Source organism: Epinephelus lanceolatus, chromosome 1, assembly GCF_041903045.1.
Source record: "Epinephelus lanceolatus isolate andai-2023 chromosome 1, ASM4190304v1, whole genome shotgun sequence".
NCBI classification, from domain to species: domain Eukaryota; kingdom Metazoa; phylum Chordata; class Actinopteri; order Perciformes; family Serranidae; genus Epinephelus; species Epinephelus lanceolatus.
This window is the reverse complement of record NC_135734.1, coordinates 6,582,744-6,654,832: the sequence shown is the minus strand read 5'-3', so window position 1 is coordinate 6,654,832 and position 72,089 is coordinate 6,582,744. Positions and strand designations below refer to the sequence as shown.

General features: G+C 41.1%; 2 protein-coding genes across 3 annotated transcripts in view; both read left to right on the top strand.

The window, feature by feature from the left end:
- Positions 1-14,838, top strand: part of arfrp1 (ADP-ribosylation factor related protein 1) — a 15,884-nt gene extending 1,046 nt beyond the window's left edge. The window contains exons 2-7 of the mRNA XM_033627284.2: positions 2,222-2,309; positions 4,290-4,372; positions 8,541-8,622; positions 8,829-8,899; positions 9,289-9,389; positions 11,234-14,838. Coding sequence (XP_033483175.1) covers positions 2,222-2,309; positions 4,290-4,372; positions 8,541-8,622; positions 8,829-8,899; positions 9,289-9,389; positions 11,234-11,321 — 513 coding nt within the window. The 3' untranslated portion in view covers positions 11,322-14,838. The remainder of the gene's footprint in view (positions 1-2,221; positions 2,310-4,289; positions 4,373-8,540; positions 8,623-8,828; positions 8,900-9,288; positions 9,390-11,233) is intronic.
- A 10,375-nt stretch (positions 14,839-25,213) lies between these two features.
- Positions 25,214-70,845, top strand: stmn3 (stathmin-like 3). Of its 2 annotated transcripts, none has more exons than XM_033625466.2 (5): positions 25,214-25,371; positions 54,621-54,716; positions 58,642-58,820; positions 63,013-63,204; positions 70,547-70,845. In XM_033625466.2, the coding sequence occupies exons 1-5, from the start codon at positions 25,278-25,280 to the stop codon at positions 70,604-70,606; spliced, it is 621 nt and encodes a 206-aa protein (XP_033481357.1). In that variant the 5' UTR covers positions 25,214-25,277; the 3' UTR covers positions 70,607-70,845. The 2 variants fall into 2 exon arrangements, with proteins under 2 accessions (XP_033481357.1, XP_078026753.1); XM_078170627.1 differs by having other exon boundaries at positions 63,013-63,208; positions 70,551-70,845.
- The last annotated feature ends 1,244 nt before the right edge of the window (positions 70,846-72,089 follow it).

Genomic DNA, 72,089 nt, shown 5'->3' with positions numbered 1-72,089 from the left:
GTGTACTTGGTTGGCAACAGTGTTTGGGTGGATGTAGCATGTCAAGTGGCATCCACATTATTATTAGGACCAAAGGTTTTTCAGCAAAACATTGCATTGTAACAAGACGATCAATGTTATTTACTCTACCCTCCAGGTGTGTGTGTGTGTGTGTATATATATATATATATATATATATATATATATATATATGTATGTGTGTGTGTGTGTGTGTGTATGTATATATGTATATATATATATATATATATATATATATATATATATATATATATATAAATATATATATACAGTACAGGCAAAAAGTTTGGACACACCTTCTCATTCAATGCGTTTTCTTTATTGTCATGACTATTTACATTGTAGATTCTCACTGAAGGCATCAAAACTATGAATGAACACATGTGGAGTTATGTACTTAACAAAAAAAGGTGAAATAACTGAAAACATGTTTTATATTCTAGTTTCTTCAAAATAGCCACCCTTTGCTCTGATTACTGCTTTGCACACTCTTGGCATTCTCTCCATGAGCTTCAAGAGGTAGTCACCTGAAATGGTTTCCACTTCACAGGTGTGCCTTATCAGGGTTAATTAGTGGAATTTCTTGCTTTATCAATGGGGTTGGGACCATCAGTTGTGTTGTGCAGAAGTCAGGTTAATACACAGCCGACAGCCCTATTGGACAACTGTTAAAATTCATATTATGGCAAGAACCAATCAGCTAACTAAAGAAAAACGAGTGGCCATCATTACTTTAAGAAATGAAGGTCAGTCAGTCCAGAAAATTGCAAAAACTTTAAATGTGTCCCCAAGTGGAGTCGCAAAAACCATCAAGCGCTACAAGGAAACTGGCACACATGAGCACCGACCCAGGAAAGGAAGACCAAGAGTCACCTCTGCTTCTGAGGATAAGTTCATCCGAGTCACCAGCCTCAGAAATGGCAAGTTAACAGCAGCTCAGATCAGAGACCAGATGAATGCCACACAGAGTTCTAGCAGCAGACCCATCTCTAGAACAACTGTTAAGAGGAGACTGCGCGAATCAGGCCTTCATGGTCAAATAGCTGCTAGGAAACCACTGCTAAGGAGAGGCAACAAGCAGAAGAGATTTGTTTGGGCCAAGAAACACAAAGAATGGACATTAGACCAGTGGAAATCTGTGCTTTGGTCTGATGAGTCCAAATTTGAGATCTTTGGTTCCAACCGCTGTGTCTTTGTGAGACGCAGAAAAGGTGAACGGATGGATTCCACATGCCTGGTTCCCACTGTGAAGCATGGAGGAGGAGGTATGATGGTGTGGGGGTGTTTTGCTGGTGACACTGTTGGGGATTTATTCAAGATTGAAGGCACACTGAACCAGCATGGCTACCACAGCATCCTGCAGCGACATGCCATCCCATCCGGTTTGCGTTTAGTTGGACGATCATTTATTTTTCAACAGGACAATGACCCCAAACACACCTCCAGGCTGTGTAAGGGCTATTTGACCAAGAAGGAGAGTGATGGAGTGCTGCGGCAGATGACCTGGCCTCCACAGTCACCGGACCTGAACCCAATTGAGATGGTTTGGGGTGAGCTGGACCGCAGAGTGAAGGCAAAGGGGCCAACAAGTGCTAAACACCTCTGGGAACTCCTTCAAGACTGTTGGAAAACCATTTCAGGTGACTACCTCTTGAAGCTCATGGAGAGAATGCCAAGAGTGTGCAAAGCAGTAATCAGAGCAAAGGGTGGCTATTTTGAAGAAACTAGAATATAAAACATGTTTTCAGTTATTTCACCTTTTTTTGTTAAGTACATAACTCCACATGTGTTCATTCATAGTTTTGATGCCTTCAGTGAGAATCTACAATGTAAATAGTCATGAAAATAAAGAAAACGCATTGAATGAGAAGGTGTGTCCAAACTTTTGGCCTGTACTGTGTATATATATATATGTGTATATATATATATATATATATATATATATATATATATACACACGTGTGTGTGTGTGTGTGTGTGTGAGCTCGCGCGCGTGTACGTATGTGTATGTGTTTGTGTGTGTATATACATACATGTATAGAGGAAAGAGTTGCCACAGATTTTCTAACAATCAATGCAATACAAACTGACAGAGTTTGGGAGTATGTGTATAAATGCCTGTTAGCCTTTACCGTGTCATGTGAATCATTAAACATCAGTGTGTTAAGCTGTCTGTTAATTTCACTGTTGTCCCTCTTTACAGACCTTTCTTGAACAAACCAAAACAAAGTTCAGTAAGAATTATAAGGGAATGAATTTATCGAAGATCACAACCACAGTGGGCTTGAACAGTAAGTGGATGTTTAAGTATGTCTTGTCTTCTGTTGTGCCTCTGCTGAGCAGAGTCCATGTTACTACAAGCAGAGTGAGATGGAGGACAACAGTGCAGTGGCCTGTCATAATTTATTCCCTGAATCTATTTACATTGCACTTAGTCACATTTGCCTTTGATTGACACACCTCCCCCAAATATAAAAACCTTTTAGCGATACTTTGAGTGTTTTTCAATTTTTTTTGGCCTTTCTACATAGGTTTTGTTATGCACCATGTGAAAATGTGCATAAAACAGGTGGATGGAAACACACTGTGGTGGCAAAACAATTATTTAATAAACAGTTTAAAGAAAAAGTCTTCACACGTCGGCTGTCTTTCTTGAGTTTTAATAAGCATTCATGAATGGAGTCACACACATGCAACCGCATGAACAGTCAGTCAGTGAGTGAGTGGCTAGATGTCCTCTAGCCCTGCTATCTTTATAGTTCCCATAACACATGCACATCGATAGTCAAAATATATGACGCTCAGGTGGTTTGACATCCCTAAGACACATCTCTTGAGACTAACAAGGACACTTGGTGTGGGAGCCTCCCTGGCTCGTAACCTTTAACCTACTTCCATTAGGCCTCTGCTGTATCTCTCACTGCTGTCACAGTCAGTACGTTTACATGGACAGTTTAATTCCACTTTTAATCGGAATGAAAGGCCATTCCAATTAAAAGTGGTCATGTAAACGGTCATTCCGATTGAAAGTTAAATCCAATTAAAGGGGGTGGTTTATTCCGTTTGTCATTCTGAATGAAAGAATGTTGTGTGCATGTAAACGCTCATTCCTCTTTAAGTTCATTCCGGTCTTTCTGCGCATGCTCGTTTCCTTGCCCTTCTGGCGCGATGACATATATAGCGCGTATAGCAACGGGCTGAGATAGAGCAGTCGGACTCGTTGCACTCACCAGTTTCCATTCGCCACAGCACAGGCTTCTACCTCCCTTCTCCTCCTCAACAGACGAAGCATTAGCAGAACAAGGTTGTTGTCGTACTGCTGCTTCAAGAATATAAGCAAAACACGCCCGAAAAAGGCACTAAGAACGGCGTCATCAAGCATCTTGTTATCCGGAGCGAGGACTACAGTGTTTTCTTCCGGTAAATGTAAACACGTAACATCTGCCCCGCCCCCTATCCAATCAGAAACCTTCCCTGCCCCAAACCTTGTGCAGAGCTGAATAAAGGCGATTAAACTGATCTCCCGTGTAAACCCTCATTTGGAATGAATATTTCCCATGTAAACTACCAGGAAAAACTTTTAATTCCAAATGATTTCATTCAGATTTATTTCATTCTGAATGAGAAGCCATCATGTAACCGTAGCCAGTAGGAGTTAACTGAGCAATACACATCACACATCATAGCAAGTAACCGTATACAAAAACACACAGAACATGCTATAGGTTAAAAAAGGGTCAAATACCAGAATTTTCCATCACAACACCCAGTGACACCTGCCATACCACAGCAACCCAGGCAGATGGTTGGCGATGTCTGGACCCACAAATCCAATCTTACAAATCCAAAATTATAGTACAGTTAGTCAATCTTAAAGAGCTGATTTGAGGAACAAATCTGATTTGCCTGCAGTTTGAGGTCTGAACACAGCCAAAGTAGCAGGGTTCCATTTAAGCACCTTGGCAGCTGAGTGCACAGTGACTACTTGTGGCCAAAGTCAGTCAAACTGTAATACCTAAAGTAGTGGTCCTTGATGACTACCTGCAATTATTAATTGTATTTCGCTACAGTAATCATAACCAGGAAACTTCATATTACTGCATAGCTGCTTTCTAAAAGACAAACTCAAGCCAGCTCTTTTTCTTTCCAACTAATTTCTTCATTCTGTGATCACCTGATACTACTTGACTTATAATTTACAGCAGTAACTTGATTCCTCGCACTGCTCTGCAGTTTAACATTTCTTCTTAATGTCTCTTTTTCTTTCACAGTTGGCACAATCGATGTAGGCAAGGCTCGTCTAATGTTCTGGGATCTTGGAGGTCAGGAGGAGCTCCAGTCTCTGTGGGACAAAGTAAGTTTGAATTTAAACATCAACAGTGTCCTGAGGGGAGCTCTTCAGCAGCCTCACACTGACACACTTGTGTCTGGGCTAAAGGCTCTTTGTGTCTTCAGCAGGGTGGAAGAATTTCTTTACATGTAAACAGGTGTATGAATTCTTATATAATCTGTTCTACCGTTTTACCATAGAACTTCCCAAACCCAGATTAAAGTGAAGTCACAGTTTTAAAGAAAACTTTAAATATTTTGAAATACTTTACTACGATGGAGTATTAAGGCCACAGTAAGGGAAAAAAGAGTCAGAGATATCAACAATATAGCAGAAGTAATACAAGGAAAAAGTCGTAGCATTTTAAGAATTAAGCCCTAATACTACAAGATCAAACCAGGTGACAGGTGACTTTCAGCTTCAATGTGACAAATGAGGGTTGGGGATGACCTGAAGCCTCACCAATAAGCACCTCATCATTGCAGACTTGAGGATACTGAAATGCAATGAAGGCAGCCACAAGATGTGAATGACATTACCCGGCATGTTTAGAGGCAGTGACTGGAGCATAGTGGGAACTTGGTTTCCTGAGCCAAAGAGCATAAGTTTATGGCATCAGAATAAAGTTCAGTGGGCCTGAAAATTGAGGCGTTAAGTACTTCTGTCCGTTCAATCCACTCAGACTCCAACCTCTGTACGTAAAGTGACACTGCAGTCCAGTCTTTTGCAAGTAAAAATAAGGTGTTTTCAGACTAGGGCAGGGCGATTTAACGATTATGTATGATACATCAATATATTTTCAAGCAAGATATAGATTAAGACAATACTGTGTATATAGATAAAGGGTCAAGTTGCGTTACATAATCATAATGCATATCAGTGCGCATCTCTCCTCTCTGACACTCTCTGCACAGCTCCGCCCCACCGTCTGTATGTTGCACGTGCAACGCTAAATCAGTCAGTCATGTGTGGAAGACAAACCCGCCTGATTGTGTCAGGTGAGTGTTTGTTCGCTAGTTTGTATGTGAGGTGGATCACAGAATGTCGCCATTCTTCTTGGTAGCTGTAGTCTATTGTGTGACATTAAGACAGTGCCTGGATGCAGGCGACAGATGTGTTAAAAAGAAATGCAGCTACAACACAGACATTTGATATACAAGACATAATGCAGAAAAAGTGTCTCGCTCCTTCCCTCCCTCTCTGTTGATGCTGTGTAAATAAGATTAATAGTCTAAATACATAAAAATATTCAAATCATTTTCCAGCAATAGATTCATTTGAAAGGCCATGGAAAATTACTCTTTTACTCCCCCAACAAAGATTTTTAATTGTTTCAGACAACATGGATTTACTTTTATACTCATGTTATAGTTTTGCAGCCTGTGCAGACCTTTAAACCTATGTAGCTCCAGTGCTATGTGCAAAAAGTTAATGTACAGCTGTGCTATTCATTTGATATAATTTTTCATTTAGAGGTCGTGCAGCTGTATTTTTTCAAATGGGGAAAAAATTGTCTTTGCATTTTATTTTGATCACAGTCTGTTTTTACAGTGCCCTCCAAAAGTATTGGAACAGTGAGTCCAATTTGTTTACATTTGTTGTAGACTGAAAATATTTGGGTTTGACATCAAAAGATGAATATGAGACAAGAGATCAACATTTCAGCTTTTATTTCCAGGTATTTACATCTGGATCTGATACACAACTTAGAAGATAGCATTATTTGTAATGGAACACAAAATTTTTAGGTGAGCAAATGTATTGGAACATATAAACTTAAAATAGATTAAAGTGAATGAGACTTAATATTTAGTTGCAAATCCTTTGCTTTCAATAACTGCATCAAGCCTGTGACCCAGTGACATCACCAAACTTTTGCATTCTTCTTTTGTGATGCTTTTCCAGGCTTTCACCGCAGCCTCTTTCAGCTGTTGTTTGTTTTGGGGGGTTACTCCCTTCAGTCTCCTCTTCAGCAGGTAAAATGCATGCTCTATTGGGTTTAAGTCTGGAGACTGACTTGGCCAGTCTAAAACCTTCCACTTCTTGCCCCTGATGGACTCCTTTGTTGTTTTGGCAGTGTGTTTTGAGTCGTTATCTTGCTGCATGATGAAGGATCTCTTGATCAGTTTGGTTGCATCTTTCTTTAAATTAGCAGACAGAATGTTTCTGTAGACTTCTGAGTTCATTTTGCTGCTGCCATCATGTGTTACATCATCAATGAGGATGAAAGAGCCCGTCCCAGAAGAAGCCATGCAAGCCCAAGCCATGACATTACCTCCACCGTGTTTCACAGATGAGCTTGTATGTTTGGGATCATGAGCAGATCCTTTCTTTCTCCAAACTTTCGCCTTTCCATCACTTTGGAAAAAGTTAATCTTTGTCTCATCAGTCCATAAAACTTTCTCCCAGAATTTTTGAGGCTCATCTCTGTATCTTTTGGCAAATTCCAGCCTGGCCTTCCTATTCTTCTTGCTAATGAGTGGTTTGCATCATCTGGTGTAGCCTCTGTACTTTTGTTCATGAAGTCTTCTGCGAACAGTAGATTGTGATACCTTCACTCCTGCCCTCTGGAGGTTGTTGCTGATGTCACTAACAGTTGTTTTAGGGTCTTTCTTTACAGCTCTCACAATGTTTCTGTCATCAACTGCTGATGTTTTCCTTGGTCTACCTGTTTGACGTCTGTTGCTTAGTAAACCAGTGGTTTCTTTCTTCTTCAGGACATTCCAAATGGTTGTACTGGCTATGGCCAATGTTTGTGCAATGGCTCTGATTGATTGTCCATCTTCTCTCAGATTCACAATTGCTTCTTTTTCACCCATAGACAGCTCTCTGGTTTTCATGTTGGTTCCACCTCTAAATGCAGTCTGCACAGGCAAAACCTATCGTACCCAATCTGAAACTGAGCTCAGACATTCAGTGCTATTTATTGTTTGAATAATCAATGTAATTGGGAGACACCTGGGCAACAAAACACACCTGTCAGTCACATGTTCCAATACTTTTGCTCTCATGAAAAATGGGTGGGTTCAAACAAAAGTTGCTATCTTCTAAGTTGTGTATCAGATCCAGATGTAAATACCTGGAAATAAAAGCTGAAATGTTGATCTCTTGTCTCATATTCATCTTTTGATGTCAAACCCAAATATTTTCAGTCTACAACAAAAATAAAGGAATTGGCCTCACTGTTCCAATACTTTTGGAGGGCACTGTATATTAGTGCATGTGACATCTCAAATGTGGCTTTGACTTGCAACTGAGCATGTCACGAGATAAATCTCGTGTATCACCATACAGTCTGAAAATGGCCGGGACAGGAATTGTTTTCCATATCATCCCGCCTTATTTCAGACCGTAGGAACTTTTTCATAGTTCAAAGAACCCCCCTTTTTATTGTGTCCGCATCTCAAAAACTAAGAACAATCGTAGTTCTTGGGACGCCATTTTGAGGAACTTTTTCAGAGCAGGTACCCCTCCCAGCACAAGAGAAAACAGCAGTGGCAGCCTGCCATTTTAAAAAAAAGTTAGCCGTGTGAATAATAGATGATAATAAATGTAAACAACAGCTCATAACAAAAACAAGGACAAATGGACCGACATTAAGTCTGGGCTTTACTGAGCATACATGTGATGGTGTAAATACAACATGATTTTGACTCATCAAAGTGAAATATAACAATTTTCAATAGCTGGCTTACGTAACTTCAGTCTATTGGCAGTGTGAAGTGAAAAACAGCGCCTGCAAGGGTAGTTCGTCTCAGGGAGTCCCCAGAACTGTGGGGTCCAGAAACATCTTACTAACTGGAGTATATATGGATTATCAAGAAGACACAAACCTTATCCTGTAACCCATCCAATGTGTCATTTAGTTTTCAGTACAACATTTTTCTTGCAGCACTGACTCCATTTTCATATATTACATATTTAATGTTGAATATTCTGAACTGAGTTGAAAAATTGACTTTTTCATCAAAATATTACAACTTTTGATTTTTTTTCTTGTAACACAATGAATTAAATCTTGAAATCTCAGACTCTTTTTTTCCCTGACTGTGGCCCTACTAGGTTGTATTTTTCAGTAGGCGTACCAAAAGGTATTTTGACGTTATCATTGTTGTTTTGATGATGTGTTTGTTTTTTTCAGCCCAGAAGCCTGCTCTGATATCCTGTCTGTTTTCTTCATGTTTATATTTAGTACTATGCTGAGTCCCATGGAGTCATCTATGTGATAGACTCAACTGATGAAGAGCGCCTGTCAGAATCAAAGGAGGCCTTTGGTGAGTAATGCTTGACTGTTGTTTTTTAAATAAAATGCTGTGACTTTATTCCAAAGTATTAGCACTGTAGTTGATGAGCAAGAAAACAGTGTTTTAGTGCAGATTACTTGTGAAGCATATGAAATCAACATGTCATAACATAAAAATGTTTTATTGTGTGTTATACTTGCTAACTGTAGAATCAATATTGTAACTGTTGTCTCCAGAGAAAATGATCAGCAGTGAGGTGTTAGAAGGTGTCCCACTCCTTGTGCTGGCCAACAAGCAGGATGTACCGGTACTGTAGGATTTTTTTAACTTACTGTGACCATGTCCAGGTGAATGCATATGTACTTTAAGACACAGATTATTCTATTATGTGTGAGCCAGCATTATATGGTTAACTAGCCAATCATTTTCTGACTCTAGCTTCTCACATGTAAGCACTTGCTGCTTTTTGCTGTGCCATTTAATTGTAAATTTACAATCTTTAAATAGTTGGCTGGACTGTACAAGCAACTACAAGGTCTCACCTCAGGGCTCAGCCTGAGTCACCCATAAAGAGATTCAAATATATAAAGATAATAACAATAGATAATGACGGGCTTGGTCTTTTGGTTTTGAGAGTTTTGTCTTAACTGTTGCAGCCCTCAGTCATGTCATGATTTGTTCTTACTTTGTTCTCAGGATTGTTTGACAGTGCCGGACATTAAAACAGCCTTCAGTGACTCTGCCCCAAAGATCGGCAAGAGAGATTGTTTAGTCCAGCCTTGTACTGCTCTAACAGGGTAAGACTGCCACTGTGTTAAATGGTTCACTGAGGGGGAAATTCACAAAAGAATTCTAGGGCTTTTGCACCCGCTAAACCTGCACAAATAAGACAGTAGCTCATAAAAAAAATCGCTGTGCTGCATGTGGGTTTTGTTTCTATTACAACAATATCTTGACACTAACATTAGCCAATACCTGACATAACGCTAACATTAATTAAGGGTTGACACAGTCAACATCAAGCTTCGAAGCTAACAGTGATAAAAACACTCACCAGCAACATTCAACTGGCTGGCCTGCTCCCAAAAAATGAGCTTTTCTATCTTTGTTGTGACAGTATACAGTGGCCAAACTAAAGAAGTGGCAGTGACGTCACCGGCACCTTTCTGAAACGTCCAGACATTATCAGCTTAGGGCACTCAAAGTTGCTGCACAAAGACAATGGAGCGCTCTGGAAAAAAAAAACACTGGGCATGGTGCTTTTTCTCCAGGTGGCCACATGCAACGGCATACACCTGCTCCTGTATTTTTATTCAATTTAGTATTGCCACTTTTAGTTAAATAAAATATCTAAATACTTCCTCCACGACCCTGGGGGTACCCTGTTTGTGAATTTGTCCAGCAAAGTAGCCCTGTAAGCAAGAGCTCTGTTTACAGACGGATTTTTGTCAAAAAGTATTTGTTTCGTCATAGTCTGTGTATTTTGACAATGAACAAAGGTAACAAAGGCTCAAAGGTATGGCAGTATTATTTAATGTGCACTTTGTATGGATTGATACCCAAAAAATAGTATTAAACAGACCCCGGGGGGTAACCTTTTATGCACCCACACCAGCGTTAGCAGCATTAGCGGCCTTTGCGGCATTGGTCTATATATCTCAGGAACGCCTCAAGGGAATTTCCTTAAATTTGGCACAAATATCCATTTGGACTCAACGATGAACTGATTCGTTTTTGATGGTCAAAGGTCAAAGCCACCATGACCTTGTCTGTCTCATTCTCGTGAATGCGATATCTCAAGAACGCCTTGAGGGCTTTTTTCTAATTTGGCACTAATGTCCACTTGAACTGAAGAATAAACTGATTCAAATTTTGTGATCAAAAGTCAAAGGTCAATGTCACTGTGGCCTCACAAAATATGATTTTGGACATAACTTAATAATTCATATGTTAATTATTGCAAAATTTCACATGGATGTCTAATAGGATAAAATGATGAAGTGATGACATTTTATACCCTAAAGGTTATAGGTCAGCTTCACTGTTGCATCATGATGTTTTGCACAAACACTTTTCTTGCTGTTATTCAACACCACAACTCAGAAACAGAAGAGGAGACATTTGGTGGTAATTTTAGTTTGTTCTGTCTCTGTACAGCACTGATGTTGAGTTGTAGAGCTCCAGGTGCCTACAGATGGTGACAATAAGTTTGTCCTCCATTTCTGATTCTCAGAGACATCAGGAGAATCTTGGCGCTGATAGGCTTTTGCAGCAAAGCGTTAGGCTACTTTCTTGTTCAAGTGACTTCTTTCAGCAGCTAGAGCTAAATATGAGCTTGTTTGGAGGCTTATGTGTCTCAGAATTTGACAGATATTTGTCTTTCTTCATATCAGTAGCTGAGATGACTGATTTACGAACAGTCCTCACAGCTCATTGTTCTTTATCAGCTGCACCTTTTCAGTTTTGTCACCGCCAGCGTCGCACACACCACCACAGCTTTTTTTTCTTTCACCTGCACATACCACTGAGGCCTTACTGTTAAACCTGCTCTGCCTGCTTAATCTAAGCGGTGTTACCTATTTATCTACTTAGTCAGAGGAAAGTAAGAATGCTACTAAATGACTTTGTTGTTTTGATACAGGGATGGAGTGAACGAAGGCATTGAGTGGATGGTAAAGTGTGTGGTCAGAAACATTCACCGGCCACCCAGACAGAAGGACATCACGTAAGAAGTCACCAGAACTCCCTACACTGATTTTGGACTGTGAGTTTCTCCTTGAGGACATTCCATGTAAACCCTGGAGTTGGTAACTCTCCTCTCTCCTCGTGCTTGCTGTGACTTTCAACGGTTTGGATTTCTGCTTTTAGGAGTTCATTTCAGACAGTGTGACACTATTTTTATCACCAAGCATAATTTCAGATATGCTTGAATGGACAGCATGACTGTTTCTCTTATTAGACTTTTGGAAGCGATGTTACGATTTCTTCTCCTTCATATGTGAGGAGCAGTCCTGGTTTGTGGTGCTGGCTGGCATTGCTGTGACTGTATCTGCATGGAGCTTCACTGACTGCCACTCTGCACTGTGATCACAGGGGCACAGAGGCATCACTTTGATACAGCAGTTCTCACAGGGAATGTACTGAACTCTAACAGGGTGGTTCTCTGTTTGTTCACAGTATCAGAGAAAGGAAACAAAACAATGTTTAGCTCACATTTTTAAAGTCCACCTGAAATGTGAATTCTTTCTTTTTGTGTATTGAAATATCAGTCAACAGTAATACTACAGCTATGGTGCAGTGTACATCTTTTCAAGAGGACAGAACCTATTTAAAAAGTATTTGTGGAAACAGCATCTACACTTCACGCCGATGGGGGGGGGGGTGGATTCCTTGACAGTGGTTGAATGACAGCAGAGAGCGGGTGTTGCTTGGAGACAGCTTCCATGGTGCTCCACTTCATACTTTCTACAAGAATTAAAGGTAGAGTCAGTCATTCTAATCCAATACAGTTTTTTATCAAATTCAGTGAATATCTCCTCAGTCGGTTAGCTGTCTGCTCTTTGTGTGCGCTGAAAAAAAATCCAGTGTTCATACACAGCCCTGGCTCTGTAAATGGGAAACAAACAAAGTGGCTTGGACTAAGCTACACAACACTATGCCAGCTATTATCCCTTTTTCAAGTAACATAAATAACAAAAGACATATCACTGGAGCACTGACAGGAGGGGTTTGTTCTGCTGTTGAGTTTAAATATCTGTGATCTTCTTCCAGAAGCATAGACTCCACCTTTAATACAATGCATTTTTTCCCCTTCTTCAACAAGTCCAAATAGTGATAGCTCGTTTGTCTGTCCCTTTACATCATGCAACGTTTGGGAGGACCAAGCAGCAGCCTCAGGGGCGATAAATGAAGCCAAATGCCGAAGTGCCAAAAACTGCAGTTCCTCTAGTGGCCACTTGAGGCTGGCTCCAAAACAAAGTTAATTCCCATAGACCCCCATGTTATTAAAAAGCCCAACATTACAGCAGACATAAACATGTTTACTGTCTGGTACAAAAACTCAACAAAATGTTGAGTTTGAAATGACTGTGTGATGCATCAAATTAACAGGACAAATGGGAGCGGATTAAAAATGATAAAAATAGAAAAATACAGAGGGAGAAATAAAGGCCTGTGTCTAATGTAGTCTGGTTCAAATGAAGCTGGTACCCTCTGCAGTTGGGGTAAGTAAAATCCCCACCACTATTTGTAAATTTTATTCCTTGATATCCTTCTCCATTATGAAGAAGTAACATTCCCTGCTAGCCTGATCCAAATGGGAGTTCTCAACAAGTTGCTAAAGTGCCGCTGTTTCATGCCATTATTTGTCCCTTTTTACTCTGTCATGATAACAACCAAGAGGAAATATTAAAACGTCTGGGGTGTAGGTGTTGCCACACATTTTGCCCCGGCAGCAGACTGCTCTGTGTTCCTATTGGTTAAAGTGACGGCTGTGACAAGAAAAGTTGTGGAAGACAAAAAGAAAATCAAACATGCTAGACTTTATGTCAGGACATCGTGAGGTGTGTGTGAGTGACACCAGTTGCCGTCTTTTATGACACACTACACGAGATAAAACGATGGATTATCGCGCACAACACTCATTGTCGTTCACAAACCGAACCGACGCTGTACGCCGGCCACGTTGGGCTAGAAATGGCTATAGATTGTGTTGTCTGAACCCCAATGTTACCAAATGTTTGAATGTTATCCATAATTAATGGCATGATCATGTTGAGTGACAGGCTGTCTGCAGATAGTGCCCTTGGGTTCTCAGTCCGATCCACCCCTCGCTCCTCCACAGCTCCAGCCTCTCCTCCAAATATGGTCACTTCTGACTCCAAAAAAACCAAGATGGCGATTGCTGAAATGTCGAACTAGAGGCTTTAAAACGGCAGTCAACCACACAATGGCTGACGTCATGTTGCTTATGTCCATAATTTTATACAGTCTATGAGGAGGACCCATGTTACTTTTAAGCTTATATTTCACGTGGTAAATGGAGGCTACTTAGCTTCGCTTGCTGGCATTAGCACTGATTTACTCTAGAACTTACTGTAGTTCATGTTATTTCATCACTTGCTGAGTCATTGTCAAACTTCTGCACCTTCAGTGCTGTGTTTCTTCCTCATTCGACAAAGAAGGGGGATTAGCTATCATTAGCTGTTTCTCTTCCTCATGAGGTCATGGCAAATGGCCAGACTTTCAAAATCACAGACCGTATGGAAAGTATGTCACTACTTTCTCCCACTGAAGCCAAAATATCTTGGATACAAGCGCTGCCATCTTGCACTGGTGATGCTGTTTTAGGCTGGAGTGTTGGCCTCAATGATCGGGGTTGGGGCTGCAGTATAGATGTCCCGCCCACACACCTGCCCTACAAGATCACAAGTCAATCACAGCTGTCACTCATGATGTCATATATAACCCATTGAAACCAAACTTATCAGAAATCCAACACTTAAACATACATCTGATAAGGACAACCTAAAATGACAGAAACTTTGATATTTTAGTAACTTTTTCGTAATACATAACTATAAATTCATGATAAACACATGAGAACAAATTCCTTCCTATTTTAAAGCGTTATTGACACTTCTCACAGCTTTTGCTTTAACAAGTTTTCCTGCAGCAGCTGTGTGGACAGTTCAGATCCAAATAATGTCAGCTAAACCCATTTGGTGACTCCCAACTCTTACTGGAAGAATAACTTGTCTGTTAACGGTATTGTATAGTTATAGGTGGATTTTCTTGCATTAATTTGGTCATGGTACAGGGCAACTCATTGGAGCTCCATACAGAGTGATGCCGCAGCCCAAACAGCACCAGCCTGTACACGTGTGTGAATGGTACACGAAGAGTCACTGGCAACCCAACTGTTGTTTGTGAGGTTTCTTCATGTTCTCCATATACCATTGACTCCTGTAAAGCATTCATAGTTTGATCAACACACAGACATTTGTTTGGATTGACTTTGGAAATGTTGATGTTCATAACTGGCAGAGACACTACAGCTGGGTAACTGGACACAATATCTGTAAAAACAAAATGCACAAAGTTTACTGAACACACTGAGAAATCTTTCTGACCTCTGCTGAGTCACTTTATACCAGCAGTTTCACTTGGGATATATGAAGTGGTAAAATAATTGGTCACATTAATTGTAGATGATGACAATAAATTTCTGATATCAAAGAAACAAAATGTGTCGTGTTTCAATTTAACATGTAAAAAATATACCACTGTTCTCACACTGGGCCTCACAACTTGATCTAGAACTGCATCTGTCAGGCTGTAACAGCTAATTATGTTATTATTGATTAGCAGTCTTTCCTTTTACACTAGTACATGAATTTACCTGCAGCCTGTTGAGTTTGAATGTAAAATGTCATTATATTAGACACAAATATAATCTTGTGTCATCGTGCACAACAATTCAGTCTTTGACAGTAAGTAGTAAGTCAGTAATCTAATTTAAAAGGGATCTGTTCTGCTTATTTTCAGGTTCATACTTGTATTTTGGATTCCTACTAGAACACGTTTACATGCTGTGATGGTCAGAAGAACACTATTTTTCTCGTACTTTCTGTGCTGGAACACCTGTATTCACATTCTCGGTGAAATGCTCTGTGAAGTGCCTGTCTCTTTAAGCTCCCTCCCAAAGAAGCCCAGTCTGCTCTGATCCAATATTGGGGTCTGATCATTTCTGGGGTTCATCCCAATATCCCTCCTCAACTCCTCTATCCTTAATCACTTGACCCTGAAACTGATCAAGATTGGCCATCTTATAGGACGTCCTAATTCATTAAATGCGCACGGAGGAGTCGAGGAGAGAGGAGGCTCTCAGTGGAGAGGGAAGCAAAGATACACAAGTGCAGGCTTCACGGAAGTCTTTTACCGACAGACACACCATATCAGTTATCAGATATCGTTTATTGATTTGACAGTACAGCGCTGCAGCTGATCAGACTGACCTAAAACTGTTAGGAGCAGGGAGGAGGACTTTTAAGAGGCTTAAGAGTTTCTTAATCAGAGGAGAAAATGGTGGAAGCACAAAGAGGTCAGAGAAATACTTCCCCAACACTGAATGACAGTGAGTAAATGAAATGCCACAGATAAGATTGTGCAGGGATAATATTTTGGGCTAATAAAAGGGACTGGGCGTTTAATTGAAGTTTTACAGTGCTCTACAGTGCCGTAACGGAAACACGTGAGGACCCCCCCCCCCCCCCCCCCCCCCCCCGGCAGCTAAATCCCAGTGAACCCCCCTTAGGAAAAAACAAAAACAAAACAGGATTGAAATATAAGCTCCTATGTAATTGTAAAAAAAAAAAAAAAAAAAAAAAAAAAAAAAGTAGTTGTTGACCAAATGGGGGAGGGGCCCCCTTGGGGTGCAGGGGTATACTTTACGGGCGTGGTGCAAATTTAAGGGGTTCTTCTCTCAATGCTACCCTTCCACCAAGTAACATGATAAGCAAGCTACTAGTTTTCCTGTAATCCTGCTGACAAACAGCATCGAAAACACAACCTCCTAGGGGAGGTATTAAAACCACCGAAATTTTCCACTGGATTCTGTGAAAAGAAGCAGGATGACATAACGTTTCATAATAGTGAGCTGGATTTGGAATAACATTTAAAACCAGTTTCATGGTGTTGTGTGTGTTGTTGTTTTTTTAGGTAATTATTCCTATGAGTATTTCATAATATTCATTGATTTAATACTGAAGACTTTTTGTCTTCACAGCTACAATCCTTTTTATAGTAAGTGAGAAACAAAACAAGTCCTTTCAACATGTGACAATTTTCGTTTTGGTTATTAGATTTGGAAGTGCATGGCCTTAGATATTATTGTTATAACAGAATTCCAATTAAAGCATCTCACCTTTCTTGCAGTTCACACAGCACTTAGAAAAAATTTGAACATCCACAACTCCCGCCTCCCTCCAAAGTCCCATCCCCCTCTTCCTGCAACTCCACCTCCCTCCAAAGGCCTACTCCCCCCTCCTCCATTATGTGTTCATTACGACTATGATAGACGTAGGTGTTGGCAAGGTAACGTTAGATACACGGAAGAGGAGAGCGAGTGTAACATGCCAAACGCATCCCCAGAGTTTTAAAATTTTCCTGGGATCACTCAGTATGTTTACATGGACAGTTTAATTCCACTTTTAATCGGAATGAAAGGCCATTCCAATTAAAAGTGGTCATGTAAATGGTCATTCCGATTGAAAATTAAATCCGATTAAAGGGGGTGGTTTATTCCGTTTGTCATTCCGAATGAAAGAATTTTGTGTGCATGTATACACTCATTCCTCTTTAAGTTCATTCCGGTCTTTCTGCGCATGCTCGTTTCCTTGCCCTTCTGGCACGATGACGTATATAGCGCACATAGTAACAGGCTGCATAGCAACGGGCTGAGATAGAGCAGTCGGACTCGTTGCACTCACCAGTTTCCATTCGCCACAGCACGGTCTTCTACCTCCCTTCTCCTCCTCAACAGATGAAGCATTAGCAGAACAAGGTTGTTGTTGTACTGCTGCTTCAAGAATATAAGCAAAACATGCCCGAAAAAGGCACTAAGAACGGCGTCATCAAGCATCTTGTTATCTGGAGTGAGGACTACAGTGTTTTCTTCCGGTACACGTAAACACGTAACATCTGCCCCGCCCCCTATCCAATCAGAAACCTTCTCTGCCCCAAACCTTGCGCAGACCCGAATAAAGGCGATTGAACTGATCTCCCGTGTAAACCCTCATTCAGAATGAATATTTCCCATGTAAACTACCAGGAAAACCTTTAATTACGAATGATTTCATTCAGATTTATTTCATTCCGAATGAGAAGCCATCATGTAACCGTAGCCAGTGATGACTGATGAGTTTATAATGTAAACGCTAACATTAGATAACTATCTAATGTTAGCATGGTGACTGGCAACAAACAAGCAAGATAATACAGAGGCTTAGGCTACAGTAGGCTAACCGTTAGCAACTGGACTCTGTGTTGTCATATATAACATTATAGCCTATGTTACATTAGTGGCAAACTAAAAATACCTGTCCAGCAGAAACTCTGCGACTATCTCGTCCCTTTTAGCTCAGGATGGAGCTGCATCAGTCTTGGCCATCGTTTTTAGTTTTGGCTCTTGCAGCATCGAGTTCTTTCTTAGTGTTAGCTTTTTCTGCAATATTCTTTCTTTTGCCAACTGATTTCCCTGTTGGAGCAGCTGGAGGTGGAAGCGGTGGTCCGCATTTGTCTGCTATTGTTACGGAGAAAAGTTTATATCCACGAGCATCCCTGTTACAAGGCTATTTGTTGTCTCACAGACTCACTCTTCCTGGTTGGGGGGATGTTACGCGAGCGGTTACGTCAGTCGGAGGCCTCCAAGTGGGGAATACAATCATTGCAAATGCAGTGATTGGTTAGAATTTTTCTTATATACCATATGAGAATGGTAGCCTATAATTATGAGTTTTTATCTCTGGTGGGATTCACTTAAATTTTAGTGTGCCATCAGCTTATTAATAGCATTTTAACCTAAACAAAGAAAATTGTAAAATTTCCAGAAAGGGAAGTGTCGCTTTAAGACATAAATAATATAACCAGCTCTCATATTTTAACAACAGATATTATTTTTTGTGTTGGTTACAAAACAGCATTTTACTAAAAGAAACACAAAAATATGTTTACTACTTTCAGACAGTGTTTTCTCTGCATATCTTACATCATTTTCCATCAGCAGTTCACCATCACATGCTGTAATAAACCCCAAAATATTGCACAGAGGTTTAGCTACAGATCTGACCTATCATACTCTTCCTCTGTGGTTTGCTTCGAAACCCACCCTGTACTATTCCAGCCAGCAGTAATCAATGGTCCATTTGAATTGCCCATGTTTTTCAGTCACACACACACATGCACCTGTCCCAGAGTGGTGATAAATCAATACAGTGTCTGGTGCTGTAATAAATGATTAATCAACATCATAACTTCCCTAATTCATCCATTACGAATGGATCAACAAGAAAGAAAACAGCTCTTACACTGGATGGAGTCATAAGAATATTTAAAGGGTGTTTTAAAATGTCCACTCATACTGTGGGAGTGGACAGTGTCATTGAAACACACTAAACCACAAAATGTAATCTCAGCTTGTCTTCAGAATGACTGTGCATCATTCCAATCTATAACATTGATTCACTTACAAGAAGTGACCTATTCCTGAGTCATACCTCTTATGACCTTTGACCCCTGAAACTGAGACATAGCTTGTTCCAAAATGAGAGTGGTGCTGGCTTTCTCTTACTTTTGCCACACTAAAGGAGAGGATGAAGAGTTGGCTTGTTTTCTACTGGACAGGTAGGTGCTGATGGTTGGCTCTGTTGCTAACTAAAGTATCAGCTTTTCCATCTTTCATGTAACTGTTGATGAAAATGTCAGAACTGATGAGGCCGAGGAGGGGGAGTTGCAGCCATTTTTAACTCTAGTCTGTTAATCAGCCCTAAACCTAAACTAGATTATAATTCATTTGAAAGCCTCGTTCTTAGTCTTTTACATCCGACCTGGAAAACCTCGCAGCCACTTTTATTTGTTATAGTGTACCGTGCTCCTGGCCCGTATTCTGAATTTGTATCTGAATTCTCAGAGTTTTTATCCAGTTTAGTTCTTAAATCAGATAAAGTTATTATTGTAGGCGATTTTAACATTCATGTCGACGTTGATAATGACTCCCTGGCTACCGCGTTTATCTCATTAATAGACTCCATTGGCTTCAGTCAGGGTGTACATGAACCCACTCACTGTTTTAACCATACCCTCGATCTAGTTCTGACGTATGGAATTGAAATTGATAACCTAAAAGTCTTTCCACAGAATCCCTCGCTATCAGATCATTATCTGATTACTTTTGATTTCTTTTTACTCGATTACACGCCACTCAGCAACAGTTACTATACTAGATGTTTATCAGATAGTGCTGTCACAAAATTTAAGGAAAAGATTACTTCGTCGTTAAATTCAATACCAATACCTTCAGTAACAGAGGTTTCCCGTGCCGACTTTAACCTCTCCCAAATTGATCATTTTGTTGATAGCGCCGTAGGCTCGCTGCGAACAACGCTCGACTCTGTAGCTCCTCTTAAAAAGAAGTTAACAAAGCAAAGAAAGTTTGCTCCTTGGTATAACTCTCAAACCTGTAGGTTAAAACAAATATCGCGAAAATTTGAAAGGAATTGGCGATTAACCAAACTGGAAGAATCTCGTTTAATCTGGACAGACAGTCTCAAAACTTATAAGAGGGGCCTCCGCAATGCCAGAGCAAACTATTACTCAGCATTAATAGAAGAAAACAAGAACAACCCCAGGTTTCTTTTCAGCACTGTAGCCAGGCTGACTGAGAGTCAAAGCTCTATTGAGCCTTGTATTCCTTTAGCCCTTAGCAGTAATGATTTTATGAGCTTTTTTAATGACAAAATTCTAACTATTAGAGGCAAAATTCATGGCCTCCTGCCCTCAGATGGTAGGCCTACCTATCTAACCTCAAACACAGCTGTAGAATCTAATATATATTTAGATTGCTTCTCCCCAATTTCTCTTCAAGAATTGACCGCAGTGATTTCTTCATCTAAATCATCAACGTGTCTCTTAGACTCCATCCCAACTAGGCTACTTAAGGAGGTCTTTCCTTTAGTTAACACTCATATATTAGATATGATCAATATATCCTTATTAACAGGCTATGTACCACAGTCTTTTAAGGTAGCTGTAATTAAACCTCTACTAAAAAAGCCCACCCTGGATCCAGAGGTGTTAGCCAACTATAGACCAATATCTAATCTTCCCTTTATGTCAAAGATCCTTGAGAAAGTAGTCGCAGACCAGCTGTGTGATTTTCTCCAGGATAATAATTTATTTGAGGAATTTCAGTCAGGATTTAGAGTGCATCATAGCACTGAGACAGCTCTAGTTAAAATTACAAATGACCTTCTGATTGCTTCAGACAAAGGACTCGTCTCTGTTCTTGTTTTATTAGATCTTAGTGCGGCGTTTGACACAATTGACCATCAAATTCTACTGCAGAGACTGGATCACTTAATTGGCCTAAAAGGTTCAGCACTAAGCTGGTTTAAATCTTATTTATCTGATCGTTTTCAATTTGTTGACGTTCGTAATGAATCATCCTTACGTACCAAAGTTTGTTTTGGAGTTCCGCAAGGTTCTGTGCTCGGACCGATCCTATTTACTCTATATATGCTTCCTTTAGGTAACATCATTAGAAATCACTCTATAAATTTACATTGTTATGCGGATGATACACAGTTGTATTTATCGATGAAGCCAGAAGAAAGTAATCAATTAACTAAACTCCATAACTGCCTTAAAGACATAAAAAATTGGATGAGCACCAATTTCCTGATGTTAAATTCAGACAAAACTGAAGTTATTGTTCTTGGCCCCAAACAACTCAGAGACTCTTTATCTGATGACATAGTTTCTCCAGATGGCATTGCTCTGGCCTCTAGCACTACCGTAAGAAACCTCGGAGTAATATTTGATCAAGATTTGTCTTTTAATTCTCATTTAAAGCAAACCTCACGGACTGCATTTTTTCATCTGCGTAATATTGCGAAAATTAGGCCTATCCTGACCCGAAAAGATGCAGAAAAATTGGTCCACGCTTTTGTTACCTCAAGGCTGGATTACTGTAACTCTCTATTATCAGGTAGCTCTAGTAAGTCCTTAAAAACTCTCCAGCTAATTCAGAATGCAGCAGCTCGTGTACTAACAGGAACTAAGAAACGAGATCATATTTCTCCTGTTTTAGCTTCTCTGCACTGGCTCCCTGTAAAATCCAGAATTGAATTTAAAATCCTACTGTTAACTTATAAAGCTCTAAATGGTCAAGCTCTGTCATATCTTAGAGAGCTCATAGTGCCATATTATCCCACCAGAACACTGCGCTCTGAGAACGCAGGGTTACTCGTGGTCCCTAAAGTCTCCAAAAGCAGATCAGGAGCCAGAGCCTTCAGCTATCAGGCTCCTCTCCTGTGGAATCATCTTCCTGTTACGGTCCGGGAGGCAGACACCGTCTCCACATTTAAGACTAGACTTAAGACTTTCCTCTTTGATAAAGCTTATAGTTAGGGCTGGCTCAGGCTTGCCCTGTACCAGCCCCTAGTTAGGCTGACTTAGGCCTAGTCTGCCGGAGGACCCCCTATAATACACCGGGCTCCCTCTCTCTCTCTCTCTCTCTCTCTCTCTCTCTCTCTCTCTCTCTCTCTCACTCTCATCCTATTACTGCATCTTGCTAACTCGGCCATTCTGGATGTCACTAACTCGGCTTCTTCTCCGGAGCCTTTGTGCTCCACTGTCTCTCAGAATAACTCATACCGCAGCGGTGCCTGGACAGTGTGACGTGTGTGGTTGTGCTGCTGCCCTGGTCCTGCCAGATGCCTCCTGCTGCTGCTGCTGCCATCATTAGTCATTAGTCATACTTCTGTTATTATACACATATGACTATTGTCACACAAGTATACTGTCAGATATTAATACATACTTTCAACATATTGTACCACAGTAGCCAGAACTATAACTATAATATTATTACTTTCATTAATGTTGTTGTAAGCTACTGTCATTACCTGCATCTCTCTCTCTCTCTCTCTCTCTCTCTCTCTCTCTCTGTCTCATTGTGTCATATGGATTACTGTTAATTTATTATGCTGATCTGTTCTGTACGACATCTATTGCACGTCTGTCCGTCCTGGAAGAGGGATCCCTCCTCAGTTGCTCTTCCTGAGGTTTCTACCGGTTTTTTTTCCCCGTTAAAGGGGTTTTTTTTTGGGGAGTTTTTCCTTATCCGCTGTGAGGGTCTTAAGGACAGAGGGATGTCGTATGCTGTAAAGCCCTGTGAGGCAAATTGTGATTTGTGATATTGGGCTTTATAAATAAAATTGAATTGAATTGAATTGAATTGATGATTCAACAGCTGATGAAGACCTCAAGAGACTTCAGTGGATTACACCCAGCATGTAATGAAGGCTTGATTCAAGAGAATCACAGTTGAACAGAGTGTGACACAGTGTATGTCATCCAGAGATTCTGAGGATGTCCCTGTCCAGTCCTTGCATTTAACCCAAGCAGTATTCTCTTACGAGTTACTCCACGCTCCCAATAAGGTTATTCATCTATGGTTTTGTGAAGTTTCTATTGCTTACTGACTTTAAAAAAGCAATCATGCTCGCCCGGCTTGCTCTAAATCACCTAGACTGTCTCTTACAAAATGCACCTATCTAAAATGAGACTCGCGTTCGTTGAGCCTGGAGCACAGGGCAATCTCCCCTCCTCTTAACCTTGGGAGCTATGGCAACGGACCCAGCTAGGCACCCTTATCTGGGAAGCTGTGATACCTCCTCCACAACAAGGAGACCAAAGATGGAGTGCGTTCATTACAAAGGTCAAGTAGCCTGACCTCAAGGCATCTTTTAGGCCTTCCACTGACCTGATTGTAACCTTAGACATAACTGTCACCCATGTCCTTTACTGACCAAGGTTTGAAGGATGTAACACTACAAAATTCCTGCATAGTAACAAGCAGTTTAGGCAGGAGGGGCCAAGTTTGAATCTTGTCTTTACAAACAGTCATTGACCATTCCTGCATGGTATAACTATAAACTAATGGTTCACTACCTTAAAGGTGCAGTTAGCGATTCTAATCTAATTGATTTTTTTAAATATCTCTTCACAGTCTGCTAACTGATCATTCTGTATGTGAGCGAGAAAAAAACAATCTGGTGGTCAGAGGCTATAAATGGGAAACAAAGTTGCTCAGACTGAACCACACAACACTATTCCAGCCAGTCAGCATCATGGAGAATTTGTGCTCATGCACAGGGGGAAAACCATGGATGTTAAAGAGTAAGCCAGTGGGAGCTAGAGGGATGGTAAATATGGCATATGAGATGCTGAATCCCACAGCAAATATCAACAATCTTTCCCCAGAATCTCTGACTTTGATGGTTGGCGACTTGTAAGTGTGTAGTTTATTAGTGCCTTCAGAACTATTAACTTTAGCTAACTCCAATATAAAACCATCTTTGGCAATAGCTAAGCATTAGCTTGCTAACTATGCTAATATTAGCCTCGACTTAGCATTCTTTATGAAACTCCAAATGTCGAAACAAAGTTGGGAGTTGTTGTGTCTTCGTCTGTAATATTCGTCCCACATTTTTGCACACTGCAATTTGGTATTTGTTGATCACTGCATAGTTTTTGTACATAAACAAAATTATATTTGGCATGATCTTTTCTAAATGGTGCTCAGTAGCATAACATTAGTCCTTTATGGTTCTGTCCTGCAACTTGATTGGATGCTGTTGGATTGGTTCAAGAACAAAGTGAATCTGGGGAATTAATTGTCGACTTGCTGGGATTAAAAAGCTTTATGTATTATAACAAGTATTTTTAAGTCAACAGGCTCAAGTCCAAGTGGTCATTGGTGATAAAGTCCAAGTCATTTGACTAAAGTCCATACCTATAACTACAACTTCCGGGTCTGTCATGTGATCCCAGGGAGCGCAAATTACGTTTTCTCATGGATTTACATTGTAAAAAAAAAAAAAAAAATGTCTGGACAAGCACATGCACAGATAGACCCCAGGGGGTGCTCAAGCACTTTTCATTTATTTTAATGATTTTATATTAAAGTTTTTAAATTTTGCCTACGGCATCAATTCCCAATTTAAAGTGAGTTGTATGCCCAACAACTTCATTTGAGTCCTGCCCCTCCCTCTTCAGCTCCCCTTGTGTCAGCTGCACACAAACTGTGTGCTCTGCAGAGCTGTAGAGTAAATATTACATCTCTCTGACCTGCCTTCATGGACAGCCAGCTAATGATAGTGTTTGCCCTATACTTTGGCATTGTTCATCACTGTTGTGAGATTAAAGGACTATTAAAACATCTTAATACAGCCAGTATAATATAGGCAGTAACCTACCGTTAAGATTAACAACAAGTAAGCTAGTCTGGTGTAAAATCACACGGTCTTCCTCCAACTCTCTGGCAGATTCAGATTCACAAACTGCTCTGCTGAGAGCAGAGCAAAGACAAGGAGTGGAGCATAAAGAGAGGAGAACGCAATTAGCAATTAGATTGTTGCAACTGAACATAGGTAGACTGCTGGTTCATTTCATTATATATATTTATCTATTATATATTTTATTTATTCACAGAACACCATTTTTTCAATTTTGTGTAAAGATTGTGAAGGTTGTTTTATAGACCACTAAACTGTGCACAATGTGTCATTGTTTTGTTGTTGCCTGTTATAAATAAATGATAAAAATAGAAGATGAATGTGTAGTAGCTGTTAGGTGTATAAAGTATAGATATAGACACCTTATACATAAGTTAGACAGACATTCCCCTGCTCATTACTGTGCACAAATGTACTGTATGTAGCACTGTATCCACTTTTCCTTTTATATCATGGTCAGTATCAAATAAAATTAGGGCTGATTGTTCACATACACTTGTGCACTGCACCATGCAGGGCACAGACACATGCCCAGCCCATGTTCTCTCTCTCTCTCTCCCTCTCCCTCTATCCTCCTCCTCCTCCTCCTTCTTGATCGTCCCTCTCTGAATGCTTCACATTCTCTCCTCTCCTCCATCCAGCAGCATCCTCCAGCTCTCTCCTCTTCCTCCACTGTCAGCAACAATGACCAGCATAGTATCAGGTAAGATGCTACGTTCCAAACCAGATCGTTTCTTAATTGAAGCTGTGTGGATATTATCTGTGTGTGTGTGTGTGTGTATGGCAGGGGGAGGGGAGGGGAGGGCTGTGTTGTTTTAAGTCTATTTGATAATGCGGAGGGTGGAGTGTGTCGGTGTAATTGTCATGGAAACTGGGGTTTTCTTCTTTCATTGTACTGGGGCTCTGGTGTAGACAGGAGACCCTCCCATAGTCCCATACGGACATGTAGGCACAACTAGATTCTTCCAGAAACAGCAGGTACTGATCTTTCATTTGCAATAATGTGTACCCACAGCTGACTAACCACCAACTCCCGATGCAGATCCAAAACACTAAACACAGATTAACTGTGAGACTGGGAATGCACCAAGCATTTTATATCAGTACCATTCTGCTAACTTTATATTGCAAGTCAGGGAGGGCACAATGACTACTGATATAAATCTCACAGTATTATCTCAGTACTGATGCATTAAGATATTTTGGAAAGTATGCCCAATCACATGGTACCAAGTTTCATGTTTCAGTCATTAATTCAGATGTTTAATATTTTTGTTGAATTTAAATATAATCATCAGCGTCATTGTCGTCATCATCTTAATCTTGTGCAATTACATTAAGCCCTCAGTCCAGCAGCACACAAATTTATTTGGATAAATACAACACCAAAAAAAGTGGAGACACATTTTTGCCTCGATGTACTGTAGCACTTCATGCAAAACACTATGACAACTTAAAACCAGATTTAAAAGGGATAATCAGGATTTTAAGTCGGGTTGTATGAAGTATTTATCCATAGTCAGTGTATTACCTCAAGTAACTGGTGGTCAGCACACTTCCAGTTTGGAGAAGCACACAGGAGTACAGCCACAGAAGCCAAGCAATGTACTGCTGTGGACAGGGGCTGCAGCAAAACAGTCCTTATCAGTTTGAGTGTACGTCAGATTTAGAATATATTATTTGCTTTACCTTGCCATCAGACAACAATTTTTGACAGGGAAATGAGACTGTGATATTGCTCTCTTCAGAGCCAGACTCCATTGAGAAAAAACAGTGATTTACCCTCACTGAACACAGGAGCTGCTGGTCTACCGCTACCTCAATCCCTGAGTCTGGTGGCTTTAACGAGAACATAGATGAGGCACTGAAGCCGTTAACAGCTGTAGGAATGGGCTGTCTGACAGGAACAGTAATGGGGTAAAAATACTCCCAATATAGCATACATTTAAACTGATACTGACTTTGTTTTTAGACTAAAATATGATTTGCTGATGCTCTCCTCCACAACAATACATTGCTTAGCTTCTGTGTAGGCACATCTCAAAACTGGGGGCATGTGTAATACTCTGAATATGGATAACCTGAGTACTCCATACAAAATCGCTTAAAAAAAACAAACAAATCTGAACTATTCCTTTAACACATTTGCATTTAAATGCATACCGCATTAAAACAGGGTAAAGTACATTTTTTATTTATATACGAGGCAGTATCCTAAGACTATATGGAGGTAATCAATCAATTCAAAAGCCATCAACTCAAGAAGAGCAAATTATCTTCTGTGATGGTACAAGTCATTGAGTGATTTCACAAGACTTGGTAAATAATTGCTTTCTAAGTCCTATCTTGGCCCCTGACAATTGTAGTTCTTTCTTGAACAGAAACAACCTATGCCCGTGTCATTATTGAGTCAAGCCCTTATTCTTTTGTAATGGTTCCAGTAATCGAATGTGTCATCATATATGTCTGTGGGGACTATCCCAAGGGTTGAAACAATAAAACAAGACTCTGTGAGGTTGATCTGTGGCGTGGTGGTGCTTTAAGCTCAATGCTAACAGCAACACTGAAACATGTTCACAATGACAGCACTAACATGCTGATATTAAACAGGTATAATGTTTACCATGTTCTCCTTCTTAGTTTCATGTGTAACATTTGCCAGTTAGCTTTAACATGGAGCTGAAGCTGTGAGGTTTGTGTGTCATCAAATTTGCATGCATTTGATCAAATAGTGAAGTACTAAAGACTCTGAAGTTTTTACCTACAGAGGTATTCAGTGAGTCAGAGGATAACTAAAGTAATTGTCTAGGAACTCTGAATGTCTGTACATATTTTACAGTAATCTATCTGGTAATTGTTGACAATTTTCATTGGATTATAAACCTTAGATTAAATACAATACCAGATTTTTTTTTTCAACTTAGTTTTGTTGGAAAAAAGTGTATTTTTATAGTTAAAAGAATACTTCACCCACAAAATGACCATTTGTTTATATGTATATGAATTATTCACTGCATGTTACCTTGAATTTGTGAAGAAAACTTTTTATTTCTCGTAATCCTCCACTGTGAACAGAGATCCAATAAAGGCAACATTCTTGATCAATTGCAGTTAACAGGGTCTACATTTGACAACGGCAAAACCATATCCAAAATATCCATTTACAAACTGTCACACAACAGGTGCAGTATAATCCAAGTCTCATTTATCCATTCATATGCTCAGTACTTCCCAAACACACACATTTTTGCACTTCATTGTAAAATGCACAGCTGAGTAGCATGTGATTGAACACACATCCCGTAGACCGGTGGTCACCAACCTTTTTAAGTCCAAGGTCCCTGACCTCGGCCTTGGTGAAAGGCAAGTGTTGATAGAAAAAGACAGCTAACACTGTACTTCCTACTTGAGGCCTTTTATTTGCCTGTATTTGAATTACATGCACTTTGCTGCAACATTCAAATTGATGCAACCAAGAAAAGACCAATTAATTGGCATATCAAACAGTCTTGCTTAAAGAATTGTACAAAATAACATTCATTTGAGAGTCATGTAGTTTCATAACACAAAAATAAAGGCATAAAGAATGAATGAGGAAATTATTTTGTTCATACCAGCCAACAACAAATTGACATTCTTCACGTTTTGACACTTGGGGCTCTAGTTTCACAGACCGGGCGAGGCGGGGGCGCAGCGCACCTGTGCTTTGCCAATTGGGTGTGGCCAGGATTTTGCAAGTTTGGCACACCGTGCGCGCTGGCGCAGCTACTCGTCTGTCCCACCTCCGTCCTTCCTACCTGCGCAAGTCGGAAAGAGGGAGGAGAGAAGGCGTGGAGTGGGTTTTACACACATCACACCAATCAAATGAGCCCCTCTCCTCGCCCTTCGCCGCGCAAAGGCGTAATCAGAGTTTACTCAATTCGCCATGGCAGAAGAGAGCAGCAGCGTCAGACAGCCAAACTCCTCCCAGGAGGAAACTGATGTTTCTGGTCCAGGAGGTCCAAGCTCGCAGTGTCCGAATATACGGAACTGCGAGCAGACCTCCACGGGCTGATGATGCAAAGGTAGCCTGGGAGGAGGTCACCACAATTGTAAATCAATGTTACGTTTCTCTCGTGCGTGCGCGCGCGCACTCTCTCTTTCTCTCTCGCAGTCTCACTCTGTTTCTTTTCTTTTGACTTTTCTAAGATGACAGATGCTGAATATATACTCCCTATCTGATGCTGTGGCTGTTTGTGGTTGGCTGAGAGGGATGTGAACTCATTAGTTTGCAGCTGTGTTAATCAAATCAGGTTGGGTTTCCATTACGCGTGTCAAACGTGCCAAACGGTGCCAATCCCCTTTGATCTGACATCAGATGTGACGGGACAGTCGATATAGAGATACATTTATGAGCTGATTGCAGATAGTTGCATTGAATAGTGTTTTTGTGGGTATTTATTGCATTGTTAATGTGCCTGATATTCTGGAAACCTGCCTGTGAGGTTTTGGTGACGTGTGCGCACTGTCCGCCGGTCAGCCAAACTTCGGCGTACACCAGCTGCCCTCCACCTGCGCTGACAGTAGACCTGGTTTCATCTGGCGAGCTTTTAGCGCACCTTCGGCGAAGCCTTTTGGCACGAAACTGTTACTGCGCCAAGCTGGATCTGTCGACACCTCCCCCTGCTGCGCTGCCACTTTGGGTTGCGCTGCTCGAAACTAGCTCTGCGCGGGGTTCGCCACCCTGCGCCCGCCGGGAAACTAGAGCCCTCTGACTTATTATTATTCATACTTATCACTGACAAACATTTTTTATAAAGTGGAACTATAATGTTTGCTTTCTCAGTCAGTGGTAAGCACAGTCACCTTATGCAGCATCACTTCTAGGTTTCATATGTAGCCTATCACCCTTCATTTTGACACTTGACTGACTTATTCTTACTTATTGTCATTTACAAATATAAGCATTTTATAAAGTAGATCTGTAATGTAGGCTATTTTGTCTCAGTGCTACGTGCAGTCATCTTATGCAGCATCACTTTTCATGTCAGAAGGCAGTCATGTTACTCACTCAAGTCAATGTGATGGCTGTGACTGGATACTGTCTGTGAGTGCTTTGTAGTTTGGCTCATAACTACAGACAGCCAGTCTGAGACAGTCTGTGAGGTGTCTGTCAGTAAGGCTGCTCCTGTACTTTGATTTTATTATTTTCATCTGTGAAAATGCCATTTCACATAGGTACGTGGATCCAAAGTAGGCACTCACTCTTAGTGCACATGCAGTGAAGTGAGGAAACTTCTCTCTGCTGACAAGTCCCCAAAAGTCACTGTCCCTGGATCTGGCTTTCAGCTCGATGTCATTTTGTAAATCAACCATCTCCATGTCAGCTTCACTTGGCAAAGTAAATACTTTCTGGAATTTGGCTGCTACCTGCTCTATATCAATGGGCACGAATGGGTTTGAGACGAATGCAGCAATATCTTCCATGACGTCTAAAGGTGCGGACACACCAAACTGACATCAAAGAACTAGCAGCGACGAAAGCCAACTGTTGTGTCATCTACATCGCCCTGTGTCAGTTGCATCTGAACACACTACATGGACTACATCCAATGGCCAAGTGGCACATACGTTCTGCGCCTGCGTGAGAGAGAGAGAGCGGAGTGAGAGACTGATACATCCTGTTAGCTGAGGGGTTTCTTATCTGTGCAACTGTGCACTGCAGCACCTCCACGGACTATTACATCCAGACGGTCCCGGTGTTTCCTCCGCAGGCTCCACTTCACTCAGCTTCACTCAGCTGCCCGATAAACCCGCTGCTTCTTCCCACTTTAACCTGAATAACAAATCAGGGATCAGTGCTATGGTTGGATCCAAACGGAGAGCTGGGGCTAGCTGGGAGGCTAGCGGAGGCTAACTGGCTGTTCTTCCCTCCGGTCACGCTGCGGCAACGCTCCGCTAGCCGTTCCCAGCTAGCCCCGGTTTGTTATTCAGGTTAAAGTGGGAAGAAGCAGCGGATCTGTCAGGCAGCTGAGTGAAGTGGAGCCTGAGGAGGAAGCACCGGTTACCCCTGGTTTCACTACAGGCAGATTCACTCGCTACAGGGGCGAGGGAATAAAACCTGAACAGCCAATCAGAGTGATCTCTGTCACTGACAAGCTCCACCGCCGATTCAACATGCTCAATCGGCCAAAAAGCCACCAACGCTGAAGTGCCAACAGTGCGGGACACACCACAAAAACTAGGGCGACAGGCGCTCACTGACGGCCCAACTATGGTCGACGGCTGACTGTCAGCTTGGTGTGTCAGAGCCTTAACTCACCAAAACGCCAATTAAACTCCACTGTCAGTTTGTCCAGGTGAGTGCAGTACTGCTCAGGGCGAAAAGCATCCTTGTCTTTCAAGGTCTGTACCATCTTCTCAAGGTTGGGAAAGTGTGTCAGCCTCCCGTTCTTGAGATGTGTCGTCCAAACACCGAGCTTGGCCTTGAACGCATTTACTGTGCTTATCATGTGGGGCAGGACTTGGTCTCTTCCCTGCAGCTCGTTGTTGAGTGCATTCAGTTTTGCGGTTATGTCTGTGAGAAACCCCAGGTCCAGTAGCCATGCATCCTCTGACAGTACGCCTTGTTCCTTGTTGACAGGAAAGTCTTGATTTCGGGCAGCAAGTCGACAATTCGCTGCAGCCCTTTGCTGCAACTCAACCACCGCACATCAGCATGGAGAAGTAGGTCTCCATAAGCAGCATCAAGCTCATCCAGGAGCGCCTTGAATAAGCAGTGCTGAAGCGCTTTCACTCGAATCGAGTTGACTAGTTTCACCCCCAGCGTCATTACATGAGAAAAGTTCAAGACCTTCCCAGCCAAGGCCTGCTGGTGGATCACACAGTGATAATTCACAAAGTAGGGAAAATCGGGGTCATTACGGCAGTCCTATAAATCCACTGCGCACACCACGCATTGCTGGGGCCCCATCAGTAGTAATTGCCACCAGTTTATGAATGGGTATGTCATTATCACAGACATATTTTTTTAACTCATTGTAGATATCCTCACCTCTCATTTTCTCCTTTAAGTGCAAAAGAGTGAGAAAGTCCTCCTTTGTTGTAGAATCTGGGAAAACCATTTTGACAAATACAACAAGCTGTGTTGTGTCCATTATATCCAGGGATTCATCGAACTGTAGTGAGAAATATTCACAGTTTGTCAAGTCCTTTAACACTTGTCTGTCCATGTCCTCTGAGAGTGACTCGATCCTCCTCATTACTGTTGCATGTTCCGATACATGCTCTAAGCATTGCACCAATCACAACAGACTGAGCGAGCTGACCAATCAGAGCAGACTGCTGGGGAGGCGGGACATAAGCCCAAACAGACACCTCAGACAGAGGTGCTGCAGCAACGAGCAGTACAAGACAAATAATGTGTGTTTTGAACATTAGAGCACATAAATCTATTTCACTAGACCAAGATATAAAATATTTATATCAATATGACCATGAAAATAGTATAATAGGTCTCCTTTAAGTAACTAATACACAAATGTCTCTGATTCTACGCCGAATGAGACTTGAGGTCAAAGACAAACTCGACCCCTGCAGTTTGCATACAAACAACACATTGGAGTGAACGATGCTGTCCTCTACATGCTTCATCGTGCCCTAGCTCATCTGGAGGAACCTGGCACTTATGTGAGAATCATGTTCTTGGATTTTTCAAATGCATTCAACACCATCCAACCCAACATACTCAAAGACAAGCTCACAGAGATGGCAGTGGATCCTTCCTTTATCTCCTGGATCACAGATTACCTGACAGGAAGGCCACAGTATGTCAGGTTGGGGAACTGTGTTTCTGGGACATTAATGAGCAGCATGGGGGCTCCACAAGGGACTGTCCTGGCTCCATTCCTGTTCATACTGTATACGGTGGACTTCAAATACAACTCTGAGTCCTGCCACATCCATCGGACGACACTGCTATTGTGGCGTGTATCAGGAATGGGCAGGAATCTGAATATAGGGACCTGATAAAAGCCTTCAGTGACTGGAGTCACAAGAACTGTCTCCTCCTGAACACCTCAAAGACCAAGGAAATGATCATAGATTTCCGCAGGTCCAAGCCCCCTCTTCAGCCAGTGAATACCTGTGGGGTGGACATCGAGGTGGTGCCAAGCTATAAGTATCTAGGTGTACACCTGGATAATAAGTTGGACTGGTCCCTAAACACAGACGCTCTCAACAAAAAGGGGCAGAGCTGCCTCTTTTTCTTGAGGAAGCTCAGATCTCTCGACATCTGTAGTAAGATGCTGCAGATGTTTTATCAGTCTGTGGTGGCAAGTGTGTTGTTTTATGCTGCAGTCGGCTGGGGAGGAAGCATCAGACACAAAGATGCAAGGCGGCTGGACAAACTAGTCAAAAGAGCTGGCTCTGTGATTGGCGTCAGGTTGGACACACTGGAGGAGGTGGTGGAGAGATGCACACTGAAGATGTTCGAGGCCATCATGAACAACCCAGATCATCCACTCCACAACACCTTGATGGACCAAAAAAACTGTGGTGGACGGCTTCTCTCTCTTCGATGCAGGACAGAGAGATACAGAAGATTCTATATACCAACAGCCATCAGGCTTTATAATTCTTTGACATATAATAGATGAGCTGACAGATAACTGAATTTCCCCTTGGGGATGAATAAAGTTATTCTTATTCTTATTCTTAAATGTGGGTCATTTTGTTGGTGAAAGTATTCTTTCTCTGAAACTGAACATAAACCTAAGATACAATAATAAAGCATGGTGCATTATATATAGCACATTTCATACACAAAGGAAAGTCAGAGAGCTCCAAATAATGCATTAAACACATAAAATAAGGATACAATCTTTGTCCAGCCTAAAGCATTTCTAAATTCCTTTTAATTCCTTATAATTACCATGTTGCCTGCTATATTCAAGTTGTTTCAAAAATGTCCTTGCACCAGGCACAGCACTGTTTCCTTTGAATTCTGAGTCTTTTCTTTTGTACCAGACTGGTGAATAATGTATCAAACACTGCATGCTGTCTGGCTCTGTGAGCGAGTCTTCTCCCTGTTCCTTGTCTTACCAGTGTCTCCCTTTGTGTACACACCTCATGAGATGTGATGTGATGCACACATACACCTCGTCACCTGCTGCTTTTTAGCCTCCACAGAAAAGCACAACAGGAAGCTCACTGCTTGGAAGCACAAAAAAGCAAGAGACAGGAATTCACAGCTGATGTCATGTTATGCTGGCAGCACACAGCGAGGAGTCTGAATATGAATAATAATGAACACATTTCCTCCTTTGATGTGAGATTTGATTACATCCTTAATGCTACCTTGTGGTGCACAAGTCAGCCATTTTGAGGATTTAGTGGAGTAACAGAGCTGAGTGTGGTGGTACATATCCAGTAGAGCTTAGCTAACACTTACCTTGCCCTACTTTAGACTGATGAAATGATGTGTAGTGCTTTATAGATCCTCTGAGCTGTCTTCTCACAGCGTGACTCACTGTTCACAAAACACTGGGGGAGTGTGAACACACACCATTAGCCATATACTCCATAGCTGTCTTTACTATACTCCATCAAGAAGAACAATGTGAATAAATGGAGCCATCATGTTAGTTTCTCTGGTGCTCTCAGGGCTGAGCATGATTTGACCATGCCACCATTATTATTACAACATCACTTTTGGTTGATCTCTGTTGCCATTATAGTAAAGGCCGGGCTATAGGCTACCAGAGAACTCAATGATGTTGACAAAGGCGTTTATAGGTGTTCTGAACAGCCACTTGAAGGCAGGTGCAAAGCCAGCCGTCACAAAGAGTCAGGTGACTCGACTATCCATCAATTATGGGTTTGTATGATATGCTACGAAAAACGCTTGCACAATGGTTCATATGATTTCCTACAAATTAGCGCCCCCACGAATGATGTTACATCCTTAACATACAGTCACCTAATTGATGTACAGTTAAGGAGGTTAGTTTTAGGCAAGAAAAGTAACTGAGGTTAGGTTTAGGAAAAGAAACGTGGTGAGGATGTACCTTAAAATGACTCAAAGTTCACTCAAATTTCACATGGATCCGAACATACGACTCCAGGGAAAAGTCCTGGGAAAAGTCTGTTTTTTGTGACCCATCCACCACTTCAATCTGCCTCCTTTCAAGCGCTTGGGACAGTTTCCTTGTTTACTGCCATTAGCACAGTGGTCATGTGATAGCAGTCTTTCAAAATATGGGATATAGAATATGTACAAATTACGGTGCATTACTTTTTGTGAGAACAGCCTGCTGTCAGAGATGATAGAGGTATGATCACTTTATCCCGTCTGTGGTGTTGACAGGTGATGTGTGCCACTTTTTATTTACCAATTGCTCTAGGAAAGAGTATTAAGCCTACCAAACACAGTTATGTATCTTTGGAACCAAAAGTAACCCTTCAGACATGGCACCTAGACCTTAGGTCCGATAAGCGTTTCCACTGTAAACAGTATTCTTAAATGTGCTCCATCCTGTATTTCCTCATCAACAGTGACACAGATGGAAGTCTGCACCAGACAGGGGTGGACAAAATGGTTGAGTGTATAGTGACAATAATGCTCTTGTGATAAACACAAAGAAAACAGAAGAGATTATATTTGGTTTACCATCTGACTCTCAAAGTTCCAATTGTTATCCATAACGAAAAAATCACGCAGGCATTTTCATATAAATACTTGGGTGTCATGATTGACCATGAGTTATCCTGGAAAGATCACATTGAGCTTGTCTGTAAAAAGACAAAACAAAGGATTTATTTTCTCCACCGCCTCTGGTCTTTTGGGGCGAGTAAACAAATTCTTCTTCTGTTTTTCACCTCTGTGATTATGAGTGTTCTCCAATACTGTAATACCACATGGTACAAGGGTTTGTCCACCACTCTGAAGTCAAAACTGCTCCACCAAATGAAAATCTGCTCTAAGATTGTAGGTCAGCCTTTGGAAAAATTATATGAATCAGCCTACCATAATAACGTATTGAGACTGGCTCAAAACTTTGTTTCTAATCTCAGCCATGTCTTAAACAGTGAATACAGATTGTTACCATCGAACCGGAGATACAAGGTCCCACGATTCAATAAGTTCAGACTGAAAAACTCTTTTGTGCATCAGTTAATCTTGAAATTAAATACAGAGCTCAACCCCAGATCAAGTGTATGTTAAACAGCTTTGAATGTCATCTTCTGTGTTTATATTGTTAAATGTAATTGGTTGTTATGTCATGTGGGATGTATGTTTGTTTGTTTTTTTCTTTGTTTTTGTTTTTTATCTTTTGTCCTGATGTGTGTTTGTTTTTATGATGTTGCAAATTGAGCTACTGAGATGCAAGACAAATTTCAGACCTGTTCTGACAATAAAGTATCAATCAATCAGTCAATCAATCAATCAATCAATCAATCAATTATCATCTACAGAACAGGGTTCGGTATGCTTTTTTTTCCCCCCATTTCCACTGCAAAAGATTGTGGATGGTACCAATGGAACTGTTCCCTTCCGTTCCCATTTTTGGTACGTAGCACACAAATCTGGTACTAGAAGGTGGAGCTGTGAACACTGCAGTCCATTGATTGGTCCGTATTTGACGGTTGCTCTGCTCAGGGCTGAGTTGCGGCTGGTTTTGAGGCTTATGTAACCACTCCATACTGTGGAGCAGAGGTGGAAAGTAACTAATTACATTTACTCACGTTACTGTAATTGAGTATTTTTTTTGTGTAATTTGTAATTTTTTCAGTAGTTTTTGAAATCTGTAATTTTACTTTTACTTAAGTAAATTTTGACTTAAGTATTGTACTTTGCTACATTTGAAATCACATCCGTTACTGAGTAAAAAAAAAAAAATAAAAAATTTCGGCTAAATGAAAACCAAAAGGGTGAATCTCGGAAATCTCGCGTGGAATTGACCCAGAGCAAGCGGCCAGTGTCGGAGAGTTACTGAAGAGAGAGATGGAGGAGGGTGGGAGTGCTTCAGCAGAAGCACAAGCAGACGCAGCAGCTGAAATGAACGAAGAAACGAACGAAACCAAAGAAAACCCCGTGTGCACAGTGCCGTTTATAATTGTCAGTCAGAAAAATGCGGCCCGCGCTCTTGTGTGCTCACCTGTGTGTGTGTGTGTGTGCGCGCGCGCGTGTTTGTGTGTGTGTGTGTGTGTGCGCGCGCGCGCGCGTGTTTGTGTGTGTGTGTGTGTGTGTGTGTGTGTGTGTGCGCGCGCATCGGGACCGAACTCCGATGTGCGCGATAGAGAGAGCAGAGGAGGATTGTAAAGGTAAACCATGTAGAGACAGAAATGACATGCCGTTGTGTAAACAATATAAATCATCACATTATAACGTGAAATGTTTCACCATATAACACATAAATAGTATATGGTTATGTTATTATATGAAGCTTCCGTCGCACAAAATAATATAACTTTAGTTTATGAAGAGATAAGACGGAGCCCTCTCCTCTCCTCTTATATGCTTTACTCACAAGTGTGTGAATTGACCTGGATATGAGGTGTCCATAGCACCAAATAATATAATAGTAATTTCTAAAGAGCTAAGACAAAAAAACTAAAAATAAATCAGCAGCAGCGGTCATATTTCAGCAGCGGAGCACCACCGCTGCTAGTTGCATATAGGGGAAACACTGTTGCTCAGTGGATTTGTTCTGTTTTGGAATACACAGTATTCTTCCAAATTAGTGTTAGTGTAGCCTATTTTAATATTCATAATTTCGCTTCGACAAGCTCTCTCTTTTTTGACCATACACCTGTTTGCATCCCTGAGAATAATGCCCAACGACATTGCTCAAAAAGTTGCTCTGTGTATCATCAGTCTAACAGTTGTGTTGGTGAGTCAAAATGAATGAGGGCTGTGCAATATTAAGGTGCGGACACACCAAACCGACATCAAAGAACTAGTGGCAACGAAAGCCAACTGTTGCGTCGTCTACGTCGCGTCACGTCGCCCTGTGTCAGTTGCATATGAACACACTACAAAGACTACATCCGACGGCCAAGCAGCACGTACGTTCTGCGCCTGCGTGAGAGAGAGCGGAGTGAGACAGTGGGACATCCTGTCAGCCGAGGGGTTTGTGCAGCTGTGCACTGCAGCACCTCCACGGACTATTACATCCAGACGGTCCCGGTGTTTCCTCCGCAGGCTCCACTTCACTCAGCTTCACTCAGCTGCCCGATAAACCCGCTGCTTCTTCCCACTTTAACCTGAATAACAAACCAGGGCTCGGTGCTATGGTTGGATCCAAACGGAGAGCCGGGGCTAGCTCAGAGACTAGCGGAGGCTAACTGTCTGTGCTTCCCTCTAGTCATGGTGTGGCTAACGCTCCGCTAGCCGCTCCCAGCTAGCTCCAGTTTGTTATTCAGGTTAAAGTGGGAAGAAGCAGCGGATCTGTCGGGCAGCTGAGTGAAGTGAAGCCTGAGGAGGTTAGCCCCGGTTTCACTACAGGCAGATTCACTCGCTACAGGGGCGAAGAAATAAAACCTGAACAGCCAATCAGAGTGATCTCTCTCACCGACAAGCTCTGCCGCCGATTCAACATGCTCAATCGGCCGAAAAGCCGCCGACGCCAAAGTGCCGACAGTGCGGGACACACCGCAAAAACTAGGGCAACAGACGCTCACCGAGGGCCCGACTTTGGTCCACGCCCCACCCGTCGGCTTGGTGTGTCAGGGCCTTTAGACAAAACTGACAATGCCACAATTTTGTATACTGTGATATGTATTGCAATATACAGTGTATTGCAATAACTTGAATAGCTCTATTTGGAAATAAGTCATCATTTGGGATTTGGAAAGGCTGTATTTGCATGAAATGTACATTTTACAATCAAACTGTCAAGGAAATTGAGAACTTCACAAACTAAAGTATTAACCAGCAAAATAAGTGGCATATTGCCTTTGACTAATATTATATTGATATGATGAACTTATACTGCGAGTCTCTGAGTCATCATAGACAAAAAAACAGGATTTATGATCCCTGGACCATTTTTGCACTGCATAGGAGTGATCCCCATCAAGTTGTTGGAAGTAACTAAGTACTACTTTTTACTTTTACGTCAGTAGATTTTTAGATGGGTAGCTTTACTTGTACTTAAGTAGAATTTAGGCACTGTATGAGATCACTGTTTGTTCTCGCGATATTTCGGCCAGGCTTTGGAAAGTGGAGCTAAATGGTAAACAAACATGGCAGCACACTGGTAAGGTAAGACAACACGTTTACATGTTGTTTTCTATATGTTCTCTGACATTTATCCTAACGATATGAGGCGGTCTTTGTGGAAAAAAAGCTTGTTTAGTGGACTAACTTTGCACTTGAAGTATGCCCTTTCACTTACGTTTTAACAGGTCTGACGCTACTATGCGCCCCAGCTGTATCTAGGCTAACGGCTAACATGCTAACTATTATTTTTATGTCACTAGTCACTTGAAACAAATTTAGGACAATAGCAGACAGGTTGAAATAAACCCAAATTTCCCTTTAAATTATAACGTTACTCAAAGCATGAGGTGAAGACGTGAATCAGTTGACACACCTTAGATATACTGTATGACAACTTTGACCATTACTTTAGTTTTTATATGACATACACTTTTAGTAATGAGTGAATCTTCGAGTGTTTATATATCAATTTTGGCTGGGTTATGTGACAGAATATATTCTAAACCTCACTTGGAAAAAAAAAAGCATTGCGGAGCGTCATTCCTGCAGGCTACGGTAACACTATACCCCCGAGCTTGCCCAAGAGGGACTAAATGCACAAACCCTTATTTTGGACGGACGTGCTGGATGGAGCAGTGAGTGACAACATTTAAGGGTACTATCTGAAGTTTACCCCAAGCTCATAGAGCCCTGTGTATATAATAAAGTACAGTCATAGAGTACAATATGTTGCTCTGTGATATGGACTCCTTTCCTCTCTCAACTTGGGTCATACAGATCCTCTCACTCGTACCTCCTCTGTTTGCCCATCTTCTTTTAATTGGCCATAAAAACTGAGAAGCCACTAAGTGCCTGTGTCTTTGACTTTAGCTGGGTTTTAATGGAACAGATGAGCAATTACTGTATATGGCCTGTGTAACATAATAATATAACAATGATTTTAGTGGTGTGCTGTGGCTGTTTCACCCATGCTCAGTGCAATAACTCTAGGCTGCTGACTGCACCAGATTTAGAGAAATTAGTTTTCTATGAAGAAGAAAGTCGTCCTCTGTGTGGCTGGGACAGAGGGATGCATAAGGAACCTCGTGGTTGGGATGCTGAGTGGGCCTAATGCATTCATCCCTATGAGCATCTCAATAATACATGATCTCGTGGTGAATGCACAAATCCTACTCTTCCTCTTCCTGCTATGACAGTAACATCTGGTACATTAAAGTAACTTTAATACCTCTTACCTCTTTAGAAAAGGTTTTCTGTATTTGGCCTGCAGCTGGAAAACCCCAAAGTTCTCTAAACTAAAACATCTCTCAGCAGGGAAACATCCATCTTAGCAGCTCACTTCATCTCTTATTCAGCCCTCAGGACTAGTAACGGAGGAATACTCAGCACTTTGAATCACACCATCGACACTGTTGAGACTTCTATGGCACAGTGTGTTGTACAATATACAGTAAATAAACTGAGTTTCAACTGAATGGCATCTGCCTTTCTGAACAGCAGGGGGCGTGTTTTAACGTCAAATGTGGAGCAAATAAACTTACAACCTTGATCAGTGTTTCTATCTATATACTCTGCCGGGTTATTAGGTACTCCTAGGTAATACTAATGTAATCTAATGTAATAGTGATGCAATAAATCCTCCCTTAGATGTGCTGATTCAACTGTATAATCATTTAGGAGACTTAGGTTTGCATTAAATGGAGAGGTGTTTCTGTTATCTGCAGTGCAGAACTGTCACACTGTCATAACTGTGATAGTGTGTGTGATGAAGAAAATAATTGATTTTTTACTTTATTATGGAGCTCATTTCCATTTAATTAAATTTAAATTAAATTAAACTCATTTATTGAGGACTGGACTGGAATCCTCCTTGTGGCCTGAAGGGTTGGACCCGTACCATATTTTGAAAAACAATGACTCAATATTTTACTGCACAAGTTTTGCTTGTTTTTGGGAGGCAGCCTATTCACACACATTTCCATGATGACACCCTGGCAACACCCATTGGTGCCATGTCAACACACACACACACACACACACACACAGGATGAAGCCGTCATGCCGGACTGGTTTGTTTTGCAGCCATGGTGCAGAGAGGAACAAGGACAAATCACTTGCTGGGTCACTTGAGGACAAGCATCTGTAGGAAATATTTACGCCTTTTTTAATCACTTGAATGTAGCAATAAACATATAAAATTGAATTTCCCCTCAGGGGGATCAATAAAGTATATACATATATATATATATATACATATGTATGTATATATAAAAAGAATCATATACCAATACTCATGATGTCATTAGGGTTGGAAACTAGCACCCACCACCTGCCATATGCAGGTGAATTTGGCCAGTGGCAGGTGGATTTTATTAACCTACCCGCCATGGTGTTGGAGAAAAATTTAACAAACGATTGAATGGTTCCATGAAAAAGTCGACTCAATCACGGGGCACTCTAAGTAGTGTAGTGTGTCCTCACTGCATCTTCTTAACCAATCTGAATGACTTTTTTTTCTTCTTCGTCCTCTTGTTTGTGTTTCATGCTGGACCGCAAATCAACCAACCAACTGCCGTAAAAGAAGACGAAGAAGAAGATTCATAAAGTTTAGTAGCATTAGCAGTTAACATTAGCATGGGTGTGTTTGTTAAGCGGGATTTATACCCCTGTGTTGAATCAACGCCGTACCCAGTGTGTAACCTACTGCATAGCCTGACATGCACCTCCATGTGAATGTAACTATCCGTCACGGCAATTATCTATTTTTGTAAGATAAAAACCTTTTCTCTCATCAAAAACAAAGCTTTTATTTCCTTTTACTTCATCGATAATAAACAATAAATTATGAAGACAATAAAGTCTCCACAAAATAGCATTTTAAGTCTTGTGTGTGATTTATCTTGGCTTCATATGAGTATAGGAAATCTACACTAGCCACTAGGCTTTCTTTTGAACCATGAGGGAATTTCCTCAAAAAGATCAAAGTTCAAGGTCAATGTGACCTTATGTATGTCTCATTCTTGTGAATGCGATATCTCAAGAACACCTTCAGGGAATATGTTTAAATTTTACACAAACATTAAAGAACTACACTAATTATGAGAAACACAATGTCACACAAATGTCAAATAGGATAAAATTATAAAGTGATGACATTTTATACCCATAAGGTCAAAGGTCAACTTCATTATGATATAATGTTCTGCATAAAACACTATTCTGGCAATTACTCATGTCTCAGGGACAGAAGGGGAGACATTTGGTCAGATACTTAGTTGGTGATACTAATCTTGAAACTGTGATGATCGTATAGATCTTCTCTGCTCTCGAGGGGACAATGGGTGTGAAGCATCCATGTTTTCACAGACATGGATGTAAGCTGTGAGAGAAACATGACTGGTGTGCAGAGGCATACAATTATTCTATTTTATTTTTCATTTTTTCAACTTTCTTTTCTGTAACGATTAGTTTAAATTACAATTGTTTGCTCATTATTTGAGGCCTCTATTGCACAACATTTCCTGTAAAGGTCCTGTCTAGGATTAAGGGGCATCTATTTACCAATAGATTGTAAATAAATGTTTTCATAACTATGTTTTCAGAAGTGTATAATCACCTGAAACCAAAAATAGTTGTGTTTTTGTTACCTCATAATAAGCTGTTTATATCCACATTTAGAGTGGGTCCTCTTCCACAGTGCCCGCCATGTTATTTCTTGGGTAGCCTAGAATAGACAAACCAAACACTGGCTCTAGACAGGGCCAATCATGTTTTCTTGTATGCCACAGTACTTCTCATACACACTTGGTATACACATGACAAGTTTTAGTTGGTTGCTATAGTCACTGCCAGATGCCTCCAAGTCCTACACACTAGACCTTTAATTGTTGCTTTCTTAGTAATAAATATTTACTGTTCCAGAGAAGTATGTTTTTTAGGGGTTTAAGGATCATACATTATCTTACATTACTCTTTAGAGGGTTTTTTGTAAATAAATAAAAATAAAATGAGCGTTACACATAAAAACTTACAAAAAGCAAAAAGCAAGCAGCCTGTTGTAAGAACAGCCCCATCACCAAATGTTGGCACTGAATGTCTCTGCAAACCACGGATATGTTACATTTGTACATTTCATATAACATATTAACATTTCTAAAGTGAAGTAAATTATGAGCTGATTTTGTCATCAGGAGGTGGAGGGTATGGTGAATAGCATGTCACCAAGGCAAGAACCTTGCAAAGCTGCAAACCACTGTCCAAAACCAACAAAACAGACTGTCTTTTAGTGACTGTTTTACAAGTGGTATTTTAGGCACCAAACATGGGTGTTTTTTAGCGACCTATTTTTCCATGACAGTGCCACAAAAAGTGGTTGTTACCTACCGAGACACCACTGCATTTCCTGCTGTGATGGTGCCCTCAAAAACTGGGACATGCTACGTTCCAGCTGGGAATGTGACGCAAAAAGGTGTTTTTTTGTTTGTTTTTCTTACGGAGACATTGCTACATTTCCAGCAAGGATTGTGAACTCAAAAGATGGTATTTTAAACCCAAACATGATCTTTTCCTATCCATAACCACGTGTTTTTTGTGCTTTAACGTAACCACATGTAAACCACAACTCTGTTGAAATGTAAAGTTTCAACGTATCCACTATAAAATAATGTTCAAATGTAATAAATTCTTGATTTGCAGAAGTACAATGCCAATATTTTTTTCTGTTGATTGGGTTGTGTACTAATCATGAACAGATAGTCTGCCTGTCACCATCAGAAGAAAAACACTTGTTTTACTTAAGAATCATAATGCTTTGCCAACAATTCGTCCAAGCTGCAACCTGTGGGGCTGAAAAAAGAAGCCAATGCCCAAGTGCCAAAAACTGCAGTTCCTCTAATGACCACTTGAGGCTGGCCCCAAGAGTGAGTAAATCCCCACAGACCCCTGTGTTAAACTTTACAGCAGAAATAAACATGTTTACAGCCCGGTACAAAAAACAGTTTTGGTCTCTAAAGCCAATTTTCCCATCCATGACAACTATACAGGGGGTGAATATTTATATAACTCACCTGTTTACATTTTATCAAGGTTTTAAGTTATGCATAACTAAGGGCTTCTCAGTCAGATCCACCCCTTGCTCTTCCACAGTTCCAGCCTCTCACCCAAATATGGTCATCTCTGGCTCAAAAAAACCAAGATGGCGATGGTCGAAATGCCAGAGCTGAGGCTTCAAAATGGGAGTCCATAAACCAATAGGTGATGTCATGGGGGCTACGTCCATTATTTTTGGATTCAACACGCTGATTCTGGTGAAAAACAGCTGACAATGGCCGACTGGTTAATGCTTCTGGACACAATGCAAAAACTATTACAACAGACGCTCACCAACAACTGGTCGCTGACCAAAGGTCAACCATAAGCTTGGTGTATCAGGGACCTAAAGTGCTCTCTTCTCCCATCCAGGCGTACCCTGCTTTCACAGGGTAAACTCTAATTTGATGCCTTTTCTATGCACTCTGGCACCTTATTTACATTCACAGTACAATAAAAAATTCCCATTGTGAATTTATCATTTCCATTGTGATTTAGATAATAGTCAGCAGGCAACTCAGGCCATCAATTGAGTATCACTGCTGTATACTCTTCTACTTGTTTCTTAGGAGGTGACATTTGTTCATTTGAAAGTGTTAACAGGTTCAAAAACATTTAATAGTGACTCTACGTTACATTGCTGTTACTGAGCTTTCCAGAAATTAAGTGAAATGCCTGCTAAGTGAACTGTCTGTGGATCAACTGTTTTGTCAGTCCTATGCTTGGATACCAAACAGGATAATACCCCTGTGAACAGTCTCTGTGGATATGAGTGTGATCCCACAGCTGATGGTTGGTGCTGTGTGTTTGAAGGATTGTGTGTTTGAAGGGTTCCTTCTTGGGAACTAAGAATAAACAGGTTGGACCTCATCTCATAATTGTGGATACGTTGCCTCTATTTATCCTGTCAAATGACATTGACATTTATGACATGTGCCACAGCCCTGGACTCACGTGAACCTGTTGTGCTTTTAAACAATCAATGCACTGAATTCCTTAGAGCACGATAATTACATTATAATTGTTATGTCATCTGGTTGTACAGTCTACACCTGAGGACCTTTATCAACCTTGTTTTTTCTGAATGTGTTAAATGCCATACTACAAGTAGGTGCAACAGTGCAGCATTTCATTAAGTGTTTTTTTAAACCTCAGTGTTGCTGTGACGCATGTGAAATGAATGCAGCTCAAAAGGTCTGGGGCTGAAAACTTTTCCCCATGTTTCTACACCCATATTCCTCTTCACTTGACTGTACACTGAAATGCAGCTAGGGAACAGGTTTAGCCATCAGTTTTGCCTTTATCTTTGTGACATGTTTGACTTCTTGGGATAGTTGATGGTGAAGATTAACAAAAAACACAAACTGCCCCAAGGTTTGCTATGTGTCTGTTTGTTTGTGGTAATTTAAAACAACTTCTAATGATTAATTTCTTATTATAAGATTACTACACCGAAAATCAAAGTAAAAAATTGAAATCACAGGCTGATCCAACTTGCATGAATTTTATCACAGCAACTCATAATGTGACTCAGTAGTGTGTATGGCCCCTGTGTGCCTGTATGCACTCCCGACAATGTCTTGGCATGCTCCTGATGAGTCAGTGGATGGTGTCATGGGGGATCTCTTCCCAGACCTGGATCAGGGCATCAGTCAGCTCCTGGACAGTCTGCAGTGGTACTTGGCGGCGGCGGATGCGTTGACACATAACGTCCCATAGGTGCTCAATTGGATTTAGGTCAGGGTAACGAGAGGGCCAGCCAATGGCATCAATGCCTTCGTCATCCAGGAACTGCCTACACACTCTGGCCACATGAGGCCAGGCATTGTCCTGCACCAGGAGGAACCCAGGGCCCACTGCACCAGCGTTAGGTCTGACAATTGCTCTGAGGATTTCATCCTTGTACCTAACAGCAGTCAGGGTACCGCTGGCTATGACATGGAGGTCTGTGCAACCCTCCAAGGATATGCATCCCCAGAACATCACTGACCCACCGCCAAACCGATCATGCTGGATGATGTTACAGGCAGCATAATGTTCACCACAGCATCTCCAGACTCTTTCACACCTGTCACATGTGCTCAGTGTGAACCTGCTCTCATCTGTGGAGAGAACGGGCTGCTAGTGGCAGACCTACCAATTCTGGTGTTCTCTGGTGAATGCCAATCAAGCTGCTTGGTGCCGGGCTGTGAGCACAGGTCCCCCTAGAGGACGTCGGGCCCTCATGCCACCCTTATGGAGTCTGTTTCTGACAGTTTGGTCAGAGACATGCACCAGGAGCCTGCTGGAGGTCATTTTGTAGGGTTCTGGCAGTGCTCCTCCTGTTCCTCCTCACACAAAGGAGCAGATACCGGTCCTGCTGCTGGGTTGATGCCCTTCTACGGCCCTGTCCAGCTCTCCTCCTGTAATGGTCGGTCTCCTGGTTTCTCCTCCATGCTCTTGAGACTGTGCTGGGAGACACAGCAAACCCTCTTGCGACCGCATGTATAGATGTGCAATCCTGGAGGAACTGGACTACCTGTGCAACCTGATTAGGCTGCAGGTACCGCCTGGTGCTACCAGTAGTGAAAAGGACACTAGCAGAACACAAACTAGAGAAGAATCAGTCAGGAAGGATATGGAGAGAGCAACTGTCTGGCCACCACATGCAAAACCATTCCCTTTTTGGGGGTTGTCTTGCTTTTGCCTCTCCATTGCACCTGTTGGCACTTTGATTTGCACTAAAGCAGGTGAAATTGATTCACAATCACTTGCACTGAGCCCCCAACTGCTGAGAGTTGTGCATCCTGCTCGCTCTGACATCTCTCCGTTTAATGCATGTATAGGTCCTATTTGTGCATGTGTGTGTATTTCAGGCTGACGTGTACATGACAACAGAGTGAAAAGAATGGAATTTCCCTTCAGGGATTAATAAAGTATATCTTCGTCTTTAAACAATATTTTGACAGAGGGTCTTTGCACAAGACAGAACCATGAAGGTGAACAGAACATCCTTCACCTGGAGGAAAACCCTGTGTTTTGTGTCACTTGGGGCTGCTTCCTTCTGACCACATTGTTCACATGATTGCAGCCTGCCGGTACAGATTACTGGCTCATTATTACATGGAATATGTACAAATTTTGGCGGCATGGTGGTGCGGTAGTTAGCACTGTCGCCTCACAGCAAGAGGGTTCCTGATTCAAAACTGGTGTGGGGGGTTTGATCCCTGTGGTGGGGGAGCCCTTCTGTGCGGAGCTTGCATGTTCTCCCCATGTCAGCATGGGTTTTCACTGGCTTCCTCCCACAGTCCGTGACATGCAGGTTAGGTTCAATGGTGACATTAGGTGTGCATGTGAGTGTGAATGGTTGTCTGTCTCTATGTCTCATCCCTGTAATATTCTGGTGACCTCTCCAGGGTGTACCTCACCTCTCACCCAGTGTCAGCTGGGATAGGCTCCAGCCCCCCCGCGACCCCAAACAGGATAAGTAGTTAAGGAAAAAAAATTAATGAATTTATTAATGAATGTAGGCATTTTGGTGCATTAGCTACTATTCATAGGAAAGTGTACAAATAGTGCATGAGAACAGTCTGCATAAAATGAGCTATGAACAGATGTAAACAGCAGCTGAATTTGTGCAGGACTAGTAATTCATTTGTCCTTTTAAGAGCAGAATGAAGTTTGAATAATTTTCTACAGCTTTTATTCTCTCCTCGTGACCCCATATTAAATCCTGGTGCTTTAAAAAAGTTCAGCATCATGAAAGGGAAACTCAGAAGGCACAAACACACATGCACAGACAGCAGCAAGGTACCACAGTTATTATCCCAGGAGGTTGTGGAGCCAGAAAGTACATGTTAATAATTCAGAATCTTCCTAAAAATAACAAGTTTTCCTGAAATGCACTGTAGTGTGCTGAAGCTTCAGTCACGCAATAGAAGCTCAGACATCAATTCGATGGTTACACTGCTGACTATTCTTATACCTTAAGTCATGTGAGATGATGTCAGATGTATGAATACCAGTCTAACTTTACACTTTGAACAGAGCAAACTGTGGAAAATATTTACTCACAATATATGTATGTTAAAGAGAGTTAACATATAATCATTAACTAAACAGTCATTAATCATTGTATTTCATTTGTTAAACATGGATGGGTCTTGGATCAATCAATCAATTAATCAATCAATCAATCAAACTTTATTTGTATAGCACTTTTCATACATTAAAAATGCAGCACAAAGTGCTTCACAGAACAAACAAAAATAATACATACATATTGAAAACCCGCCCCTCCCACCCCCACATATAAACACACACACACACACACACACACACACAGTCAATATAGTCCATAACATGGCTGGGCACTGAGGAACCAGGTGAGGAAAGAACCACCTATGGGGAGCTATCCACACTGAGAGGCGCTACAGCCCACAGCCACAGGGAGCGCCGCCACAGAGACCACCCCGACCAGGCAGACCGGGGTGGACTCCACACATGGGGCCAGATCCACAAAGAATGGATTGCTCCTGCTAATAGCGCCATTATTTGCGCAGAATTAGCTCACGCAATCTGCCCTGTTTTAGCGCCTTACCCTCAAAAGAATTTGCTCTAACCATATGCCGGCGCTAACACGCCCACAAAGTTTGGCAGCTGAGCGCAATTTGCGGCACATGGCCCTGCTGATGGATGACTGTGAGAGCCCTGAGACGCCTGCAATGGGGTTCTGGAAAGAGCCAGATGCAAGAACCTGTAGTGTAGACACTAGAGATGCGCGGATGGCAGTTATAACCGCCAGGTCGATCGGGTGATAAAAATGAACAATCTGATTAATGGCGGATGGGTTATGGGCGGGTGAAAATAATAGCCTAATAATAACTTTTATTTAAATCGCACCCTTTAAAAACAAAGTTTACAAATTGCTTTGACAAACATTAATGAGGGGAAAATGTATTGCATGCTCTAAAATGTGAAATGAGCCTACTTGTGTCGTGTGCAATACAATAGGCCCTCTATATCATCATGCTTATATCCCGCTGATAAATAATGTATGATTGGCTGGGCAAGCATACTCTTTAAATGTGTCATGTGGAAGGGTTTATTTAACACAGTGATCCCTGCAGCAGCAGAAATGAGTGTCTCCTCATTAAGAGTGCCAATGTGCGCCTTTACGCACGGAGTAACGGCGCCATTTTATTGATTATTTTAATGTCAGTCAGCTGACGGGATCGGTCAGGATCTAATCTTTCCTGATAATATAAACATGCGGGTGCGGGTGGATGCGGGTCTGTAATTACAGAAAATTAATTTGCTCGGATGGGTGGTGGATGGATGATTGACGGATAGATGCGGATTCGGGTGCCGTCAGAGCCCATCCGCGCATCACTAGTAGACACTAATTTGACAATGCCAGGTAAAGCATGGGATCTCTGGGTGGCAGGCTCAATGTCATCCTTGATGTCATCTAGTAGCGCAAGGATCATGCGACCTGGCAACCGGTATCTGCAAATGATTTCATTGTCACTTAAATCAAAAAGTGATACTCTCCTCCGATAAATCCTTTCTGGTGCGCGCCTGCCATTACGGTGCCTTCGCCTGGCTACAATCACTGCTGCCATGATTACCGGAGTCCTGGCATGACAGCCCTTATATAGGCTATGCTCCACAGTTACCACCAACTGAGTGAAATTTGCAATCATTTTGCATGAGAGAGAGAGTGAGAGAGGGAGAAAGAGAAATTGCGCGGATTTAATACACGGGTCTCACTGGCGTTAAATAGCACCGCTTTACTGCCTGTGGCAATTAGCGCTGGTCTTTGTGGATCAGGTGGTATTTGCAATGAGGCTTATTTGCATAAGAAGGGGGCAATTTTGCACAGAATTTATGAATATTCCCTAATTTACATGCATGCAAATTGGACAGGGGCAGCTAGGAGTGGCAGTGCAGTTTGTGTGTTTGCATGCATTTCACCCTTTGCGTGTGCTTTGTGGATTGCACGCTATTTTTTTCTCTCATTTGCACAGGTTTAGCGGTCGCAAAAGCAGTGCAATCCTTTTGAGGATCTGGCCCATGCTGTGGAGATTAGGAAAAATTAAAGAGTTAAAGATTAAAATAATATTAATAATAATAATAAATAAATTAAGATTTTAATAAATAAATTAAGATTTAATGGAGTCAGGAGCAGGGGCATGGCACTGGGCTTTGTCTCCACACCAGGTACCCAGGAAAGCTGCTCAGCCTTGTGGCAATTTTTTTCCCAGTGGCCACTTGTGGTATCACAAGCATATTCCCTACAGGCCACCATTATAAAAGAGACGTCTGTAAAAATGTAGACAGGGCACCTCCAACTGCAAACAAGGTCAATTATAAATCTTTTTATTCTAAATGTTTGAGCAATTGTGGTTATATATTTATAAAACTTTATTCCAGCAGCGGGAATATTTTAGAAATCTGTGATGTAATCTCAATGTTAAGTCTATGAGCCGAACAGGAACTTGTGGGTGGGGTCTGCTGGAGAAAGATTGAATCAGGAAGCCAGAGACTTTTTTGGCATATGTGCCAGATGGGCAACTCCACTGGACTGAATAGTTCAGATTTTTTGTAGTGGTTTTTGATGTACTTATCAATAGTGAGAGTATTACCTTGGGTTGGCTGTGGCTCAGGAGATAGAGTGGGTCGTCCAGTAATTGGAGGATTGGCAGTTCAATCTCTGTCTTCTTCAGTCCACATGTCAAAGTATCCTTGGGCAAATAATGAACTGTGATGGCTGGGACAGTGGCTATTCCACCAGTGTATGGATATGTATTAACTGAGTGGCAGGTGGCACCTTTTATGGTAGCCTTGGCCAGTAGTGTGTGAATGTGCGTGTGAATGTGACATGCACTTTTAGTGGTTTGAAGACACTATACAAGTGCAGGTCCATTTACTGCTTATGCATAGGGCACAGAATTTGGTGCTATGCCCCTAGTCAGGAATGAAATTGTATGTTCTGGGGAGTGGTTGTAGCAACTGACCCTTCGCTAAGCCCTGCCCCTTTGTGATAACCTGTCAAGCTGTCGTGAGCATGGAGCCCACACTGTAACTAACTGCACTCCCTGAAGAAATATTATCAATTTTTTTGGAAAAATGAAAAAGTGATTTCAGAGAGAAGCAGACCGAGGGGTCTAAAATATGTTTGAAGGATATATCCATGATGTCAAACTCACTCATCAGCAAAAACAGGTTAAAAAGATAAAGATAGAGGCTAAAGCTTAACCAGATCTCAGTTTAAAAATGAACCACCACGTCACTGGCAATCGGTACAAAAGACACTTAATATAAAGGGAGACTCAACCAGCTGTGTGTCATCGCAGTGTGTGCAGATATACAGTGTTTGGCTTCCCTTTGTGCTGCCACCTACTTGACCAGCAAAAGTTAGCCACTCATTTAGCAGAAGTTAACCACTCAGTCAGGGCAAGTTAGCCACTCTAGTGCGCTTGCTATATAAAATGTTTACAAATTTCAACCAGATTATGCAAACTGCAAATATTCTACTTCCTCACTTGGAGAAAAACAAAGTGATGTACTGGTGTGCTCTAACAGCACTACACTGTGTGTGTATATGTCTGTCCCACCTAATCTCAGAAACTACTGGACGTGTCAGCCTAATATTTTGTGTGCACATTTATGACTGTATGCTAAACATAACCATGCACATTTGTTGTTGAAGTAAAAAAAAATGTCAATTCACAGTATTGTACCAACACAGTGCATTTATTTTGAAGGAGACTGTATGTAAACTATACATTTCCTTTGAAAACAGGTGTGTATTTTGAAAACAGACAATGCATGTAACAGACTGATGTTGGTACAGGGTACCAAGGGTACCTTGCACATCATATCTTGACATGGAGAGTCCATGACCAAATGTTGATATATGACAAGGTTGGCATGAGAATGTGTTGGTTTTATGCCTTCACTGACTGCTGGCTCCTCACTCCTCCTAACCTGTGTGTAGGGGGCCGCAAGTATTTCTGGCAATTGTTGTTGCAGGCCACATCTGAGCCTTTGTTGTGGTTAAAAAAAACTGACATCCATAAAAAAGTTTGGTCTCATTTCAAACCAGAGCATCTGGTTTATGATACAAGATGAATAATTCCCTTTTTTTTCTCTTCACTGCCATCTTGACTGCAAGGGAGATGGAAGGGACAGCTGAGTGAGACTCAAATCTTCTTTGTTTTGGAGGCAAGAAGAAAGGAGGGAGAGTTTTTATTGGACATTGCATCTGAGGTTTGTCTCCCATATAGACTGTCTAGACTGTCTAGAGTAGACAGTCTATATAGAGGTAACACCTTGATAACGTAACTTGCATATTGTCTCCCCTTCTTTCCACCACTGTCCCGCATACATGCTGGACACACAGCCTGCCCTGCACTGCCTGTTCCCCACCCACATGCACCCAGACACCCTTGGCGGAGACCTGCACTGAGAGCACTTTTCTTGTTCAGGTAGAGGACAGCATGTTATGAGAGAGAGCTCTTAAAATGGCCCTGTGGAGGAACATGTAGGGAATTCTAACTTGTAAACTGTTCAGTGGCCCAGTCCCAACAGGACACAGGGCAGGTTTTTAAAATCTGTTTCCACAGTGTGCATTATGTGTGTCTATAGAACATAGATACATTTACAAACAATATGCGTACTACAGAGTATATAGTGTATAGCTTTCTCATTTGAAGACACATGAAGTGTTTGTCTATATGCTCAGCCACTGTCAGTACACATGTATGACTCTGTAGGCCTGATGATGTGAGTGAGGTGCACACAGTGGGCAATTTGTATCTGAGACTGTGGTTAGCAGACAACGGTGGTAAATATTACAGTGATCTTCCTTTTGAATGTGTATCCCCTGGTTTAAAGCCTTAAATGGAAGCTATACTTTTGAGTCGAATGCAGTTTCTGTGGTTGAGCTATGATGGGAATTACTCTATGTGAAATCACCAGATTAATGAAGTAATAAGAATGATTAAGATTAATTTTGTCCCACCATAGCAGGTGCAGCAAAGCTAACAGGAGAGTAAAGAACATATCAATCAAATCATATCAGTCTTAACACACCCACACTGACCTGCAGTCTAATCAGCCTGTGTGTGGTTTACCGTGGGGGCGCATAGCTTTTAACCCTATACAAGAGGCATTTCTGCTTTTCAGTCAACTGTCTCACATGCGTCTGATTAAACAGATGTGCTTGTATTTTCTACACTTTGCCGTTGAACTGTAGTGATCCTCAGTTGTAACAAGGAATAACAACAGGTACGATGGATTTGTCCCTTTTGTCCCTGTCCACTGTTATTTCAGTGTACTAGGACACTCATCGCATATTATTGCTTTAATGGAAGGTGTTGCAAGGATAAAAGAGGTGTCAGTTACTACCTCAGAAGTTCCACGATCTTGATAATCAACACATTTTCACTACCAGTTTGTAAAACATATGGACTCTTGGTCTGTGGCCCTACATGTCAAACTGTGAAACTCTAGATACCCCTCTAGCATCACTTTTGGATTTTCAAGCACAGCAAGTCAATTTACACTCATTACATGCATTGTGTCTTTTCAAAATAAATATCTGTTTCCACAAGAAATGTACAGTTCCTGCTGGTTAATGCATAGTCTTTTTTGTTTTCAAAATAAAGCTAGAACATAGGCAGGAAAATAATTTGTTTTTAGATTTACTTCCTCAGGTTTAGGCAGCAAAAGTACATGGTTTGATTTAAAACAAAAAAAAAATACATCAAGGTTTGGCTTAAATAAGTATGTCTGTTAATAACTTCAGATAACATCACCAGATGTACTGTATTTTACATACATATGTTGACATATGCTACATCACATGACATATGTCACTAGCATAGTATGCTACACATACTAGCACACTATGTTATAGAAATAACTCCACTGACTTTTTGTTTCACACGGGGCACAAACAGCTGTCTTCAAGGTAAAATTCTGGAGTTTGTTTCACCCATCTACCTCCACTCCCTCCCACCCTATTGCGGACTTTCTCGGTCTTAATACTACGGCAGTTGATCGGAGTGTCAAAAAATGCCGCCAGCTGGTGTGCCTCATACCATGATCTGCTCTCCTGCTCAAGGGTGCCTCTGTGTGTGTTGGTATCTGACACCAAGCACCACTGACCAAGCATCAGTATTTAACAAGTCAGGAGTGATACTGGGTTGTGACGATACATACAGTGATATGGAGAAGCCAACCCACTCTCATTCCCAGGTTGTCAAATACCGACACACCTTTGGCGTTCAATAGTGCCACACAGGGCACCCTTTAGTTTATCTATATGCACAGATTAGTCACATTTTAACAATGGTTCATGTTGTGAGATGGTCACAGTTAGGTTTAGGCAACAAAACTACTTGGTTAGGTATAGAAAAAAGATCATGCTTTGGGTTAAAATAAGTATGTTTGTTAAGTAACATAATGTAACACAAATATGTCATGTGGGGGATGTCAGTGCGCAACGACTGCATGTAAATGATGCAACATTATGTTAAACCGAGACTGAGTTTTGGTTTCACACGGGACATAAACTGCAGCCTCCAGGGTGAAAGCTCTGTGTTTTGTTTGACAAAGTGTTTTAGACTTATGGTTTCAAATCTAACATGTGTTCTTCTATCTCTCTTTAACAGCCTATGCAGACAAGCTCAAGGAGATGTCCATGCTGTCTCTACTCTGCTCCTGCTTCTACACACAGCCTCATCCCAACAGCCTCTATCAGTATGGAGGTCAGTCTGTCTGTATATCTGACTGTCAGTCTATGTGCCCGCCTGTCTGTCTGCCTGACAAACTGTGCCATGTACTGTACATCCTTATAAAGCAGTTGATTTATTGCCTCTTCCATCCAGGTGTGGACTGGGACAAAAATTTGGCCCTGGCAATGTGACCCAGACCGGCCCACCGCAATCCATCACACAAAAATAAGTCATATATACATATTATATCATATGCACATTTGAGTGTCAAGCACTTAATTTCCTACATTCTGAATTATATCTATTTAGATATAGATATATATATTTATATACATAAACGCTCTCCTGCCTGCCTGCCTGCTCACAGTGCGAGAGTAGAGGGAGAGATGAGACTGAATTACTCTGAGCAGCCTTCCTTGTGTTTTGTATTATCCATTTTGGCACATTTTTTAGTTTCAAGAGGGCAGTAAGCCCAAAGAGGGAGGAGCTTAAAATGTGATTGGGCCAGCCCAGTTTTAATTAAGAAAATATACCAATGGGCCGGACCACCTGTATTATTGGCCGGTCAAAAAAAAAAAGGAAGAAAAAAAAGACAGGTGTGTTGGTCCAAAAGGCACACCGGCTCATCAGGAAACTGCTCGGTATGCTATATGGCCAGTCCACCCCTGCTTTCATCAATCCAAATGTCCTGGTGTCTTTTTTCAAAAGATTAAAGGATAACTTAGGCATTTTCAACCTGGACCCTATTCCCCTGTGTAAACTGGTCAAAGGGAATGATGTGACATACAGTTTTTGAAATTGGTCCAGTATTGAGCGAGCGGGCAGTGGCCAGGAGCCGTGCAACAGGCTGCAATGGAAGCACACGGGGAAATTTAACACCATCACTGTATGTCCATTAGAAGTGGTTATTTTTGACACAGAGTGGCTCATATGGTTATTGCAAGTGTCTGAAGTGTGACAGAGTATACAGATGAAGAGCAGATGAGGAGAGAGAGAAAAAAAGGCAGAGGAGGTTCTTATTTTACTGTTTACATATTCATTAAAACCTGCCGATGCTTCTTGTTATAACATTATCCCCTTTGCTATTGTAAAATTGTAAAGTTCCCCTCTGTGGGAATAACAGATGATTATCTTATTAGCAAAGACTGTGTATAGGGTCTCCTGCAAAAACTAACATTACCATGGTCCTTCATAGCCAGTAGGTATCCCCTTGATGAAAAGGAAGAGCAAATGTAGGCATGAAATATAACAAAAATATACTATAGGTCGTATAATACCGAAGCATAAATATATTTTTACACCATGCACACACACTGTGGCATAGATAGTGTCAGCGTGTTGATATCACTTTATTATGAATGTCAGCTGATGAAAATGGGTCATCAATCTGTATAGTTTCCTTAAATATAAATTTGTTTGTTGAATCACTTGATATTTTGCACCTCCTAATGGTTTATTGATTGATTGTTTTTGCTGTTATCCTTTCATGTGTAATAACTTTAGCTAATAGTATTACCATACCTCCACTCATCTGCAGCACTAAATCCGCTCTTGGAACAGCAGTGTTCTTGAGGAAAACAATCGTATTTCTTCTACTCTTTGACAGACAGTAGTCATTCTGGTGGCCATTGCAGACCTGCAGGTCTGCATGTGCAGTGTATGGACACTGGACAGTAGTGTTGAGATCCATTTTACACGCAGCTAGCCAAAACTTCAGGGTTTCCATATTCAACAAAGATATTCTGTGAAATCTGCCCTAAGTGTAGCTTCTCATTTTGTCAGCACAGCCCACAAATGCATAAACTGTGATCATAGGGTCACAGCACCCACCATCAGTCTCTCGAGCTGTGTGACATGCAGCATTTGGTTCCCACTCTGCAGCCTGGTGTCTCTCTCTCTCTCTCTCTCTCTCTCTCTCTCTCTCTCTCTCTATCTATCTCTCTCTCTTCATCCGCTCTTCATCCGTATACCCCCGCACATGTAAATATTGGTAATGATCAAATTCAAAAACCACATCCACATTATTGAAATTAGGTAAATAATCATCCATGATATTGAATATTATTTAGATAACACTATACTCTGATTATTATGCTCTCTCCAGATCTCACACACATTTTCACTGTTGTCTTCCTGCAACAAGTGCAATATTGTGACATCTCATGATATTTCATAATGAGACTTCTGCTTAACAAGGTAATAACAAACAGACTGGATCAAGTGAAAGCAGAGATATTGGATAAAGCGAGATAATCCACTCAGCTCACTTCCTGATTCAGTGACGTCAGCGCCACGCCCCCGTAGGAGACTTGTTCAACAGGTGGTGGTGGGGGTTGAGGGAGAACAGGCTCTGATTGGAGGGAGAGCTAACCACACCCACTTAGGAGACAGGAAGAGTAACCATTTTCTTAACATTGGATAAGCCTACGGTGGGGTATCTCCTTTATCCAATATCTCTGGTGAAAGGTAAGGAGACACTTCAGATGCTTAAAAAACAATGGAAGCCTGTCTGTGTCAAAAATAATAATGGACCTAGAATGACAGTGTTCAATTGCCCAGTGTGCTTCCATTACAGCCCATCCCACGGCTGCCAGCCGCTGCCTGCTCGCTCAATACTGTACCAATTTCAAAAACTGTTGTCGACATCCGTCTCTTTGACCAATTTACACAGGGAAATAGGGTGCAGGTTGAAAAATGCTGAGGTTATCCATTTAGTTTATGAACTTTAATTTGTTTTTCAGGTTGTATTAACTGATCATGAAAATTCAAAAGCTTTTATCAGGGCCTAAACACAATCTAATTTGCATCCTGTACCAACTACAATCACTGTGAGTGAGAAAAGAAATTAACTTGGTAAAACACAAACAATACATTTTGTTGGCTGCATCTTAGTTTATCATCCAAACTAAGCACATGTTTTCTGTGCATATGCCTTGTTCATAAGCTACTCTTAAAAAAACTACATTTCAAGTAACATGAAATCTAGCAGAGAGGGACAGTTCAAATGCTTGAATCATCGCCAGGGGCAACAGCTGATAAGCCATCCTCCATGAATCAAGTCCCTGCCAAGGTCAGAAACAAATATCACTGTGTTCTCTTCAGAAAGACCATCACACCACAGGACAGTCTTTTCAATAAGCCTGTGATTGTTGGAACTAGTTAATGCTAACATACAGTAAAAAAAAGAAAAGAAAAGAAAAAGGCATATCCTGTAAACTAGGCAATACAAAGTGCAACAAAAGACAAGATTACAAGAATATGATGTTAATATTCATATATAAAGTTCACTCATTTGGATACACACTTTTTCTTTCATAGATCTTTTTCGATCTGCATGATCAGATAAATCTAATGAGAACTGTGAACTCGAAACTTGAGTATGGAGCAGTTTTGTCAGCATTTACTTATTTCAGAAAAAGAAAATCCTTTTAAATTTCATGGGACAAATACTCACAGCAGGTTTCTGTGTGAAAGCACAGAGCAAAATGACTTTTCGTCCATAAAAGGAAACATGTCTTTGCTCTACTGCACATTGTAAAGGTTATACTCTCGTCCATTTACAACCAACCATATTCACAGCTCCTTTCTCATCACAGCTCTTCCCATGTACCAAATTTTGTAAATTTGTTAAATTGTTATACCTTTATTGGATAATTGAATGACGAGAGACATTCAGAAAATGAGGAGGGAATAGAGAGATGGGTAATGAGATGGAGTGAAGGTCCCCAACAGGATATGAACCAGGAATGTTGCGGTTCATGGTCTACATCTTAAACCCTTCAGCCACCAGGGCACCCCCAAATACAGTATTTCTGACAACAATGCTGAGACATATTCAAGAGATGTATCGCCAACCCCTCTGATATATGAAAACTCAAGCAAGCTAAAAGAAAAAAGTTGCACCTTACTAACTTGTGTTTTACCTTTGGTGTGTGGATCTGGATTCCGGCTGTGTCAGACCTGGAGGTGAAGGGTTTGAACAAGCGAGCATCAGGCCAGTCGTTTGAGGTTATCCTGAAAGATCCCCATCAGTCCGCGGACAAAAGCCAGCACCAGCCACTGTCCTCTCCCCAGAGGAGGGAGATGTCCCTGGAGGAACTCCAGAAGAGGCTGGAGGCTGCTGAGGAGAGGAGGAAGGTGAGCAGATATGTCATCACAGCATGGTGTCATGTTAAAGTACCATTGATAATCCTTTGATTTTGTAATTGACTTCAAAAGCGATTCATCTGCACTGGGACACATTAAGCACAATAAACTCCTTATGTCTCAGTTTAGAATTTTCTGTGCCTTTTCCCACTCTACTGATTCTATTTTTCATTTTTTCATTCTTCATTTGGTATTGGTATTGGTATCAAACCCTAACTGAAGTCTTGTCATTCTCAAGATCTTAAAAAGTTAATAATAATATAATATTTATTTATGTGATTAAATAAATAAGCAAAAAGTTATCTTCTTACTTGTTTTCTCACTGGTGAAATCAAATCCAGTTCAGCCATTGTATCATCCATGTGATAAATGTTGAATTGCAGGTTGCTAGATACAGTGAACGCAGGTGATGGTTTTCTTGTTTATATGGAGAAACCAAACCTGGCAACAAGACTCCAGCAAGTCACTAAGTCTGGCCATTGCTCACCAAGAAATATTTCCCACTAAAGGATGTAAGGGCCTGTGTCCAAATAGCATTTTTCAGTTGTTCTCTATGAGGAGCGGGCATATGCAGCCACCTGAAGCAAAAGTGCCGTGCCCAACATTTTTTATTCAGAGTGCTCCGCCTTTTTTGTGCCGCCACTGTAAGCTTTTCAGAAAGGTGCCAGTGCCATCACTGCTGCTTCTTTAGGCTACTGTCTTCTGTCACAACAAAGACAGAAAAGCTTATTTTTTGGGAGAAGATCGACTGGCAGACACTGGATGTTACCAATGAGTGATGTGCTTTTATCACTATTAGCTTTGTAAGCTTGAAGTTAACTGAGTCAACCCTCTGTTAATGAAGCACTGTGTCAGCTACCTGGCTAATGTTAATGTCAAGATATTGTTGTCATATAAACAAAACCCAAGTGCAGCACGTCATTAAAAAAGGCACCACCAGCGTTTTTTTTTTTTTTGTTTGTTTGTTTGTTTGAAGCGCTGGGATGAAGCGCTTCCCAGTTCCCTGGAGCAGGAGCAGAGGAGGAAGTGACATGACATAGCATAAAAAGCGAAAAAGTCCGCATAACGTTGTACAAATACTGAAATAAGCATCTGGTGGGTGGGAGGCGTGGTTGATGGGTCAAACAAGCACATAGCTTTCACCCAGGAGACCAGTGTTCATGCCCCAAAGTCAAAGTTGACTTCTTTCACTGATAATGTAACCTAGTATGGTGGTGTAGCATGCTACACTAGTGATGTATGTGTTGTGTCGTATGCGTTACTAACATACTTTACATTATGTTAGTGACAAAAGTACATGTTTATCCTAAACCTAACTACATAGTTTTGTTGCCTAAACCAAATGGTGTAGTGAAGGGTATAGGCAGGTAAACGGAGTATACCCATCACTTTTTCTTCCCTTTTGCAAGACACCCACCTATTAGTCAAAAAGCAAATGGAAAATATAGGAGGAGAATATACCCACTTTCTCCTCGGTAACCTACCCATCTACCTAGTACATCATCAACTAACACCACACCACTCCCTAAACCCAACTAGGTAGTTTTGGAGAGGTACTGTGACTGTTTCATGATGTTAAGGATGTGTTTGAAAGGTAGCCTATATATTTTTGGGGCCAATCATATAAGTTGAGAATTCAGTGAAAATCAGCCTATTCTGTTGTTTATGTATGAGACAGCGTTGTCAAAATACATTTTTAAAAAGTTGCTCATTTATACAGGATTAAGGGCTCATTTATGTTTACTTATGTTAGATATGGAGATAGACTGAGCCTTCTGTCCATACTCTGCATTCCTTTCATTTGTATTTGTGCACATTTTCTGGAAACCTACAAATATGGACAAAATAGATTAACACTGGAGATTGTGGAGGCAATGTAGTGTTGTGGATGGGTCACAAAAACCTAGACTTTCCCCTGGACTTGCGTGTTCATAACCGTGTGAATTCTGAGTGAACTTTGAGTCATTTTAAGGTACATCTGCACCATGTTTCTTTTCCTAAACCCAACCACAGTAACTTTCCTTGCCTTAAGTTCATGATGCCATTCACGGGGCACTAATTCATAGGATATCATATGAACTGTGGTGCCTGCATTTTTAATAGCATATCATACAAACTGATCTATGAAAAAATAAGTATAAGGTTACGGATGCGTATATGGACAAAACGGAGCAGTACCACCAGAGATCACAGAGGCAGTGTAGTGTAGTAGAGAAAAGAATTCTCCTTCCACATGTCCTGATGTATTTAATGGCCACACAAACCACCACTGTCTACAGCTCTGCCTCTGTTAAAAGGTACTTTATTATGATCTTGTAGTATGAGAGCAGTGATGTTTACAACAGACTTATCTATTTTCATATGCAAAGGGAGTATAATTGAGCCTTAGGGCTAACAGTGGGGGTATCTATGTGTGATAACTCCCAAGTGAGAATGATGAGAAATTTAATGCACAGACATGAGATTAATAACCATCTGTTCATCTCACAGTCAGAATAAAAGCATATAAGTGTATGTCCAAAAATGCTCAGTTACCCTCTGCCAGGGTTGTCCCTTGTCTCCGATTCTGTTTGTGATATTCATGGACAGGTTCCCAAAGTGCAGCCGGGAGGATGAAGGGGTCCAGTTTGACTTCAGAATTGCGTCTTTACTTTTTGCAGATGATGTGGTTCTGTTGGCTTCCATCACTCTGTGACATCCAGCACGCACTGGGGCGGTTTGCAGCTGAGTGTAAAGGGGTTGGGATGAGAGTCAGCACCTCTTTCTCAATTTATGAGTGAGTCAGTTGTAAAGCAGCACTGGACATATAGTACAGCTCCTTTGAACACTATACAGTTCCTGCAGACAATGATGCTGAACAAACAGGTTTGCTGAATGTACAGACTTGTACAATGAAGACCAGTTCCAGACAATGTAAAGTCCCAGCTAAGCCACTACCTCACCTCCCTTCAGATCAGTTAACCTCAAACAACTCTAATCCTGCTGCAAAGGAATGAGCCCTGGTGTGGTCTTCCATTCAGCTCATCTTTCTAAGACCTGCTATCTTTTAGCTGTAGGCTTCCCCAGTTTTCTGTGATAGCTCTTCAGACTGATTACTGGATGTGAGCATAAGAAAGGATGGGAGTAAAGACTTTACAGTGCAAATACAAGAAACGGGGAAAAGAGAGTGTGAACACATGCACCCTGGCACAAGGAAGTGTTAAGACTCATTTATTCTCACTTTATGTATGAAAATAAATAAGTCTTGCTCAAGGGCACCGTGGCAGTGCCCAGGAGGTGAATTGGCACCTCTCTAGCTACCAGTCCACGCTCCATATTTGGTCTGTACGTAGACTTGAACGTGACCTTCTGGTTCCCAAGTCAAGTCCCTATGGGCTGAACTGCTGCCTATCCTATTGTATCTCCTACAAATTAGCACCCCACGAATGAACTTACATCCTTAACACACAGTTACGTAATTAACGCAAACTTACAAACACGTAAGTCCAGGGGAAAGTCTGGGTTTTTGTAACGCATCCACCACCCTAACCTGCCTCTTTACAAGACTGCTCTGGACTGCTTCCTTGTTATCTCTTGTCAGTGCATTGGTCACGTGATTGCAGCCTTTCAAAATACATGAGATATGTATGAATTTGGGTGCACTGCTGTTCGTAGGAAAACATGAAAAATTTGTGAGAATAGCCTGCAAAATAATTTTCAGGGTGACACAATTAATAGGGTTTGCAAGATTACAGTTATAAGGGGTGGTTGTAGACTTTTTCAAGTTGGTCTACAACTTGGGGTACCAATTAAGCACAACTGATACATACCACCACAACCATATGTTTGGTCCTCCAAAACACATAACAATAAACACAAGAATGCTCTGTGTTACTGACACTGAATGGCACTGAAAAGATTGTGCTGTAAACCACATTGCAAGTAAAACCTGTTTCTCTGATCTAAAGGGCATGTGACTCATTGGAGCAAATAGTAGATATAGGGACTTACTGTTAGAAACTTCAGAGGGTGTCATGTTTTTATTTCAGAACAATATTAAGCAATTCAGTGGTGGAACCTGCTTTTTTTTAATCCCTGCCAACTTCACCATACATTGCCATAATCAATATCATCATTAATAATAAGCACCTTATTTGTCTGTCCCCAAAATCTATACCCCCCACCTCTGCCCACCCTGCTGTAGTCCCAGGAGGCCCTGGTGCTGAAGCAGCTGGCGGAGAAGAGGGAGCACGAGCAGGAGGTTCTCCACAAAGCTCGCGAGGAGAACAACATCTTTAGTAAGAGGACGGAGGAGAAGCTCATCCAAAAGATGGAGGCCACCAAGGAGAACCGGGAGGCCTACCTCAATGCTCTTAAACAAAGGCTGCGTGAGAAAGCAAGTCTTCCCATTCTGTGATACATTTGTAAATTAATACTAATGTTATTTTGTCAAGGCCAGGAGGGCACTATTTTCTTTCCCAACAAGGTCTGCTTTAGTTTTATAGTCTCACAATCAAGACACACTAACATTATTTGATAGTGGGTATGAAAAACATCTGACAGTTATGTTTTTCCTCAAAATTTGGATATGTAACATCCACACAAATTAGACACAGTAGCAATTTTTAGCAAATGAATTATAAGTGTTCACACATATGGTAATATAAACTAATTTAAGTCATTTCTAACCCTTCTACCTTATTTTATTTTATTTAACCTTTATTTAACCAGGAAGTCACATTGAGATTGAAAATATCTTTTACAAGATAGGCCTGGTCAAGGTCGGAGCCAATCAAAACACATTAAAATACATCAAATACAATATATAATACAAAACTCCACAATAAAACAAAAACTACATTTACATTTAGATCAAGGATTGTGTCTTAATGGCTTTGGCTGTGCAAAAAAATGAATGCAGTTCAATCAAGTTCAGTATAGCATGTGTGGGGAGTTTGTCTGTGGGGGGGTATGGCTGAGGAGGTGTAATGTGAATTTGGGAGAAGCTGGGAGAGGGCAGTGTAGGAGAACTTTTCTGATGGCCACAGCAAAGAAGTCCACTGGTGCATATAAATAGGTTTCAGAATTAGATGAGAGTCCTTTCATCCCACCTGCTCACAGGGATCAGCACACTTCTTCAAGAAGCTTTGTTATCCAGAACGTTACGCTGTCTAGCTGGTCCTTGTTTTGACCACTGCTCACTTTACTGTTGACTTTATGTTTTTCCCTTTAAGGGTTTTGCGCAAAGATGTCCATAACTGAAGTAAACTTTGAATTTCTGCCCCTTGAGCAACTCTCACTCCTCTCTGTTCTCCTTCATGCACTTTGTTTGTTGATTTCCCCCTTCCCTCATCTCACAGGTGTGCCTAATTTATCTCCTCTCACTCCTCTCGCTCTCCACCTTCCTCTCCTGTCAGGATTGGAAATGGCTGTTCTGTCTTTTTGCTTTGCTTTTCCCCTTTTTGCTACACTGAGGATGTATAAAGAGACCTGGATACAGCATCGGTGGCAGGGCCCCATTCATTCCTACGAAAGTTGCTCAGTGGAGCATTAGGCCACAAAAACTCTATTTCTGCAGTATAAAATTACCTGATGATTCATCATCACCGGGCCCTTAGAGTAGGTGCACTAGAGTCTTACCGCCGCCGAGCACCTCCAAGCGTGCCTGAGTGCGCCTGCTCTGCTAACTTGAATGGGGATAAAATAATTTCATCTTGCAGCACTTTCAGACTTTTCTAATGTTTACAGACTCAGGGGATTTAATCTTGATAGTGGGATGAGCAGTGTTGGGCAAGCTACTTGGAAAATGTTACTACATCAAAATAAGTTCCACTACATTGAAGCTATCCCCAGATAAATGTAGCAGGTCAAGCTATGAGAAAATGGCAACAATAGTATGCTACTTGCAAAGTTACTTTTATTCTATTTTGTTCTACTTTATGTCAAATCAGACTTATCTCAGTGATAAGAAAAACTGTCAGCCAAACAAATAGGCAGGCAGGAAAATGTTCAGTTGGTCTGTGTATAACAGACTTAAATTAAAACTTTTTTATTTTTGTATTTATTTTTTTTTAAGACTTGGTGACATTTGACCATGTCCTCTAATAACGTCATTATCAGTCGGCCTATTGCTCTCTCTGTCTTTCTCTCTCCTCTTCCTACTTAATGCATTTCTCTGTCTTGGCCTCTCTGGCTCTGTCAGTAATTCAAAAACAAAATTCCAAAATATATTTTTCAGTCAATAAAACCATAATAAATAAAAGACAGTTGTATAAACAATAAAAATAACAGATCTAAATGAAACTTTTCTTTTTTTGGAACATGAACAAATCATTATGTCACTCTCTCCAATCTGTCACAATCTCTCATTTCTCTAGCGTCCACTGCAAATCCACAATATATACAGCCCATGGACAAGACACGTGAGAGATGCGTCAAGAAATTCAATGTAGCCAATCAGAGACAGCTGGGCAGTTCTTGCCAAGAAATAGCCAATAGCGAAGCAGCGAGCAGAATAAACTGAAGGATTAGCATATGATATAACATGGAAGTGTTGACCATGCCTCGGTGTGGTGCTGGAATCAGTCACATTACTTACTTTTATCCAGACCTCCACAGAAAAAAGTCTGTTGCACTTCAGAGCTTTTCCTGGGAGAAATGTACTGTGTACTGTGCTACTGAGAAATATAGTTAGGTTAGTAACGTCAGGACTGCTAAACATTAGGAACGACTCATTTCACAGTGGTTCTGATGCTCAAAAAATGTGTCCACTGATTTACAAATCTCTCTTTCACAATGTAATTTTACGGGGAAAAGTCTTTTTGGGCCCATTGGCATCACGTGACAGACCCTGGAAGTTTCAGTACCACTGTTTGGCCACTACAAAATTAGCTTCAAAACCCAGCGCATTTCCTGGAGGCCTGGGGTGTACAATTGGCCGTCAGATTGTTGTCGTTTTTCCATCAGCCATGAGACGGATCACTACAGCTTATGTCAGGACAGTATAAACAATTTGTTTGTTGGTTGACTCTTGTCTGACCTCTTGCTCTGTCATTCTTTTCTCTTCTTTCCTTCCTCATAAACATCCTCTTTGGTCTAATTGATTAATAATATCCATACTGAGAATATTGAGCTAGCTTCTTTTTTAAAAAAAAGTAAAACTATATCGAATCGTCCTAGTATCAAAAGAAAACATCAAAATCACACACATACAGATGAAGCACTGACAAAACAAAACAAAACGCAGTGCCAAACAGCCGAGTTAGCTGGTGCTGTAAAGCTTTCCACTTTGATGATCTGACCTGCTCACCAAAGTTACACAGTGCAGGAACAGGAAGTGGTAGTGACAGAGGCACTGTTCTCCCTATTGCAAGTTAGTGAACCATCAAAAGAATTTAGGAGCTGTTATTTTAAGGTAAAAATGTTGCATTACATTTCTTTAAAGGAAAAGGCCAAAGGATTTACATGAGAAGGCTGATAAAGAGATTTAGAAAAGAAAAATGATACCACAAATATGATTGTATGTTAAATATAACACTTTTAATAAGCTAGGTTAGCCAGCTGCTGGCTGTAGCCTTATATTTAGCATTCAGACATGTGAGAGGTATCAATTTTCTCATCTAAAGTGGGATTTATACTTCTGCTTCGAATCACTGCTGTACCTACGCCATAGCCTGATGTGCACCTCCCTAGAAATGTCATTAAACATCATGCAACGTAGACCAAGCTTTTTTTTATTTCACATATAAGAAACAATAAATTGTAAAGACAATGAAGCCCCCACAAAATAGCATTTTAAGTCCTGTATGTGATTTATCCTGGCTTCATATGAGTAGTGGAAATCTCTGCTTGTTGCCAGGCTAAATTATACAATGTAAAATGCCATAGGCTTGTGCTAATAATGTTAGCATGTTATATTTGTTTGGAAAATGTGTTTTGTATAAGACAGTTGATTTGTCAGTGAACCTTTTGAGTTGTAATGGAGCCAGATTTTGTAACATTACCTTAGTTAAATGTTGCTGTTGTCCCTGGTTTTATATGAGTAGAAGAAAATTCCACTAGCCGATAGGCTAATTTATACAATGTAAAATGCCATAGACTTATGCTAGAAATATTAGCATGATGTGTTTGTAGGGAAAATGTGTTCAGCAAGTGTTTTGTCTGTGAATCCTGTGAGTTATAGTGAAGCTAATTTGTGTGCTTGTGTTTGAAATTATCTCAGCAAGAAAGCAAATAAGCTTTCGTTCCAACAAAATGGGTTGGATTTAATGGAACTCTTAAGGGCTGAATGTAACTTCAATGTAGGATTACATCAGACAGTTTTTGTTGAGGTTAAAGTTAGTCATAACCAGTCTTAAAGCCATAGCGTGTAGGAATTTCTCCCATCTAATGTTGAAATCATATATTGCATTCAAACAGATGGCGCACTCTAGCGCCTCACTGTTTCAAACACGTATTGCAACAACTGTAGCCACTGTGTACCAAAAAGCTATGATAACACTGATGAAACCATGTCATCCGATACTACATGGAGTATTCATTCAGGCTCCTACACAGACACACGTGACACGAGTTGACAAACCCCGTCCTCACCATGCTAGTTGTGTTTACAACGTAGGACTGTTGGGGCGGATGTAAATTGAAACAAACCAATCACGTCTTGTCCTTTGACAACTGACAAGTGGCTCAACCTCACACACCTCATCCCTCTCCTTGCGTTATTGCGCTGCTAACAGCTGTTAGTGGCCAGCAGCACTACTGCCGCATAACAAAGTCCCACTCTTTGAGCATAATGCAGGATCATGTATTATGCAGCATCACGGGAGACGGAATCCTCGCCAAGAAAGTGCAAAAGGGAATCAAAAAGGCAGCGTGACCGGCAAATTAAAAAAACAAGGGTCAGCATTGGGGTTGCCTTTCCCAGGTGGAGAGAGCTGCTGAAGGAGAAAGGTAATACAATCACAGGCCAGCACTAACAGCGGCTAACAGCGGCGCAGTGATGCAAGGAGAAGGATGAGGCTGTTAGCGACTGGCCGCTAACAGCGGCTAACAGCCAACAGCAGCGCTGGCCTGTGATTGCATTACCATTCTCCCTCAGCAGCTCTCTCTACCTGGGAAAGGCTACCCCGATGTGGGCCGTCGTTTTTTTAATTCGCCGGTCACGCTGCCTTTTCTATTCCCTTTTGCGTTTTCTTGGCAACCAACAAGGATTCCATCTCCCATGATGCTGCATATGCATGATCCTGCATTATGCTCAAAGAGTGGGACTTTGTTTCAAATTTGCCAGGGTAGTAGTGAAGTGCCTCTTGCTCCTCTCCTTCGGCTCCTCAGTCACGCAGTGCTGGCCTGGCTCTCAGCGAAAACGCCGAAGGCGGTGTTGTATGTCCCTTGCTGGCGGGTGTATTCTCAAGATGGCGAAACGTAATGGAACCCCACAGACGACTTACCCGCACAATGTACAAACAAATCCGAAATTCTCCTTTTACGAGAATAAGTCAGATTATTGGTGGAGGTAATAGTACACCAGTGATGACATATTTATGAATACAGACATGAATTTTTGCCAATAAACAACTGAAAATATTACACAATGTCCCTTTAAATCCAACCCTCCCACACACACACACACACACACACACCTTTACTGCGCAGTACACCAAATGATGTCAAAATAAAACCAGTCTCAGCTTATCCACTGACTCTGTCACCACTTGCAGATTCTGTTTCACTTCTCATGAAATGTGCTCCTATCACAAAATCGCAGGAAGCCAAAAAATACACCACAGTTAAAGTGGGTGTGGCAGGAGACCAGTGTAACCAAGTTTGCTTCTGAAGATATGAAGCGTCCCTGTGATGCAGTATATCATCCAACTTAATCTATTAAACCCAACAGATAGTGAAGCCAATTGCACCCTAATCCAACAGATATTGTGATACACAGATTTGGAACACCAAAATACATGTTGTCAAGAGCTCTTTATCCTTAGAAAATTTTAAAAGGAAATTATCATTACATTTAATTCATGATGTATTTCTTGACTTGTATATGAATATATTTTCCCCCTTTATTGTTTTTTCACTGCACTGTCTTCTATGCCTTTCGTGGTTTTATTAGATTATTTTTACTGACTGCCCAGTGTCCTTCTTGGATTCTATTTGTATCTATTGGGGGGAAAAAATTGTTACAAAAATCACCTTTGCAAATTTTATCTTTGTATGTCCAGTGTACATATTGGTGGGGCAAAAATTACATCTTTAATCTATGTTCAAATCTTTGTAAAGCAGGTGGTAAATGACTGGTTCCCTATGAAGATGATTAGATGAGCTTCTTGGCCTAAACCGTCACCTGCTTAAGCAGCACACAATAGGCCAAAATGGATCTGTAAAATGAAAATTAGGATTTGAATAAATTAAATATAATCTAAAATATATATATATATATATATGTATATGAATTTAAAGTACAGTGAATAAACTTACTTGAGTGTTTAGATTTTTTGCTACTTTCAGTTCTTTGTTACACTAAAATGATGTATAACAAAGCTTTCATACAGCTCTGCACACACATTACTCTTGGATGGATTACTCGTGAATGCAGGCTCGCACAGAAATGCCACGCATATCACATGAAAAAGCAGGACCAGAGCTTTCCAGTGATACCACACACATCATTGTGCTGTCATCCCATCACGCTACAAATACAGATCAACTGTCTACAAAATAACCCCCCCCCCAAATGCCCAAAATGTCCCCCCAATATATAACTGAAACTGAAAAACAACAACAAAAAAACGTTCAGGTCAGGTCAAAGAGCAGCACGGAGCACAGAGAAGTAAGTCAAGATCATGTCGACAAGAAAACGTCCAGAATGTTTTTTTTTACTGCAAACAAAGTGGCAAATATTATCTTGGAGGACATCATTGCACTTGGTTGACTATTCTTCTATGATCTTAGATGTAAATATTGCATGTTTCTTTCAGATAAAACACATTTTTGACTTGTGAATGAGTCAATGGAATTTCTTGCAATAATGAAAAAATACTGGCAATCATGTCCACCTGGCACAAACCACATGTTTTGGACAGCTGTGAAGTGACAGAATGTCCCAGCATCATGATTCTTATATTGCCAGATTCCAGAGACTCTCCCCTCTTCATATATGGCAGAATATGTCAACTTCCAACTTGTTATGCTGAGATACATGTAAGAATGTAAGAATTTAGTAACATGGATTTATTGTTTTCATTTACATAAAAATTAATATAAAATACAGGCACATAGAAGGACAAAAATCTGGATAGCCCATATTGTCCTGAAAAAAACAAGATATAGCATGTGTATGTAGCCTTTATAATGACTGTGATATGAGCTTAAAAGTAAAAGGCAGTAAAAATACCCCAAAAAAGGCCTAGGACCCAAATTAAGGCAGATTTATACATATATGCCATAGGGGCAGGTGGGGTTTGTGTGAAGTGCTGTAACGTTTAGTTGATTCAAAACGCACATTAAACATGGCTTAAGGTTTCCTGAAACACAATTTGTGTATCTTATGTAAACTTTCTGGCAACCTCTCCAGGAAGTTTCAAAAGCTCAGTGTTTTTCTGGCTGTCAGAGATTAAAAAAACAATGTTGTGTCTCTAAGTTTCATGTTCCACAGAAGCCCCTCCCTCTGTCATTCTTTCTCAGTAAGTTTCATTTTGCGTCATGCCTGTGTGACGATTTATTACTTTATTTCACAGGAAGTCCACGCTGCTGAAGTGCGCAGGAACAAGGAACTTCAGGCTGATCTCTCCGGCTGAACACGGTGGATGTTACTTGTGAAACTCATTAGTGTGTCAAAGTTCTCCTGTTGTTCTGTACTCACCGACCTCATCCTACAGTGCACCTTTCAGGACTCAGACTAGTTAATCAGCACCCAATATTGTTACTCATCTCTTTCAGTTTTGGTAAACCACACACATTTGGAAGTGCAGATACATATTCTGATATTCTCAAGTTGAAGTCAAGTACAACTGAAATAAAGTCCAATCCTGAGCCAGATGAGGTCTGTGTTGGGTTTGTCTTGAAAGTGAGAGGAAGTGTCAGGTGACAATAGTCTCTAAATAAAAAGAGGTTCAGCTAAAAGTAATGCTAACTGAAGGTGACCTGTCTAACAAAGATAATTAATTTACTGAGAGTTTGTCATGACTCCTGCAAGACTGTACTGAGTGTTTTAGGGCCCTTGGTGGAATTTCGTTTCAGCCTGAAGACTTGAAACCATGGAGCAACTTAAAGCTCTTAAACCAAATTTTAAAGGACCCATATTCTGCTCATTTTCAGGTTCATACTTGTATTTTGGGTTTCTACTAGAACATTTAATGTAAGAAACTCTTTAACTCTTTAATGTCCTCATCCTGTCACTGCTGAAACACCTGTATTCACCCTTTGTCTGAAACGCTACATTTTAGCAGCATGTCTCTGTAAGCCCCCCCCCCCCTCCTGAAAAAGTCCAGTCTGCACAGACTGGCCAGCATTTCCAGGTCTTCCACATCTGTGCTCTCAGTGTCTCTGCATTGTCACCACAGCCAGAAATTAACCGTAATGGCCTTGTAGCACCAGTTATATCTACGGTTATATAGTACAGCTGTGACATCACACCCTTATGGAAGTCTTGACAGCTCATTCAATGCCAGAGTTTCTGAATACGGACTGTGTGCATTTCTCTGTGCATTGTGCGTCTTGATACTTTCACAGTATTTAGCACTTGCTAAACACCTGCTTTATAATAAAAACAGAGATGGAAATCTGACTTTTTACAATATGGGACCTTTAAGTTAAGTTGTCATGGTGCCAAAACTGGAATGATAAGGCCCAGGGTTAAAATACACTGAACTGAGCTTATAAAAAAATTGTCTATAGTCTTATGTGGCTCTGAAGGAGCGCCCTAAAGTCTGAGAAAACAACCCTGATCACACCCTATGCTAATTTTAAAGTGCTAACATACCTTCTAACAACTATTGGGGGTTACAAGCTAATGTGCAGCATTCAACAGTTACCATGTTACCATGTTACTAAGCATGATTACATGCTAACATTTAGCATAAAAATGTATGATTATCATGCATTAGGATTTACGATGACCATGGATGTAATTGCAATCGGTGGGTGTGGGCCTCCACCAAGATTGTCCCTTGTCTCTGATTCTGTGGGATACTCATGGACTCTTGTGGTGAAGAGGGAGCTGAACTGGAAGGAGAAGCTTTTGATTTACTGTTCCATCTACGTCCCAACCCTCACATATGG

Coding starts and splice junctions, on each gene's coding strand:
- stmn3 (XM_033625466.2), top strand. CDS start 25,278: ATGCTTCACATTCTCTCCTCTCCTCCATCCAGCAGCATCCTCCAGCTC. Junction 25,372..54,620: donor AATGACCAGCATAGTATCAG/GTAAGATGCTAC, acceptor TCTCTTTAACAG/CCTATGCAGACAAGCTCAAG. Junction 63,205..70,546: donor AACAAAGGCTGCGTGAGAAA/GCAAGTCTTCCC, acceptor TTTATTTCACAG/GAAGTCCACGCTGCTGAAGT.